Source organism: Ipomoea nil, unplaced genomic scaffold, assembly GCF_001879475.1.
Source record: "Ipomoea nil cultivar Tokyo-kokei standard unplaced genomic scaffold, Asagao_1.1 scaffold0572, whole genome shotgun sequence".
NCBI classification, from domain to species: Eukaryota; Viridiplantae; Streptophyta; class Magnoliopsida; order Solanales; family Convolvulaceae; genus Ipomoea; species Ipomoea nil.
Genome location: NW_017617000.1, coordinates 1 through 63,288, shown reverse-complemented (window position 1 = coordinate 63,288; position 63,288 = coordinate 1). Strand labels below are relative to the sequence as shown.

Here is a 63,288-nt window from a genome sequence, read left to right as displayed (position 1 = left end):
TATGCAGATCACTTCATCGTATTCATTAATGGAGGTGTAACGACGTCGAAGGGTTGGGGCTAATATAGCTCGACCTTCAAGAAGACTGGAATCTGAATTCCCAGACATGAACATAGGGAACGTACTTGCAACTATGTTGTAATTGGGTCTCCATTAGATGGTAATAACAGTTCGTTTGGTATCTCTACCTCTGCATGACCATCATTTTGACCACCCATAGTTCCATCACCTATACTCGCAATCCAATCTGCAAAGTCCTCTAGTTTTTTCATGTCAATCCCCGGCATGCTTCGATTTAATCGAAGGTTTTTTGTCAATCTCAAAACCTTACAATTGTTCCATAGATACGATGAGTTGATTGTTGCAGAAATAATATCCTGTCTAGATCCTTTTGGTACAACTGGTAATATTTGCCGGAAATCGCCACCAAACACCACCGTCTTTCCACCAAATGTTTGGTCAGCACTGTTGGGATTTTGAAATTGAAGCAAATCTCTCATTGTCCTATCCAACGCTTCAAAGCAGTGTTTGTGCATCATAGGAGCTTCGTCCATATAATCAATTTACTCCGGACGATCAATTCGGCTAGATGGCTACCTTGTTTAATATTACATGTGGAGTCTTCGTTTATTGCAATAGGGATGGAAAACCTTGAATGAGCGGTTCGACCACCAGGAAGTAACAACGACGCAATACCACTGGATGCCACATTGATAACAATATCACCGCTAGCTCGCAATGTTGATGACAACGCCTTCCATAGATAAGTTTTCCCAGTACCACCGTAACCATAAACGAAGAATAGTCCACCACTGCCATTAGACAAATTTTGGATGATTGTGTTGTAGATCTCTTTCTGCTCATCAGTCAATCTTGATGCCAATTCTTCGCTCTCTGCTTGGAGTGCTTCGCGATCATAGTTCAACTCCTCAAATAACAAAATGTTATCAACCAATCTTGAATCATCCATGTTAGGTGTTTGGCATCGGAGGAAAGTTTTTAAGAGACTTATTGTGTATTATCAACAATTTTTCTAGCTCAATTAAACCGAAGTTTTTTTTTTTCTCACACTTTAGTATCAAATCTGTAAAGTAAAAAAAAAAAGTAATAGTATTGTTAGTTATTAGTTATTAGTTATTATATTATATATATATATATATATATATATATTATATATATATATATATATATATATATATATGTAATAATATATATTATGTAATTAAATATATGTTTTATGCACGATTCTAAAACCTGGTTATTTAGTTGTTTTCTATGCATGAATTCAGCATCTTCGACTAAATGATGCCACACCTCATCCCATACATGTTCAGGTCTGGATAATGAGTTTGAAAGCAATAGTATAACAAACAACTTTCTCATCGCATGTCCAGATGACCAATAACTTGCTTCCTCAATTGCATCAATATACTCTTTGTCGTCATCTAATAATCCACGTGCGTAACATGCATCCCTGAATGTCATGTATTCTACCCCATTAAATGTCATAATGTCTTTAAAACTGGTTGCGTCCACGAACAATATTCAAAAGACATCTAAGATAGTATATTTCACCACTACCAGGAGGTACGAAGAAGGATGCGACCAATTGAAAACCCCTTCTTTCTTGGATGCCACTCTCGAATATCTCTCTTCCAAACAAATTTATTGGGCCATTTCAATGTATGTTAATGAGCGTGCATCTTCATATTTCTTATTGGCTTCGAACCATCCTTTGAACATACTTTGTCCCACTGTTTCACGACCTAAAACATTATCAATATTTCATCATCAGCGAATACAATGGACTGACAATCTGGAAGGTGGAAGCTTAATCTTTCAACAGCCGGTGTCCGATATTGCGGACCTCAAAACTGAATAGTCGCCAGGCTGCCTCGCCATGCTGAAACGTACCTACAATCATAGTACATATTAATCTCATCCACCACCTCCTCACCGTTTTCATCGATGGTACTATTGTAGAATTCTGCTGTGACACGGTCATTACCCTTGTTGACATACTTGAAGAGGTACTTGATTGATCTCGACTGGTTGCACCATTCTACGTTGATATGAGCCTTGTACCTCAAAAGCAAATATCTATTATGCGGGACAACATATCGGCTGTCTAGTTCTATACCATTCTTCTTGACTGTTCTACCATTTGTCCCGACGCATATAAACTGGATACCCATCCTGGTCAAACTTAGACTCTGCTACAAATTGTTTGGGGAAGTGCTTTGAACACTTTCCATTAACCATGCACGGAGAATTCCTTCTGGCGATTCCACATGGTCCATGAACCATGAATCCTCGACTGCATTGTAGTATTTCATTTGCATTGTCTTGTCTTGGTACCTCAGCCTTTATGATTGAATCCATGTACGTCGGACTCGTCATGTCAACTTTGTTCTTGAGGAATATTAGAATATGTGCATGCGGTAGTCCACGTTTTTGGAATTCAATGGTGTAAATAACTACATTTACATAATAATCTTCCATTAGTTTAACATGATATACGTAGACAAAAGTAAAATAAAAAAAAAAAACATAGCGTTTAATGGAATTCAATATATACCTGATTTCACAGGACCAAAAAGCTCACCATTCTTTACTTCCTTTATTAGACAATCCAATTTCATCTTGAATATACGGCATAAAAATATCCGGACGATCTTCTGCATTGAGATTTCGCTTGGTAATGTACCGCTGTATTCGGGCCATTTTGGATTACACGTGAACGTTATGAATAGGTTGGGGTAACCAATGTGTCTACAAATGGCCATTGCATCCTGGTAATTCTGGATCATGTACCTTGCTCCGCCCGTAAAACTTGATGGTAAAAGTATTCGCTTTCCTTGGGTGCTAGCTTGTACTTCACCTCGCGTCAATGCATCTGTCAGTCCTTTCAAAGCTTCCGCACCTCAGCGATTTTTGGTGTGTCCTTATGTATATAAGCCTGGCAGATTCAACCATTGTGTATGCATCCACTATAAATTGTTGAAATAACCTCCGAGCATACAATATGGTAGAAATCTCTTCTAACCTTTCATGTAATCGATAAGCAAAATACTCCCGTTGAGATATACGTTGCCTTGCATTGTTGTTGTTAGAACCATTGGTTGCAAACTGTATATCCTCTCTATATCCATCTTCCCCATAAGGAAATAGAATAGGATATTGCAATGGTAGGTATGATGGATTTAATTCAGTAATTCGCTTAAGCACCCCCGGAATTGCTCTCAACCAAAATATCTCTGTGGCCTATGGATGGATCTAAATCACCAACAATAAGTGCAGCAACCTCTGACGTCGTTGGTAGGTTATAAGTTCTTGCATCTTTAGTTCTCTTACCAATTAATCTCATTTTTATCTCTACACGTGGATTTCTCTCAATTTCTGCCTTGGCCATACGGAATGATTTAACCAACACATTATTCCCGTCTAAAACCTCCTTAATGTCCTCCACCACCTCAACATGCAAATCTTGTGTAGCTATGTTCTCCCTTTATAGAGGAATAAAGAAAATATTTATTTAAAGTAATTGTTAAATGAATTGATGAAATTAACAAATTGTGGCATCATGTACTATACCTGACAGAAGCAATACGATTCTTAATTTCATTATCAGTATCATGAATATACAATTGTGCAAACTTCGGATAGGTCCCATTTGGTGGAATCAGGCTACCAATACGATGGAAGTTCTGACCATGGATTCTGAAAATTGGAGGGGATGACCCATTGTTTATTGTCCTGTCTATCTTAGCACCCATTGATGTAAAACAGAACATATTATTATACGATCTTATATTTTGAAGAAAATATTTCTGCTTTTCACTCAATGTAAAAAAAAAGATCATATAACTTCTTTGGAGGTAGTGTGTTTCTAGGCAGTTTGATTTTCCCGTTCACACAACATCCTGAGTATTTAACTGTGTTTTTGTTTTTGACTTGTAGAGTCTTTCCTCGTACCAAAAAAAACCACCACAATGCTCACATATGTCGTCCGGGTCACCAAGGTCTACAGATTCAACTGAAATTGTAGTATAGAATATTAAGAATTTGTGAGATAATATTTACTTTATACAATCAAATTCTTATAAACTAACCATCTTGTATGTTTGATGTGTTTGTTTGATGACCAAGCACTTCATCCATTTCTACACTTAGGTTGGGATAGTTGTTTTGAGTCGGGAGAGCTGAATCACAATTTGACTCCAAATGCATTTGCACATCATTTATTGTACCATTCCCACATCCTAATAGAATTAACATCTTATTAGATGTTATAATAATAATAAGTAAATTTGAACAGAATATATACTTTCATTGTTTTTTTTTTATATATATCAAATTTTGATTTTGAATATTCGTACGTGTAGATGATCCATTGTCTGACGCATGATGTATGTCGTGGATTGATGAACTAATTAATGTGCGTTCTACAAATGATGACATTAAAAAAATTAATAATTCACATTACAAAAAATAACATACAAAAAAAAAAAAAAAAAAAAAAGACTTTAAGTCTAACCGTGAGAAACTATACGCAACGGGGTAGAGAGTGATGCTTGAAATACACCGTAGATATGATTTCGTGTTGTAATATCACATAGACCTCCACTGGTTGAAGCTTTACTTATCTTAGAACTTGACACAATTTCATTCTCTGAGAAAATAAACAATAAATAAATAAATAAATATATATATATATATATATATATATATATATATATATATATATATATATATATAACAATATATTTAATGTTATCTACAGATAAGTGCAAAGGAAATTGACTACAAATGGAAATTATAATTTTTATTTTATACCGTAATAATAATTAAATAATTAAATACTATAAAATATAAAAGAAAATAACATTCTATAAATATTGTTATGTTCTAATAATAATACTAACTTACTAACTATAACTAAATAGAAAAATAAATGTATAAAAAAGATTGGTTCGAATGTTTTTTAAATAAAGTATTACTGTGATTTATTTAATGTAATTTATTGACCCAAAGACCAAAAAATATTACCCCCAGAAATATAAATAGATGAACAAAAGAAATATTATTAAAATTCTATCCATTCGTTTTGTAATATTATAATTGACTAATATTATTTATACAATGTAAAAAATGGTAATTATAGTTTTTATAAAGTAAATAATACATTAAATAAAAAAAATGTTAACAATAATCCCCACGCCAATAATAATAATAATAATAATAATAATAATAATATAATAATAATAATAATAATAATAATAATAATAATAATAATAATAATAATACGGAGTAATAAAGAAAATGATAGTCAATAGATATGTCTCTCGGGAAGCTTCTCATTTCACCATTTCTGTCTCTCTCTACACTTTTCAAAACGAAGAAGATGCTTCTACTTCTCCTACTTGGATATGTTTTTTTGGAAAGCTCAAGGTTGTGGATCTATGTATTTTTTCACATCTCAAGTTCATAGATCCTAAAATATTCTGAGATTTCACTATGAAGTATGAATCCACTGGTTCGGTTAGAGGGGAGGTCCAGGGTGAGACTGAGATCACTGGATGACGAAACATCCACGGGTTCGGGTTGTTCAATGCGGAAATAGTCAGATCAGCATGAAAAGTATGGGAAATGGTCAGATCGCAACTGAGGCGGGTAACAGAGAGAGAGAGAGAGGATTGGGATGATTTGATGAGATAGGGATGAATGTACTCCGCATAGCTTTCGTACTTCTATTACACCACTTATAATGCTTTAAGAAGAGATGAATGTTAGACTGACCTCTGTGGTTCTCAGCAGTCCTTCGCTTGGATCCTATACAAACAGAACCTGTAAGTTTCTTCATTTCTCACTAAATAGCTTTAAAGTAGTGATAGCTTAGATTTATAGCAGCTGTTCAGTTAGTGGAATACTAATAGTTGGATTCTAAATACCAATTTGATTATTAATTGTGTTGCCTATTCATATTTTGCAGTGTTAAATGTCGAAAATAAAATTAGTATTTTTTGACCGTGAAAATAATATATTTTAGTAAAAATTCTAAAATATTATTTTATGACCAATGTTTTGCAAGTCTAATCTCGCGTGCAAAGGTTTTAGAACATTTGTTTAGTTTTTTCTGCTGCCCGAGAACAGTTTGTGGCTTATTAGTCCTTATTAACGGTTGCATTTGATGCAGTCCACAGCCGAGATTATATGGCAGGGGAGGGAGCCTTGGAAGGAAAATGAGACTGGCCTCACATTCGATTGCAGGTAAACTTCCTAAACCATGGCATACCTAACCCATCATCTCTATTTGCTCTCTTTAATTTTTTCAATGTTCCAGTTTTCCTTCTGAAAAGGAAAACAAAGATAAAAATGGAGAAGGGTGGAAGAGTATATGGGTACTCCAGTTTTTGTGCATACATAGTGAGTTGATGTCAACCATTACCGTGAATGTTATGAATTTAGAAAGTGAATGTTGAATTTTATTATTACCGTTTAATATTGCTGCTCAGCATTTTGCTTCCCCTTAGGCCCTTATATTTAATAACTCTCTTAATAAAGTGCTAAATGAAGAAGCTTTTAGTATTTCACTTAAGATGATCTCAATGTCGTTTTGAGGTTACTGTCTTTAGGACAATCATGTTGGCAGCTATCTCCCATACTATGAAAATAAACCCCACATCTGTGTGTAACTTGGGCCTAAATTTGTGGGTATTGGTGAGTGTAAACTTCCATTGTATTTATGGCTTTATGCCCATGTCCAGATGGTTCCAGCGTTCTTGTCCATTATTGAGTGATGTGATGCTCAATTGACAACCTGCTTATCTGTGCTGAGCATGTATGGGGAGTTAGAGTCGGGAAGGAGGGTAGGGGCTTTGAGGGGTGAGGTTTTGTGTTTCGGTGTTTCCTAAAATTACAGAGTAAAGCTCATTTTTCTGAGATGGTTTTGCTTAATCCTCTATATTTGTGTACTTCTGTTGATAACCTGAGCATAACATCTGTTCATCTTAGTGATATTAAAGGAAAAATATTTATTATTTCAGTTCTGAGACGAAATCTTCGTCTGTTTGTCTTTTGGTGTCTTGTTCAGAAAGCACGGTGTAGTGCACTCATCATCTAAGAACAGCCAGTTCACCTAGAGTTCCGAATGGCTTTAACGACTTTGAGGTTAAGGTGTTTGACGGATGTGCAAACCCATACCTCGGTCTGGCTTCCATCATTGATGCTGGGATTGACGGTCTATGCAAACACTTAACTCTCCCCCAACCATTAAGTAAGTTTGCACAATTCTCTTACAATGTCAGCTCTGTTAAAACTACTCCATTCAGACAACATAGTAGTTTGCTGCTTGTCTTAGTTTGTCATAGAATTCTTAATATTAGTTTTGAGATATTTTGATAATTTATCCCGCTAATTTTTGTATGGATGACGTCTACCCTCTCGAGAAACTGTGCCAAGCCGATATACCTAAAGGAGTACACAATGCGGCATGAGGATCCCGCTAATTTCTGCGTGGCTGGTGTTTACCCTCTCGAGAAACTACGGCAAAGGGCATGCGAGGCTTGGAAGGAAATACCACTCTCCTGTAAGCTCACTATACACTATACATACACTCTATGCTCAATTGCTCATTAACATATATGTCAATTAGAAATTCCCATTTCTCGGCCTCTTACTCACATTGTTGCACATTATTTTTTTTCACAGCATTAGTTAACTTTATATTGTTGTCTTTTATTACTAAGTTTTAGACTGTAAATTTTTTTTACAAAAGCTAATTGTAATGTTCTGAGTACATCATTTGAGGATATTGTTGCACTAATTTGAGATTTTCAATCATGAGAATTATCAAAAGTACTTATTTTCAATAATAATCTATACATCTATACATTCAAAAGTACTTATTTTCAATACTTTACAATATTGTATAACTCAAAACTATAATAATCTACACATTTATACATCCGAAGAAAAAAAAATAATGGACTCTCTATAAACATCTATTATAGATCTATAAATATTTCTGCTTCTCACTCGATGTAAAAACAATGGACTATTATAGATCCACAGGAATTTCTTCACCATGGACTCTAATCACCAAATCATCACATCAGCTAATCACCACATCTGCTATATATGTTTAGGAATACTTGAACTCACTGCAAAAAAATATTCAACAATCCAAACAATTTGATTACAATGCAACCACCTACTTGGAAGAGGAGGTGATTGAAAAACTTGATAATCAAACCTAATATTCACAAATTCACAATTCACAAATATTTTAAAACAATAAATTTTTCAAACCACGGTAAATAAGCAAAACGATCCTTGAGTCAGGCACAATTTATTAAAAGATCCATGTACCATTTTTTGTCCTTGAGCCACCAAAGACCCTAGTAGCAGATGTAACCAAAATTAAAAAAGAAAAGAAATGCCAAAAGGCATCATACTGTCTTTGTAACCCAATAACCAAAAAAAAAAAAAGATAAAATGCCAACAGGCATCCTGGTCCACATGCATCAGAAACCTCAGCAAAGCAATTTATATTCAATCACTTTCCTCCTTAATCCCTTTGTTCTTTGATGTCTGGGTTGATGAAGACTCGTCTAGAAGGCGCCTCTTTACAACTGAACTATCACCCACATCATCTTGATTGCAAGCAACACCAACCCCAAGAAGATTTTCCCCTTCATCAACCTCAACAAATTCCTAATTAAAAAAAAAATCAAACTTATTATTTGCACATAATAATCGTTACAATAAAATAACATAAAGTGTACCTCCTCAAAATCATCATCCTCCACCATTTGGTCAACTTTGGAGCTCAAATACTTGTCAGGAATGCGCAGAAGCTCTGGTGCATGCACTTGAATCAATCTTTGGTCAGTGTTTATCCTCATGACAGAAAATACGTTGTCGAGATTCTCAAATTGTTCTTTCCTAACGACCACCCTAAATAGCATGCACTGTTTAACCAAGGATTGTAATTCTGATGGGATCAGTTGAGTTGCCTAACAATAAAAAATAAATCTCCCGTTAAGAATCAACAACACAACAACACGTACTGTAAAATACATTTATATATATTCCCAGAACTAAAATGTTATAAAAATATACATTTGAATGCCTTGACTTCAACTCTGCAACAGAAATTCCCAATAGCTGATTGCACTCTCTGTCCCAAAGGAGAAAAGGTGCATTTCCTTCTAAATCTGCAACTCTGATCTTCAACCTGTATCTCAAATTACCTTCTCGACAGCTCTTTTCACACTTTGTACAGTAATATAGCCCACCTGTTGACTCAAGCTTCTTGTTACAGCTAGAAGCTCTACATGAACTGTAATACCAATTGACAGAATCCTCTATAGCAACTATCCTAGCTGCAACCCAGTAGTCCCCATACTATAGCATAAAAAGTTGTAAAATGCATATAAGTACTGCATGGATAGTTGCTATAATCTCACACCATTTGTGGCTCTACTGTATTAGGTTTTTATATATTTTAAAACCTAATACAGTAGATTTTTATTATTATACAACACAAACCAATTACCTCTCTGGTTTGGTAAATTTCACTGATAGTTTTCATATCTTGAGCATTACATTGGGTCTGCTCCATCATTGGAAAGGATTCAATGCTCCTCATGGGTGTTTGCACACCACGAAGAATTAAACTAAAAATAGTAAAGTCATAAGAAACAATTTTTTTTAAAAAAAATAGTACAATACTTAAAAATAAATTACTTTTACCTCTCCCTAAACTCCAAAAACTCTTTAGATTGCTGGTTAATAAGGACTTGTGTCACATCATATGAGCTGCAAAGCCTCACCTCGCCATCTAGACATTTAACAAATGTTACACATATTTTACACAGAATAGTGTATATATAAGTATATATGTACTTACTCGTGGCATCTCTCCTAATTCGACAGAACTGCAAGATCACCACCATTGGTTCATGACTACTTGCATTAAAAAATGGCTCAATCTTACCAACATGATCATCCCATAGAGTACACCTAATCTGATTTCCACTGTAAAAGTTGAGGGAAATTAGATTTCTCAAACTTTTAATACCAAAAAATAAATAAGTACCCAACTTTATATATAGATATAGATTTAATAATTGATAAGTAAAATTGGGGAGCTTATATGCTGGGATCCACAGACTGGGAACCCTTTGGGCAATCCTCTTACTGTAAGTCTCCATTTGAGTGCCTTTGTTTAACTGTTGAGATCACTGGTTCCGTTACTCTTTCACCATTGCACATCCTACTTCTTTTCAAGTTGATATAATATTATTATGAAATGATTTTTAGTGGTGATAAACCTATAATAAATTGATGCCTTAATTTTCCACCAGGCATGGTGATTGATCCAACCAATCATGACCAGACTAAGATTTGGTCTCCCTTTTCCCTTAACATTATCTCATTAACAACTTGACTTTCTTAATTTAAATATATATTAAATAATTACCTTAAATCCTCAATGATAAAGGCTATAAGCCAAGTTGTTCTCCAGGAAATCATTTTTTCCTGAGTTGATATATAATACAGATTTAAATATATATATATTAAATAATTACCTTAAATCCTCAATGATAAAGTCTATAAGCCGAGTTGTTCTCCCAGAAATCATTTTTTCTTGAGGTGAGTATATTTCAGCCACTTTTCCAATTACATCTGTAATGAAATTTAAAACAAAATTTAACACACTGGAAAATAAAAATAATTTTTTTTTAAAAAAAAAAGGTAATTTCAACATAATATACGTACCAACCAACAGCTTATCATTAACACCTTCAACTTTTAGAGCCTCAAATGGTGTGAGACGGAACATCTGACTTGGAAACTCAATTCTTTTGAATTGCTTAGCTATAGTCTGGTAATTGAACTTGATCATGTACTTGTGAGGGGTTGTCCTGTACGTGTAGAAGTTGTTGATGACCAAGAAATTCTTAACAGCCCAAACTGAACCTTCCTTAAAATTGTTAATGAATTTTGGAACCAATTGTTTTGGGATGTGGGCATGTACCAATGTTCCCTGCATATATATATATATATATATATATATATATATATATATATATATATATATATATATATATAAATATATAAATATTGAAATTTAAATAAATATATAAATATTGAAATTAAACAGTGTTATATTCAATATGAGATTGCATTGATTTCCTTGCATCTGTTATCACCTCAGAATCATGAAACACAATTTCCTTGCATCTGATTGCATTGCTTCCTGTCCTCTCCGATACATTGTATGCACGAATAACGCGAACCTTCATTGCACTCGTAACATTGAAGGGTGAGATATCACTTCCAAGAACATACATTGGATACATACTGTATGAGAGATGAGAGATATTACTTGTTGTTCAGCAACGTGTGGTTGAATGCATAGGCCTGTAATTCACTATTTATAGAATTGTTAAGGAATCAAATTGTTCCATATTTACGTTAGTAATCCCAAAAGTTGTATCCTTATTTTTATGTATGTATGTATTTGATTTGATTTGATGAATTCTGAACAGACGTGGAGTCTGAACAGACATAGGCATTGAAGAATTTTTTTTGAAAAAGGCATTGAAGAATTTAATTTTGTATCAACAATGTATTTAATTCTTTAATGTATTTGTTTAATTCTTCATTGAACAGACTTGAATTGATTTGAATTCTGAACTGACTTGGATTCTAAATAGACGCGGCATTGCATTTGTTAATCCAATATATTCAATTTTATTATTATTATTATTTTATAACAGACTTGGATTCTGAATAGACACGACATTGCATTTGTTAATTCAATATATTCAATTCAATATATATTATTTTATTTATTTTTTATTTTTTTATTACTTTTGGCGGGAACTATAGTTTCTGCTATATTATAATAGAAGATTATTAAAAACTAAAATATTCACAGGCAATTAATAGTGTCTTAAACCCTTGTGCAAGAACTCTTAACAACCATAGAGATAGAGGTCTTCGATGCTTCATGACAAGTACAACTGCAAATTTAGGAATTTCATTATGGATTTTAGAGCTGGAATGTATACATGCATATGCGCGAACGGGATGAAATAACATCTTATCCCTCATTTTGAAGGACAACTAACGGTAGAACCTAACAAGGTAACGTTTAAGTAGTTAGGGGAATAAATCGAACAAAAAATTAAATAGATGACCATTTTAAGTAAATCACAATAGTCAGAGATCTCGTTGGAATTAATTCTGTGATAAGTGATAAGTTTGAAAGAATGTATAAATGAGAAGCAAAGAGGCAAACAATATTACAGTAGAATTGTAGAAGTATTGAAGTACTCATAGAATGAGAGGAATTAACATGAATACTACACAAAAATATGATCACTATTAACATTTCACTGTGCAATTTTACCTTTTGTACAATAGAATTCTGAACGATAGACACAGTTGGCCAATGGCCGACGATCATATTTAAATTTTTTTCCAAAATTTCCGGCAAAAAGCCGGAACTCCGAAAGGCCGGGGATAATTCTGAATTGAAATTTAAATAGTGTTACGTGGACCATAATAAAAAGTACATTTTTAATATACTAAATGTACATTATACAATATAATGTACACACAGTCAGGGACGGAGCCAGAAATTCGATTGAGAAGGGGCGAAGTAGGACCGATTCAGAAATTTTTTCCAGTAAAAGCGAAACATTAAAACAAAAGATATAATTTAAAAAATAAATAAATAAATTACCTAAGAATTTTTTTTTTTTTTATAACCATTACTTAAGAAATATAATTGTAATTTAATAAAATAATTCCCTTTGTACATCTATTCTATACTATATATAATAACAAAATTCTGGAATTTTAACTTCCCGCCCAATTCCTAAAAAATCTCTGATAGGGTATACCCCGACTGGCCTGGGCCCTACCCCGACCGGCCTGGGCCCTACCCGACCGACCCATCTTGTCTCTTTCCTCCACTTTTTGCAGGTCACGGGGCGGGAATCTCAGGAAGAACCCGATCGGTTCCCGACCGGGTGTTACCCGATCGGAGTGTTAAATTCCCGACCGACCACCCTTGGACAGAAGCTGAGGAGAGACACGCGTCAGCACTTGGCGGGGACAGCAAGACTCCCGAGGGGACGACACGTGTCCAAGCCACGCGTCGGGCTGGCCGGAAAGCCCGGATCGTGTCCCCTGCGTCGCGTCTATAAATACCCGCCATTGCGACGGTGAGAGGATCTTTTGGACGATCGATAAGCTGTTATCAGAGAATCCCGACCGCATTCAATCGGCACTCGAGCAGCTATCTAGATTGTACTTAGGTCTTTTCACCCGATTTATAAAGTTTACCCGCTTTACTCGGTCGGACTTGTGTTCATTACTGCTTACGTGGCAATTTACACTATCATTTTGGCACCGTCCGTGGGGACCCGTACGAACAAGCTACCGTTTGGCGAGCACTCGTTCTCTTTTCTACCGCACCATGTATCCGTGGGCACAAGACGTCGTTCGTGACGACCCGGTGGATGAGGCCAGCTCATCCGATCACCCGTCGTCCCACCAACAAGGTCACGCCGCTGACCTCAACCTCAATCTCTCTCCACCACACCCGTCAACCTCATACCCGGCCGCCCAGCAGCCGGTCAACTACATTCAGCCGGGGTATTATGTTCCCGAACAGCCCGGTCAGCCCGACCAGTAGTTCCAACACCCGCAGTTCCAGCAGTATCCCCAGTACCCCGGGCACTATCCATACCCGGTCCTTCCTCAACCATACGGGTACTGGCCCGGCCAGCCGATGTACTACACGCCGCCGGTCAGCTATCCACCATACACGCCTGCGTTCACGGCTCCAACCGCCGCCCCTCCTGTCTATCCGACCGCCCATGTAGAGCCGCAGCCTCAGCCCTCTTCCCGGGCTAGACGCTCGGCTCGTTCGCGGTTGGGGTCGGAGGGTGCAGTCGCGATGGAGGCACCACGGCAGGCCCAGCAAGAGCAGTCGGATTATCGGACCCAAGCGGAGGAACCCGAGCGGACAGTAGTGTTCGACCGCCTCCGACCGGCCATGCGACACCGCCTGGGACCTCAAGGCACGAGCCAGCGCTCGGGAGGTGAGCAGGCGATGGAGATCAGCCAGGAGGCTTCGTCCGGGCACAGTGGTTCCAGGTCTCATCGTCGGAGGCGCGCCCGCGAAGGCGCTCAGGCTCAAATGACCGAGCTCGACGAGACTCGGGGGCAACTCCGCAACCTCCAGGAGGAATTCGCTCGGTTTAGAGATGAGCACGCCGCCAGGCCCCGAGTCGAGCAGTCGACCCTGGTGAGAGCGCCCTTCACGGCGGACGTGATGGCACAGCCTTACCCGCTCGACCTCCAGAACCAGGGGAATCAAAGTTATGACGGCCGCACGGACCCTGAGGTCCATGTTAACGACTACTTCCACAACATGTCGATGATGGGCGTGTCAGATGCCGTCATGTGCAGGGCCTTCTACTCCACTCTATCCGGTCGGGCGGCCGAGTGGTTCCGATCGCTGTAGCCGGGCTCGATCTCCGATTTCAACGCCCTGGCGATCAAATTTGTGAGGAAATTCATCACCTCGAAGGCGGTGAAGAAGTCCTACATATACTTGGAAAAGGCCAAGCAGCTCGAGGGGGAAAGCTTGGTCGACTTCCTCGTCAAGTGGAAGGCCGCAGCCGGGGAGGTCGAGCAGATGGATGACGCCACCGCCACACACATATGCTCCACATATCTCTGCGGTCGGGTTATCTTTACCAGGACTTCATCCTCCACCCCCCGAACACGTACGAAGAGGCCCTCCGAAGGGTCACGGATTACGCCAATGCTGGCGAGGCGAACGCGGTCAAGCGTTCGCAGAAGGTCGGGAGTTCATTCCTTAAGCCGACCGGCCGGGCGGAGATCCGATCGGGTGAGGACCATCCCCGATCCCGCACCAGGCCTGGTCCGTTCACGGCCTTGAACCGATCCGCTGCTGAGGCCATGCAGTATGCCCAATCCTGCAACCTCATCAAGCTCCCCCACCCCGGTCGGGACGGGCCGGACAGGAATAAGCACTGTGCCTACCACCGGTGCGTCGGCCACGACACCGAAGAGTGTGTCCAGCTACGCCAGCTGCTCAGCTCGGGAAAGCTGGACAAGTGCGTGGGTAAGAGAGAAGAAGGCAGCAAAGAGACCGATCGAAGATATCGTCGACGATCCCACCGTCGTTCCAATCGGTCTGAACGAGACGATCGGTCGGGTCAGGGCCGTCAGGACGACCGACGGGACCCAGATCCACCGACTAGCAGCCGACCGACAGGCAAGTCGACCATCCACGTGATCTTCGGTGGATTGGATGATGCCTCCCGATCAAGGGAGAACTGCCCGGTCGCCATCGTTGATTCCCGAGACACCGGGAAGAGGCAAAAGATGGAGCCCATAACCTTCACCATCGACGACCAGCCCAGCAGCGGCGACCACGGTATGGAGGCTCTCGTGGTCACGATCGATGTGAACGGGACTGATGTCCAAAGGGTTATGGTGGATACTGGGAGCAGTGTCAACGTCCTTTATTTGGACGTATTTGAGAAGCTGCAACTCGACAAGCGCGAACTGATTCCGGTCGGCGTACCCTTGTCGGGATTTACCGGGGCCCTTATTCACCCCGAATGAAAAATCATGCTCCCAGTCGAGATCGGCACCCCGCCCAAGTCGATCAAGACCAAGATGGAATTCGTTGTGGTGAACCTACGTTGCGTCCACAACATCATCTTGGGCCGACCCGCCATCATGAAGATCAGTGGGATAATTTCGATGCCTCACCTATGCATGAAATTCCCCACTCCCAATGGGGTCGGTGTTGTCCGGGGCGATGTCCAATCCGCCCGGAGCTGTTACACCCGGGCCGTAAATAGGCGGGACACGGGAACCTCTTCCCGGGTGAACACAATCGTTAAAGAGGCCTCCGCCGACCGGAAGGAACAGCCAGAACCTTCCGAGGAAATAGAGGAAGTTCCCCTGTCCGAGGACCGACCGGACAGGACGATCAAGATTGGCCGGGCCCTCACCCCCGAGCTCCGAGCGGAAATCTTGGCCACCCTTCGGGAGTTTGCCGATGTTTTCGCGTGGGGGCCCGAAGACATGCCCGGGATCGACCGGACGGTCATTTGCCACAAGCTGGTAGTCGATCCCACCGCCAAGCCGGTCGTGCAAAAAACCCGACACCTCGCTTCCGACCGCCACGAGTTCGTCAAGGAAGAAGTCAAGAAGATGGCGGCGATCGAGCACATCCGACCGGTGATCTATCCCGAGTGGGTGGCAAATGTTGTTCTCGTTCCGAAGCCCCCAGCCTGGAGGATGTGCATAGACTTCACTGACCTCAATAAGGCCTGCCCGCTCGACCCATACCCGCTCCCGAGCATTCATCAAATGGTCGACGAGACGGCCGGGGCCGAGTTGATGAGCTTCATGGATGCTTTCAAAGGGTATCATCAGATCATGATGCACCATGAAGACAAAGTAAGACAGCGTTCGTTACCCCGGACGGACTGTACTGCTACCGAGTGATGTCGTTCGGCCTACGCAACGCAGGAGCGACCTACCAAAGGATGATCAACATGCTCTTCGCTGATCTCTTGGGCCGAACGATGGAAGCTTACGTTGACGACATGCTGGTCAAGAGTCGGGACCGATCCGACCACACTCGGGACCTCCGGGAATGCTTTCAGATCATGAGGAGGTACCAGCTGAGATTGAACCCGAACAAGTGCACGTTCGCGGTTCAAACGGGGAAATTTCTCGGCTACATGATGACGAAGAGCGGGATCGAGCCCAACCCGGCCAAGGTACAGGCAATTCTGGACATGCAACCACCTTCCACCATTCGGGAAGTCCAGCAATTGACCGGTCGGTTGGCAGCCCTCAGTCGGTTCCTCTCTAAACTAGCCGAGCGTGCTCTACCGTTCTTCAAGGTATTGCGCAAGGTAAGCGGGTTCGTCTGGGATGACGAATGCCGAGCGGCCTTCGATGAGCTAAAAGAGTACCTCATGTCTCCGATTGTGCTCTTGAAGCCCGAGCTCGGGGAGGCCCTAGACGTGTACCTCGCCGTATCCGATCGAGCAGTAAGCGCAGTACTGTGCCGAACTGATCAGGAAGGGGTCCAGCGACCGGTATACTATGTAAGCCACGCGCTACATGGTCCCGAGCTCCGATACTCCCGGCTAGAGAAGGTCGTCTACGCCCTCTATATCGCCGCGAAGAAGCTGGCTCCCTATTTCCAGGGTCGAGCCATCCGCGTGCTGACCGATCAGCCGATCGGTCCAGTCCTCCGCACCGCCTCATCATCCGGCCGCCTAATCAAGTAGGCGTTGATGCTGACCCAGTACGCGATCGAGTACCGACCGAGACCAGCCATCAAAGGGCAGGCCCTCAGATTTCTTGGTCGAGTGCACCGCCCGGGATACCCGACCCCCCGAGGTCGAGGATCCCGAGGCCGAGTGGTGGTCCCTGGCCACGGACAGGTCCAGCGGCCAGAAAGGGGCCGGAGGAGGAGTCGTTGTCACGAGCCCGGAAGGGTTCAAGGTGTACTTCGCACTTATATACTAGTTCCACCCCACCAACAACGAGGCCGAGTATGAAGCTTTCGTCAATGGCTTACAGTGCGCTCGAGACCTGGGGGCTGAGTACATCCGGGCTCAAACGGACTCTGCGCTCGTTGTCGGGCAGGTCACCGGCGACTACGAGGTTAACGGCGAACGATTACAATCGTACCGGGACCTTGCAATGGAAAAGCTTGCCACGTTCCGGGGGTATACCGTCCGGCACATACCCCGACTGGATAATGCCGATGCGGACATTCTGTCCAAATTGGCCCAGAACACCCCGGAACACATGTCAAAGATTGCTCGGATCATGGTGATCCCAAGACCTAACATTCACAGGCTGCCGGTCGTCCCTATCCAACCGGCAGAAGACACCTGGATCACCGACCTGATAGTCTTCCTCGAGCATGGTCGTCTCCCGACCGACCCCCAACGCGCTCGGAAGGCCAAGCTTAGGGCTCCAAGGTTCCAAGTTGTGGACGGTCGTCTCTACAGATGCTCGTATGGGGGCCCCCTCATGCGATGCCTGACCGCGTTCGAAGCTGACCTTGTCATGAAGGAGCTGCATACGGGCATCTGCTCGTCCCACCAAGGCGGCCGATCGCTTGCTCGCCGCATCATGCTGATCGGGTACTATTGGCCGTCCATCCAGCTCGACTATGAAAAACTCGCCCGGGGATGCGAGACGTGCCAACTGTTCGCCCGGATGCCCGGACGACCGGCTACCTTTTATCAACCGGTCACGACCGCCATTCCTTTTGCAAGGTGGGGCGTAGACATCCTGGGACCATTCCCCCAACTTGCCGGCCGGCGCTAGTTCGTCATTGTCGCCATTGACTACTTCTCGAAGTGGATCGAGGCCGAGCCGCTTGCCACGATCACATCCCAACAGTGTGCTCGGTTTTTATGGCGCAACGTGATTTCCCGCTTCGGCGTGCCTGTGTATCTCATCAGCGACAACGGCCGCCAATTCGTGAACCAATACTTTCAGAACTTTTTGGCCACGATCTGGACCACACACATCCGGTCGTCAGTAGCTTACCCCCAGGGAAACGGGCAGGTCGAAAACGCCAACCGGACAATAATGGAAGGTTTGAAGAAAAAATTACACTCGGCTGGTCGTAGTTGGGCCGATGAGTTGCCCTACGTCCTATGGACTTATCGGACGACCCTGAGAGAGGCGACCTTGGAGACCCCGTTCGCCCTGGTTTATGGGGCTGAAGCCCGACTCCCGATCGAGGTGTGGATCCCGACCGATCGAGAACGAACCTTCAGTGCAGAAGAAAACGAACACTCGATGGTCGTGGACCTCGATGGGGTCGAGGAGAAGAGAGAGCTAGCTGCTCGGCGCATGGCCGAGTACCAGAAGATAGTCAAAAGCTCAAAGGATGTTCGGGTCAACCCTCGGTATTTCCAGGTTGGAGACTACGTCTTACGCCGGAGGGAGGCCAGTCAACCTTTGGAAGGTGGGAAGTTAGCTCAAAACTGGGAAGGACCGTATGTCGTCAGTGCTGTAGTGCGACTGGGAACTTACCGGCTCGAGACGATGATCGGTCGGGCTATCGAGGGGACTTGGAATTCCGAGCACCTCGTTATGTTTAGGCATTAGCCTATTTTTTGTAATTTTTAACCGAATGGGGGCTCGACCTACAGGGAGGCACCCTTGTAATTATTTTGATTGTAAATATTTTCAACCGCCTGCGAGCGGGAAATATTAATGTATGAACGATCGGTGATTGCCTAACCGTTTGCACACGACGGCCCGGTCGGTTTTCCTTTCTCACATCGTCTGTCTTGCTCGCCTTTCACCCGATCGAGACTCGGCAACAAAATTGAAGACGGGCGCATCGCCCCACACACCTCTCCCTCGGTTCCGACCGATAGCGGTGTAACATGGCTCTAATAGCCAGCTACTAAACCGGTTCTAATAGCCGTCGAACTCCTCTCCCTCGGTCCTCACTGATAGGGGTGTGCAATCGGGCTCTAATAGCCTAATCTCTGTGGCTCTAATAGCCAACTGACAATCGACCGGGCGAATGCCTCGACTGGTCGGACAGCCGATCGGGGAAATCAAAGCTACAGCTGAACCCCCCGGTCCGGCCAAGCTTCTCTTCGCTGACGCACCCGCTCGTGCCCCTAGCGCACAACGGTGTGGGGGCTAAGGTGAAGGAAGTGCTAAGGTCCCGCACTCGGGAACACCCCAGACGGCTGGCCCTAAACGAAGTGTTTAGGCCGGCGATCGGGAACACCCCGATCGAGACGGCCAAACTAAAGCTGAAGATAAGTTCCAAGGCCTAAGGGTCGGGAACTACGGTCTAGGACGATGATCGGGAACACCCTGATCAGAACGGCCATACTAGAAGCTGAAAATAAGTTCCAAGGCCTAAGGGTCGGGAACTACGGTCTAGGACGATGATCGGGAACACCCCGATCATAACGGCCAGACTAGAAGTCGAAGATAAGTCCCAAGGCCTGAGGGTCGGGAACCGCGGTCTACGCCATTGATCGGGAATGCCCCGATCGAGACGGCCAAACCAAGCCTGGTAAAATTCCAAGGCCTACGAGTCGGAAATTGAGGTCTGGGCCCAAAACCGGGAACATCCCGTCCTAAGCGGCCTACCAAAAATTGAAGGCGAGGCCAACCGGCCAACGGGTCGGGCTATCCTTGACCGGCCGTTGGGCCATACGGTCTAACTACTCTATCGATCGGGGCCAAAGGTCATGAGGCCGGGTCCTAATCTACCAATCAAGCATACACGAGCAAAAGCATTATTAAACCGAGTGGCACAAGTTGCAGAATAAAAATTTCATTTATGAAAGGAGTTGCCCGGTACAAATTCGGGACCGGGCTCCCGACCAAAGTGCCTTACAAAAAAGGCTAGTCTACTTCTCCTTCGGGGGTGGGGGCTCCTTGCCGCTCGGAGTGGCAGTGGCGCTCGGAGTGGCCGTGGCCGACCCGCTCGGTTCGCCTACCTTCTTCTTCGGCACGAACAGACCAGGACCGGGGTCGGAGACGTTCTGAGGGAGTAAAGTCTGGACCAGCTGGAAGTCGTCTTCTTCGAGTCCCTGCTCGAGCCTCGTTCGAGTTTTCTCGAACATCTTCCTCTGGCCAGCCTTATAGGTCCACTGACAAAACGCCACCATCAGCTCCTCCCCGATCGGCGTTCCTCTGACGGCCGTAAGGAACTCCGTGCCCGACTCCTTGCTCTGGAAGACGAACCGGGCCAGCTCATCCGGGCTCTCCACCCGAGCCTTCAGCACGAGGACCTCATTTCTAAGCTCAGACGCTTCCCCGATCGCCTTTCGCGTGACCGTCGCGTTGATCTCCAGGTCCTCCTGGCTTTTCTTCAGGTCCTTCTGGACCTTCTCCAGCTCGGCCTGGATCTCTTGGACCTCCCGGAGTCGGCGAGCGGCAACCTTCTTGTGGTGGTCGGCCTCGTCAGCCAGCATGGCCCGACCCTGAAGGAGCTGGGCCAACCGGGAAACCTGCAAGAAAGAAGTGTTAGTCCGACTGATAGCACTTGACTTAAAACAGCAGACGAAGAAAGAAGCTTACCTCGGCCAGGTCGTGGCCGATCCTCTCGGCCACCTGGGTCGGGGACAATTTGCTCAGGTCCTCCTTGGCCGGTCCAGCGTTCCCGATCCGCGCCAGGATAGTCGAGCTGCCCGAGCTAGTCCTGGTCGTAGGGCTCGGGCTACCCTGCTCTCGGCGGCGCTTGAGGCCGCCACTCTCCGCCACGCCCTGCTCGGGCGTTTTTTCCTTTCCCCGGGCGACCTCTACCCGGGTTACCAGGACGTCCGCCGCGTCCACCACGTAGCCCTCGGCCGTGGTGACGGTCGACGTTCCGATCGGACGGGCGACCAGGACGTCCTTCTGCCCGGTCGGCTTGGCTTTGAGCCCAGGCAACTTGGTCTTGGGCTTCTTCTTGCCAAGTGAGACCTTGGCGGGCGGGGCCTGGGGGGCGTCATCGTCTCCGAACTCCATTTCTGCAAACAACAAAGAAACAAAGTTAGTAAGGTCGAGAAAGAGGGGTCAATCGGGGTGTTACGGTCGGGAGAAGTGGGTCAGTGTTAGACCTTTCTTCTTTCGCTTGGTCACCTTCGCGACCGTCACGCCCATTGGAACGGGCAGATATTTCTCCTTGAGCTCGTACACCGGGGGCGGGAGCTTGGCCGCCTCGAGAACCTCGGCCGTTCTGAAGATGGTGTATTCATGGAGCTCGCTTGAGATCCGAGCGACTTCCTCCACGAGCTTCGGAGTCTCGACCGGGGTGACTTGCTTGCGAAAGTGGGTGCTCCAAACCCTCTCGACCGGGAGGATCCACGGGTCGTATTTGAGTGAGAAGATCCAGTTCTTCCACTTCTTGTTATTCCCGGGCAATCCCTCGATCGCACACATATCTGCCCGAGACTGCAACATCAGGAAGCCTCCTCCGTAGATGGCCAGGAGAGTCTTGACCTGGTAGATGAAGTTGAACAACTCCATCGTGTAGGCCGCCTTGTGCCGAGCGCATATCTGCGGGAAGCAGGCCAGGATTCTGTGCGCGTTCGGGCAAATCTGGGCCGGGACGACTTGGTAGTACCCCAGGAAGGCCGTCAAAAGAGGCGTGAAGGGGATGGCGATCGGGGCCATCAGGGAGTCGTAATGCATCCCGAGCCATTTGCCCCGATGCCGGTCGATGACGTTCCCGAGCCCCCTGCTCGTGTCGAACTTTACTCGACCGTTGAGCATCTCCGCGATCCGCTTTGCTTCACCTGTAGTGAGCTCGCTCATCTGCTGCTCGGCCGACTCGCTATTCAAAAACTCGAAGTCGTCCCTCCTCGGTCCGGTCAGGTCAGCCGCCTCTTCCTCGGCCGGCTCTGGTGCGTCTTCTGGGACGTCGACCCGAGGGACATCGTCCGGGTGATCCCCCAATCACCCGACCGGGCGTTCCGTTAAGGCTGCCAGTTGGGGATCTCTGCCCGCTCGTGGAGGTCTCTCCACTGTCTCGACTCGAGCTTCCCGACCGGCTCGAACCGGACCCCGATGTGCTGGACGAGCTCACTACCTCTCGCTGCTCGTGGGCTCGCTCGGGAACTGCCGCCGGTCGTTGAGTATCCTCGGGCGAGTACGTCATGATATCGACCTCCTCCTCGCTGAGGTGCTCGACCTCCTCGTCGTAATCTGCGACCGAGACATTCTGACTGTCGGAGTCTGACATGTCAATCTACCTAAAGGCCGGTCGGGGTTAGTGTTAGACGGGATGTTAGGGGTCAGTTAGTTATAACCTACCGACCCTATGAACTTAAAAGCATCAAACGAAAAGGCTAAGGCCTAGGAAGCTTACCGATTGAAGATACTTTGTTGAAGAGGCTTGAAAAGCTTTGCTCGACTGCTTTGCACGATCAATCTGCTCGGGGATCTCTGAGGGTACCGATCGCTTCAGAAGATTGGTGAAAGTTCAAATGAAGGCCCCAAGGGCCTATTTATAGGAGAGCTTTAGGCGGGAAACGGGCCAGCTTACGCGACACGCCTAGCGCTGACTCCGAGGCGGCCGCTCCAGTCGTCGACACGTGGCGGGGGAAAGAATGACAGCTGTCCGGTCGGGTTAGACGGCCGACGGTTGGGCTTCTTCATCCCGTCCTGTTTTATCCCGGACGGTCAAAAAGGCCCGGGCTGGGGGGCTCTTGATAGGGTATACCCCGACTGCCCTGGGCCCTACCCGACCGACCCATCTTGTCTCTTTCCTCCACTTTTTGCAGGTCACAGGGCGGGAATCTCAGGAAGAACCCGATCGGTTCCTGACCGGGTGTTACCCGATCAGAGTGTTAAATTCCCGACCGACCACCCTTGGACAGAAGCTGAGGAGAGACACGCGTCAGCACTTGGCGGGGACAGCAAGACGTCCGAGGGGACGACACGTGTCCAAGCCACGCGTCGGGCTGGCCAGAAAGCCCGGATCGTGTCCCCTGCGTCGCGTCTATAAATACCCGCCATTGCGACGGTGAGAGGATCTTTTGGACGATCGATAAGCTGTTATCAGAGAATCCCGACCGCATTCAGTCGGCACCCGAGCAGCTATCTAGATTGTACTTAGGTCTTTTCACCCGATCTATAAAGTTTACCTGCTTTACTCGGTCGGACTTGTGTTCATTACTGCTTACGTGGCAATTTACACTATCAATCTCTCTTCCCAATAAAATATATTGATTTCTACTTTCCCATTCATACAATAATTCTGGGTAAAAATTCTATTCTAAAATTTTAAAATAGTGTAATGCAATTCCCTTTGTACATCTATACTATCTATACTATATATAATAACAAAATCCTGGAATTTTAACTTCCCGCCCAATTCCTAAAAAATCTCTCTTCCCAATAAAATATATTGATTTCTACTTTCCCATTCGTACAATAATTCTGGGCTAAAGTTGTGATTTGTCAAAAGTTCGGCAAGGCATAATTTTTGACTCGGTTGTCCGTTTTGAACAAATGTTTTTTTGAAATCGCGTATTTTTTCGAGATCTATCCACCGCAAACTGCCGTAGGCTGTTTGACCCACCAATTTCTTTAAAAAAAATGGTTTATTAAATAGTTTCAAAGTAAAAACTATGAGAACCTTATGTTTTATTAATGAATTTTTAAATTTTTTAATTAAAAAATTGTCCCGTGCATTATTTGATAATCTCTCTTTATAATTGGTCAAATTATTTAATTATGGTAAATTATGGAATAATTAATGATGGTAATAGAAATCCTAGAAGAATATTAGAATTGAAGAATATTTAATTATTGTTATATTATTCTTGTGACTCACGGAATACAATACAAGAATATTTAATTATGGTTATATTATTATTATGTGACTCACGTCCTTTATATACTAACAAAACTTGAAAAGAAACTAATAACAATAATATTATTATTAATAATAATAATAATATAATAATATAAGTGGTAAAAATAATATTTAAAAGTAATTAAGTGTTAATAATAGTAAGAATATTAACGTAAGAATTATAACATAGAATAAATCGTAATAATTAATAACTATAGTCTAGGATTAAATTTGAAATTGTCAGAAAAGATAAGCGACCTCTGGTGAAATTAACTTTTTATCGATTACCAGGACTATGTGGTCTAATGGTACTCGGGTTGGACTTTCATTTGAAAGATTATGAGTTCAAGCCTCAGTGGAGGCGTTATTGGTTCTTTGTGTTTCAATGGGTTGAGAAAGTATATGAACAGATACTACAATGTAATAGAGCCAGTAACTTCCAAAAAATAATAAAATCTTATTTTCTCAAATTGTAGTATATAGTTATGGAAAAATAATAAAATCTTATTTTCTCAAATTGTAGTATATAGTTATGGAAAATACTCACGTTTATTACGATTTTACTGCCCGGTGAACCAACTGTTAAACAACCAAACAATGCCAACAAATTCTAAACATATGGGGTGATATAATATTGTTTTTGACAACAACTTCTAATCCACAATACTTCAAATATACATTGTTCCAAATTTTGTCTCTGCCCAAACCCTGCTCCCAATTTTTGTTTTCTCCTATTTGTGGGTGACAAGAAAAATCCACAACTACTATTTAAAAATGAATAAACTTTACTTTTATATAATAGCTTGGCGTTGTTGAGCGCTTCATTAGGTTGAGAAAGTATATTTGCACAGATACTACAATGTAATAGAGTCAGTAACATTCAAAAAAAATATAATAGTTTGGCATTAACCTTACCTAGAAGCGGATGTGGTTATCAATTCGGTTTTGATTTTGAATTAGAGTCAATCTTAAAAGAGGTAGTTCAGATTTTGCCATTTTGAATAAGGATTTAGAATTTGGTTAGGATTTAGATAAAATTTATCACATGATATCCGAATAAGTTTACATTCAAATATACCATAATTTAAAATATCAAAATAAAAAACTAACTCAAATTCGTCCACAATTTAGAAGTCATTGCTAAGGCTATAATATTCATAGACCACCACCATACCACTTATTATTATTACTAGTTTTTTTACGCGCTTTGCGCGAATGGGATAATGCCCAATGATTATTTTTAAATAAATATTTCAAAGTATATCAACGCAATATTATATCGGAAATGTTTATGCATATGTAAATAAATATTGAATTTGTTTATTTAAATCGGTAATTCAAAATATATAAATGCAAGATAATATTTATTGAATTTTCTAATCGATATTTGGTAGTGGTAGTTTTCCCCTACATGTTTCATGCATTGTGAGATGTGTGCCGTAGGTTATCATGTGAAAGTATTGAACAAAATATTAATATTTATTATATTTGTATAAAATACTTGGTAAATAAATATATATAATGTATTTTGTATTATAACTTTGATATTTAATTACAAGATAATGTAAAAAGAAGACAATGGACAATGCAGTGAATATAATAAATTAATAAATTTGAAGGTAATGAATCTTTGAATTGTAGAAAATAAAGATAATATAACTAATGAAATTATATCTATTTTTAAATTTTTTATAATGAATAATTTTTTTTAAATAAATGCATTATAGACATCTAATTCTAAATTAATTAAATGCATATGTATTATTTTTTGTTGTAGCTACTACTTTATTTAGTTTAAGAGCAATAAAGTGGGCAAATTATGCTATGGAACCGTGTCCACCTAGCAAGGTGGACATGCATATCGGAGATGTTCATGCATATGTAAATAAATAATGAATTTATTTATTTAAATCGGTAATTCAAAATATATAAATGCAAGATAATATTTATTGAATTTTCTAATCGATATTTGGTAGTGGTAATTTTTCCCTACATGTTTCATGCATTGTGAGATGTGTGTCGTAGGTTATCATGTGAAAGTATTGAACAAAATATTAATATTTTTTTTATATTTGTATAAAATACTTGGTAAATAAATATATATATATAATGTATTTTGTATTATAACTTTGATATTTAATTACAAGATAATGTAAAAAGAAGACAATGGACAATGCAGTAAATATAATAAATTGATAAATTTGAAGGTAATGAATATTTGAATTGTAGAAAATAAAGATAATATAACTAATGAAATTATATCTATTTTTAAATTTTTTTATAATGAATAATTTTTTTTTAAAAATAAAGGCATTATAGACATCTAATTCAAAATTAATTAAATGGATATGTATTTTTTTTTGTTGTAGCTACTACTTTATTTAGTTTAATAAGAGTAATAAAGTGGCGTATATACTTTTCATCAACAATAATGCAATCATTGATTTAAAAAAAAATACATACAGAAAATATTAATGCAAAAGTATAATTGAAATATTAAGTTTTTTTTTCTAATCTAAATAATTAAAAGAATATTAAGTTTTTTTTGATCAAATGATTTTTAAAGTTCTTGATTTACAATCTTTGATGCTTAACTTTGAATGTTATGTATTTAGTCAGACTAAAAAAATACATACAAAAAATATTAATGCAAAAGTATAATTGAAATATTAAATTTTTTTCTGATCTAAATAATCAAAAGAATATTAAGTTTTTTTCTGATCAAATGATTTTTAAAGTTCTTGATTTATAATCTTTGATGCTTAACTTTGAATGTTATGTATTTAGTCAGACTAATTATTTGAACAAAGTTTATGTTAAATTTTATATTATATATATTTTAAATATATTTTAACATATTCGTAGTATATGTTTAACAATTATGCCAACTCTAATTAGGATGTGGTTCAAAACTAAGACTTTTCTTATAGAAATTAATGTGTAAGTTAAAATAATAAATACTTAACGGAATATTCCGTTACTAAAGTTTATACTAACGGAATTTAAGTTATTTAAGGGAAGAAAATAATATAATAGAGGGTAAATAAGGAAAATCAATAAAAAATACTAAAATAAAAAATAATATGAACCATTCATTTTAAGAAACAATAAGACCGACATTTTTTTGTTCCAGTTAAGGGCCTAACATTATTGGCTCTTATTAGAATTGTAGATTATTATTATTATTATTATTATTATTATTATTATTATTATTATAAAACAAATAATATGTTCATGTTCAAGAAAATGAACCAAATAAAAAAATATATAAATTCTTAACTTTCAGCCAAATAAAGTAGAAATTCAAATACCATGTTTGATAAAATAAATAAAATTACAGAGAATTAAAAGAAAAGAGTGAGTAAAGACTAGAATGTTCTTGATAATAATAATAATAATAATAATAATAATAATAATAATAATAATAATAATAATAATAATAATAATAATAATAAACAACTGTGAAATTTCAATTTCGTGGACTCTGATTTTGTAAAATTGCAATTCCAAAAAAGCCTATGAATTACCATACCATAATTGGATAGAATTGCAATTCTGTAAAAAAAAAAATTCTCCAACCAAATAATGAAATTGTAAATTCCATGAAATTTGGTGAGAATGAAATTACAATTTCACCATAAAAAAGTCATGGAAAATAATGTAGACCAAAGAATGAAATTCACCACTCTTTATTAACTAAAATCAAGAAACAAAGCAGCTAAACTAGATTGCACCTTTTGTCTATTCTTGTTGTAGTGTATATATTCTATTATAGTAGTCTGTTGATCATACATATATAATATACAATTGAATTGTATCTCATTCTATTTCATCAAACATCCTTGTACTCTTCAAATCTAAACCATGTTTACAATCTTATCTCATCCCATGGCCTAAACAATACACTATTCCAACACCACAACAAACCTCAATCTCCCCTATTCCTTTCCAAAGAAAAAATCAAGAATAAAAGCACAAAGAAAGTGCTTAACAGAATCTAAAAGCGCATCACTCTAAGACGTCTAGGCAGTCCATGTTTTTAGAGGAAATTCTGTTGCCGGGTGTAGCATGACGTGTTTTTAGTGTCCTGTCTGGAAATGAATCGAGTTGGTCGAGTTCTAAGCGAAAGATATGCTAGTGGTGCAGTTGAAGCCGTGGCAAACAGAAAGCCAGATTATGAGTACCAAAAAGACGATGATTCCCAGTACGACCAACTTTATTTTCATGTTCTAATACCACATCTTGCGACGGATTTCTGTCCCCTGTTTCTTGAATTGTTTGGCCTGGAAATAAGATAATGCAAAGGAGATGTTTACTGAACTCGTTACATGTTTTTGGAGGATATTTTGTCAAAAAATACAGGTAACCCTACCGAATTATGTAGATCTTCTGCCTTGTTGGTAAGTATAGTCAAGTTCTCCCCTCATTCAATAGTCTGGAACATATAAAGACGTCAGGTGGACAAGAAACATTTGCATTGCTCTACGTATTGTAAACGAAAAGGCACTATCCACATTTAAGAAAGGCTATAGAAGTGCAAGTGTATCATTAGAACAATATAATATTTCCAGACGATAATAAAGATTGACTAAACGTCACATCCAATGCACAATGGGGACTTCTTGAACAAAGTTGATTTATGACAGTGTTGAAGTGTAGATCATGTTGGGCATCAGCCGAACTGGTTAATGTCCACCTACTTATCACCAATTGGTTTTAAGAAGGATATGGCAACCAGATAACCAAAGAACTCTGTGGTTACCAAAATTATTGAACAAATTTGATTTATGACAGTGTTGAAGTGTAGATCATGTTGGGCATCAGCCGAACTGGTTAATGTCCACCTACTTGTCACCAATTGGTTTTAAGAAGGATATGGTAACTAGATAACCAAAGAACTCTGTGGTTACCAAAATTAACAATTACAAGTTGAATTATGGTTGGCTCTGTTTGGTATGCTAGAATTGGGAACATAGAAGGGAATTGATATTACTTCATCAAAGTAGTTCGAGCCAAAGAAAATATATCTCGATTCCTTCTTCACTAGGGCTCACCATTCCTTCCATGTACCTAAACAAAACTGGTACAGATGGAATATTGATTCCTTATTCCAATGAAACTAACATACCAACCAAACACGGGAATAAAATTTGAGGTCATAATCATGATTCCATTCCGAACTAATTCTTAGTACCAAATAGAGCCTAAGTTTATTTGCCATACCTTGTCTATATTCTCGAGCATAACACTTTTGACTTCTGAGACCTGAGCCTTGACTTTTAGTAGTTTCTCGATTTCATCTGCATGCTCAATTATATACTTCATGTGCTCCTTCATAACAGGTCTGTAAATTTCTACATATTTATTGTTATTGTTGCTACTCAGAAATAAAAATTTAAATTAAATGAAAAGAAATATAAAGAGTCATAGATAAGAACGGCTCCTAGTATCAAAAGAACATACCCGAATTCTTTATTTAGACTCTTTGCAACAGCTGTATCTGCTTTACCACCGCCATATCTTTTCTTAAAATCTGCTTTTACACGTTCCAAAAATGCAATGGAAATTTGCTTGCCAACCGAGTCTTTGGCAACAACACAATAAGCTGACACGTAAAAACATCATCTCAACAAACTTGCAACGATCTTTGGAATATCATTCAAATAATTCTCAATTGGCGGAAATTTACATACCAATATGACAGCCAATAAAAAGGGTCTCGAACCTAAGACCTCATGTGTAGAGTCTCATACCTAGGCTACAAGCCCTTAACTAAGGCTCCCTTTGGGAGAGCAGATAAAGAATATCCCAGAAATACTTGCCCTGAACCTTCTAAATTGATTTCCCAACAATTTTCACCAAATTCTTTTCTTGAAGAAGTTAGTATAATAAATTTCTCAATCCCTAATCAAGAACTACATTCACAAGCCATTTCCAATTACCCTAGTTTACAACCAAAGCCAAATGTTCAAAACCTTGAGATGTCCCAGCAGCATTTGAATATCTTGCAAGTTTTTGCTATACATAATTCATATTTGAATATACAACAGATTGATAAGCAATAAAATAGCCTGTACATACTTCTCAGTAAACTAACTAAACATATTGGCCATGCTAAATCAATGGAGGAATATCATAAAAGATTTTAAGTTATACAAATGAATCTTTGCCGTGCAACCTCAACTAAGGTTTAATTTAGGGTGTATTCAGTTCATGGGTTAGACACAAGGAATGGTAATGAAAGTCATACATATTATTTGATTGACAACTTTTTAAAACATAGGTATTGGATTTGATTACTCCTATAATTGCAAAACTCATTATCCAATTTAAACCAGATATCATTCCATTAATTCAGTCTTATCCCCCCTCACTTCATCGACTTTCTCACTACATTGCCTACTCACTTCATCATCACTGTTAACATCAATTGCCTTTATTTTTTATTTTTGTATTTTTAAAACCTTTAATCCGATTATAGGGCCCTACATAACCAAACAATCAGGTAATCATTCCAATTTCAACCTACTACCAAACCACCAAAATACTTTCGCCAAAACTCATTCTAATTACAAAGTATTTGATTCCCATTCTGATTCCGAGTCCCACGTTCCAACCAAACACACCTCTAATGTCCACCACCACATCCCAACAACATCAGAAACAGCAGCAACAGAAGTTAAAAATTAAGCTGTTCTACACTTGTACCTATTGGTGCCTATATCAAGTTTAGTAACTATTTTCCATCATAAAGATCAAAACCTCAAAAGCAGACCCTAAAAACCACATAGGATAAAGATTCAATCTTTAGCTAAAAGATGTTAGATCCAACAATCCCCACTTCAAGTTCAACCAGAATTCCCCCACCTCCCCAGAAATCACAGCAAAACGAAAGAGATCAACCGCTCAAAATTAAAAGAACAATAAAAACCCAGACAAACAAGAAGGATTACCATAACCATCCTCGAGAAGGAAGTTAAAAGTGTGGTGATCACAGTTGTAAGTGAACTTGTTGTTCGAAGATGGCAGCTTTTGCAGACACTGAGCCGCAATCGCCGGGAAGTTTCCGGTGAACTCCGTGTACTCCGACAGTACCATAGTTCCCCGAGCCACAAAGCTGTATATGAACGATTCTTGGCCCATCTCTCACACACCCACCACCCAAGCAGAAATGGAAAATCAGAAAATGATCTTAAAATTATGCAATCAAAAAGATGTTTAACTTTGTTGGGAAGTTATTATTACAACGTTCTAGAAATTATAAAATATTAAATGCAACAGAAGGTCCACAAACGGCGCCGTTCTCTTTGGTTAATTTTAAAAAAATGGAGCCAACTTGACATTTTGTAATTTATAATTAAAAATTAATAATATTTTTTGAAATATTATAGATTTAGTTTGACACTTTGAGTCTTTGACGACATAAAGAAAAGAATAGACTTTATACGACTTTATATCATATTGGGGCGGTAGTAAAAATAATAATAATTTTAATATTTCATGAATAAAGATTCTGCAATGCAATTATATCAAATAAAGTAGTAATAAACTAAAACGATATATATCCTAAAGTTTGGCTAGTATCTAAATTTACATATGTATTTTACTCAAATGCCCAAGGACTCTCTTTACGGATTTCTTCTTCTTCCTCAGGTGTGAAGTCATTTTGAATGTTAAAAAATTTGCGAACCTCTTCCACTGTCTTCTTCTCGATCAAATTTGCAACAGCTTGGGTGGTAAGATCAAGCAAGCTCTTAACGTTAAGGAAATTAGCGGCCAATATGAGATCTAATAGTGTTGTATGGTTAACTTTGATGAAATTAGCATCAAAGTCCTTAAGATCGTCCTGGCTAGTCTTTGCGGCTTCGGCATGCGATTTGCAATACTCTATAACCTTAGCCAAGATCTTGCCAGTCACGTTGGCGATGGGAATGGCATTGTCCACACAGCCATCGTCAATCATGTACTTGATCGTCTGCATCTCAAGAGCCACCGCCTCTTCTACCTCGAATATCTCTCTGTCGGAACTCTTCAATATTATCATCTTGATAGAAGACATGATCAATTTCGTTGACTTTGCTAAATCGTGAGGAATTGCAAATTAAAATAATAGAAGATTGGTGCTCTTCAAACATATGAGAAATCCTTTTATAAGTACCATCATTCAACCTCTTTGTTTAGAAATAGGAATCTTAATTCATATAGAATTTGACAACTTCTAATTATGGTTGATTTTTTTCCTATTTTGATTCTAAATAATAATATGAACTCATCTAGAATTGGACAACTTCTAATTATGGTTGATTTTTTTTCCTATTTTGATTCTAAATAATAATATGAACTCATCTAGAATTGGAACTTTTAATTAAGATTATTTTTCCAATTTTTGTTATTAAAAGGAGCCTAAAATCCTTATACATATGAGACTTGACTTGTATAGCGGAGCGAACTGGGTGGACCTGGACCGTTAAACGAACAAAAAAAGACCCGGACTACATTGTGGTTTATACAAAAAAAAAAAAAAGAGATTTGTATGAAATATTAAAGGTCAATTTGAAAATTATTTGGACCATCGATCGACAACTTCCGACTTTTGTAAGTACATTTTTCAAATATAAAATTGAAAAAAATTGTAATTTAGGTTCCTCTATAATATGTCAATTATTAATATCACTTTTGAATTATGAGTTGGGTAAATGTTGCCCTTCAATTTTCCTCCGATACAATAATGTAAAATATATATACCATTTTAAAAATTGAAAGACAACATTTAATCATTTCTACCACTAACAGAGCGTTTGGTTGAAGGGAATTTAAATTCCATTCCCACATAATTCCCACATAATTCCAAAGGCCACTAACTTTCTTAGTTTGGTTGGAAGAAATTACAATTCCACGGAATTGCAATTCACTTGTTTTCATGGAATTAAAATCTCATGCACCCCTTGGGATTTTAATTCCATGAATTTTAGGAAGAAAAAAGATAATGATGAGACAAAATTATCCTCTCTATTTTTAACCTAAAATTGATGCCTAACAACAATAATATAATGAACATTTTGAACTTTATACTACTTATTCACTTTCAATTATCATATATACCAAATATTGAAATTGAAATTCCCAATAATTTTATTGAAGTAAACCAAACACAAAATTTAAATTTTAAATTTTCATTTTATTTCGAGTAATTCATCTCCCATTAAATTACAATTTCTTTCCCATATAATTTCCTCCCTCCAACCAAACCCCTCGTGATTTAAAAGTAACATTAATAATTTACTTAACAAATTATTGGACGCATAAAATTACAATTTTCCCTAATCTTATTTTCTCAAACTGTGGTATATAGTTATATACTCGTATGAATTTTGTGAGCGAATCAAAATAGATATGTGCTGTATCTATATTAAATCTGAATTTTGGTACTGTATTATGAGCCCCTGTTGTTCTTTGCCCACTGTCCATACCCCTTCCGCTGCCCTAGCTTCAGGTAGACCATTATGCCATTTGTCTTTTCTCGTTAACATGTATTCCTAGCTATTTCTTGGGTTTCCATAAATTTCTTTACTTTTCATGTGCAATTGAAATTGAAATTGTGGGTTTTTTTTTTTTTTTTTGCTGTATCGAGATGTTGATGGCGGAAAGAAATCATTGCTCAATAATACGGATTAGAATAATAAAACTGTCCCCTTAAGATGCTGCCAAAATTTTGATTGTTTTGTTTATGAGTAAATAGAATTCGAGATTTCACTGTGGTACCAAACTCTGAATCTTCAGTGTAGGAAGGGAGGGGTGGGGTGTGAGGAATCCCTGCTTCTGTGGCTCTAGGTTGTTTCATAAGCTCAAGTGGAATATGAGTCCCTGCTTCTGCTTAACAACTCTTTTTGGTTGTTAAGGGAACCCACAGAGCTCTGTATCAAAATCATGTAGCTTTAAATTGGATAATTGATTGTTGACATAATCATATGTAGCATAGTAAAAGGTCAAGTTTTGCTGTAATCTAGACATGTATTCAATGAGTTATACTGCCAAATCCATTTTTTTTAGTATGCCACCATCTATTCTAATATCAACTCGAATTGCCTTTCAGTGGATTAGAGAACAATATCAAAGTAACCAGCTTTAGTAGTAGCTGAACCAGGGACCTTCAACCAACCTATCCTTCAGTTCATGGCTCCTTCACGAGAAAGAAGTACTCACTGCCGAATATACAAGCATAAGTTCATAAAGCACTCAGATTTGGCTCAAATCACTGATGCCGTAACCCAAAATTCTTGTCCAATATGTCTTTGTAAAATCAAGCCAAGCCAAGCTGCATTGCTTCCATTGTGCAAGCATGCCTTCTGTGCTGACTGCATCCACAAGTGGAGTGATTACAAGCGTACTTGTCCACTTTGCAAAGCGGGATTTGGCTCTTGGCTTTTCCTATTTGATCTCTCTACTCGAACCCTTGAGAAGGAGAAATTTAAAAGCCCACTGGTTGATAGACCTCGCCCAGTAGGTTTTCCAGCAAGGCGAAGAAGCCATTTGGAAGAACTGAGGTATTGTTCTGACCTAGATTTGTTATTTTTTTTAATTGAGATTTTTCTATTTTGTGAAATCATTTCTGAACTTCGTTTTCCCTTAGTATTATGCTACTATATATGGTCTATATGAATTTAAAGTAGGAGAATGAAATGTTAATCAGGTTAATTAGAAGAAGAAGGGCAGAACTAAGTACCCAATACTCGAGAACGGGGGTAATCCCGAGGAGGAGGTCATTTGGCCAATTGGAAGCTGCAAACGCCGGTGTCATTAGGGAGAGAACACTGCAATGGCGGGCCAGGTTGCTAATTCATATTAATCCTTTTCATCATTATAATCATATTTATTTTCTGCGTATATGACATTGTTCATATGCTTCTTGCAGCATATATGAAAGGAAATTGCAGGCTGTTCCTTTCTCATCCAAAAATCGTCTTATAGAGGTATAACATTTTGGTATGCATCAGAACATTCTTGCAATTATCAGATTAACTACTACTGTCTTGTTTTAGTTAGGGGTTTTGCGTTACATTCTTTAAGTCTTGGGGACTAATATTTTCAATAATTAACTTCCAGCAAATGGAACACAACAATAGTGCCAAAGCTATGGTAATGCAAAGAATAGAACCTTGGATAAAAAGGGAGTTGGAGGCTATTCTTGATGACCCCAATCCATCCGTTATTGTCCATGTTGTCACCTCACTTTTTGTCTCGGGAAATGAAAGAAGGGACCAAGCTAGTTCTAACTTTCTTGCTCCTCTGCGGCCTTTCTTGCATGAAAAAACAGAAATGTTTTGGCATGAGCTTAGGTAAACACCATAGTATTTAAATGAATTCCATGCTTGCTTCATTGTTACTGGCAATAATGTTTGAATGGTTGATTCGATGTGTTTGCAGATGTTTTGCCGAGAGCCCTCTTGCCCTCGAGACATATGATACTGTGGCGGAATATAGATTATTGAACCGAACTTAGATGGAATAATAATAGTCTAATGGTGTAATAGCCAAAAGAATGCACTGATTTCTCGGTCTTTCCTCAGATCCCACAACATGAATATGCAAGGGGTTAGCTTGGAACAAAAATGTTTTTCTGTCTGCCTGATTCGTCTGCTACTTCGTGCGTTTATGAAAATTTCTCTGAGATACAGGGATCCTCATTTCTGTGCAAGAAAAGCATTTTATGCGGGCCAACTTCAATGCAAATAATGATGTAGTCTTATATGGAAGATTGGACGGATTTTGATTAACTATGCATGCAAGTGAAGTGCTACTTTTAGTAAAATCATGACAGATGAATTCTCGTGTCTCAAAACAAGTTGGGAGGGTGATAACTTAAGGAAGACGCGCCTCACCTCCTAGACTGCGAGGGATTGTTCAGAAGCATCAACAGTATACACCCCGAGTGAGGGTAAGTAATGTGAATTGTGATGATTATTTTGCAAATCTTGGTGAAGAGGTCATAAAAGAACTTCATTCTTGTTCTTACATGAACCCTTGGAGAGAGTCAAAAGTGCTTATTGAAATTATAGAAATGGCAAAACATTTATAAGAACACAACTCCAGCTTAGTTTTCTGATGTATCAAAACATTACTATGTTTGACATAAGTGCGGCTTTCACAGCTTGTGAACTCCAGATTTGTTTTTTAGACGAATTAATTTCACTTTCGGTCCCACGACTTTAGATGATCTATCACTTTTGGTGCACAACTTTAAAAGTTTTCAATTTTGGTGCCTAACTTTGTTATTTTTATCAATTTTGGTCCTTTCAACCAAATTGACGATGAAATGTTGCTGGATTTTATATTTTTAGGGGTAAAATCATCATCCCAAGGAAACATCTTCAATATCTAAACAAAATCACTCTAAAATCATATCTATAGGTGTTTGATCGATGAGAATAATTGGGAAGACGGACAGAAACTAGACACAAATCTATGAGATTTATAGCATCGACGATTGACAAACTCTTATATTTCTCTTAATATGATTTTTCTTTTGTTTAGATATTGAAGATCTTTCCTTAGGATGACAATTTTGCCCCTAAAATGTAAAATTTGGCAATATTTCGTAGCCAATTTGGTCGAAACGACCAAAACTGATAAAAATAGCAAAGTTAGACACCAAAATTAAAAAAATTTAAAGTTGTGTACCAAAAATGATAGAACCTCTAAAGTTGTGGGACCAAAAGTGAAATTAGTTCTTTTTTAGACTCCAGGTTTTCTTTGTTCACTTGTAGAATCATATTACACCAGAGTTTTAGAGGTGTAGTAGTAGTGTTTGTTTTGTTTTGTTTATCATTTTAATCAGTTGTTATATCGTGGATCGCGGTGCATAATCGATTATGCACCACGCATCAAAACGGCGCCGTTTCTTTAAGTAAATAAACGACGCGCTGTTAACGGAGTGACACTACAGTGTATCTAAATTGACACTGCTTCACGTATTATTTTTATATTATCAAATGAAACTGCAGTTATATCAAATGGTATTGTAGTTGTGGTGAAATGAAACTGCAGTATATATAAAATGAAACTGAATAACATTTCACATATTTGAGTGTATGTTGTACAATGAAGCTGTAATTATATCGAAATGATTATCTAGTTGTGTTTTAATGAAACTATAGTGTATATAAAATAAAATTAAATGATCATCTAGGCGCGCCTCCTAGGCTGCAAGGGATTGTTCAGAAGCAAAATAGCATACACCCCGAGTAATACGATCCCACATCGGCTCCACAAGAGATTGTGGAGTCGTACTTAAGTTGGGGTCAAACCTCCACTCATGAGCTAGCTTCTGTGATGGAGTCAGGGTCTTGGTTTGAGTACCGTATCATTTGGTGCTTTCGTTGAGAGTATCAACCTGGAAATAATGGCTTGAGGCAAAAACAGAGACTTGGATGTGGGTCGTCTGGTAATGGGATTTGCAGTCATGGAGATATCCCATGGAGCACAATGGCTTGAGGCAAAAACGGAGACTTGGATGTGGGTCGTCAGATATCCCGTGGAGCTCATCCTCTTTGCAATTGACTCAAGAACGCCCCACTATGGTATGATTCAGCAGATGCAGGAAGTGGAATGAAATGGTTATTATTATTAGGGAAAATGGTCAAATAGGCCCTCGAACTTTAACTTAAAAGTCAATTAGGCCCCTAAACTTTTTAAAGGTGCAATTACACCCATCAACAATTCATTTAAGTGCAATGAAGCCCCAAAACAAAACAAGAACAAATTAATGACCTGCTATCACAGGTCATTAGGGTTCAGGCCACCCTTCGACGAATTTTTCGGCAAAAAAAAAAAAAAAAAAGTGACCGACGAAATTTTCGACAAAAGAAGTGACCGGCGAAATTTTTGGCAAATCTAGGTCGGTTGCTAGTCACCTTTTTTTTGTTGGAAAATTCGCCAGAAGGTGGCCTGAACCCTAATGACCTGTGATAGCAGGTCATTAACTTATTTTTGGGCTTCATTGCACCTAAATGAATTGTTGATGGGTGTAATTGAACCTTTAAAAAGTTTAGGGGCTTAATTGACTTTTAAGCTAAAGTTCGAGGGGCTATTTGACCCTTTTCCCTTATTATTATTATTATTATTATTATTATTATTATTATTATTATTATTATATGGGATAAGTGGATAACCACTAATATACCCGGTACTTGATAATATTCAAAGGGAATCGAGAAGAGTCCGGAGTGAAAGTTATCCAGAGTGAAGCCGTCCACTCATCTGGTGCCGGCCTAGCGGAGTGGGCGACCTAGAAAAGGACTACCTGGTGCTTGATAAGGTCCGGAGTGAAGCCATCCAAAGGGGAAAAGGGCTACCTGGTGCCGAGAAGAATCCAGAGTGTGAGCCATCTAGAGTAAGCCGTCGTGGACGTCGGCTTCTCAAGGGGTGGGCAATGATAGGACGCCACATCGGCTCCACAAGAGATTGTGGAGTGGTACTTAAGTTGGGGCCAAACCCCTCCACTCATGCGCTAGCTTTTGTGGTGGAGTTAGGGTCTTGGCTTGAGTACCGTATCACCGAGTGAGGGTAAGTAATGTGAATTGTGATGATTATTTTGCAAATCTTGGTCAAGAGGTCATAAAAGAACTTCATTCTTGTTCTTACATGAACTCCAGATTTGGTTTTAGACTCCAGGTTTTCTTTGTTCACTTGTAGAATCATATTACACCAGAGTTTTAGAGGTGTAGTAGTAGTGTTTGTTTTGTTTTGTTCATCATTTTAATCTTCTCCATTTTCCTAACACTGCTTTCTATACAATTGAGCTAAGTTTGTGCGGACTAATCTCGCAAACATTTTAATCTTGTTTGGGTGTTGAATGGATAAAGTACATGTGAGGTTATTATATTATATGCTTTTGTGTATTTTAATTTTTTTGCAATTGTACATCAATTATAACAAGTATTGGAATCCTTGGCCCAAAAAGGCTTTTTTGAATTTGTACATTAAAATACTTGTTTTGTTCAATTACTTACATTATCAAACTCATCTTAGAGGTTATGTTAGACTTCTAAGGAAAACATTGTTATGAAAATGTGTTATGCCAACTCAAATTTTATTTTATTAATATTTAATAATAATAATTAATCTAATCACTAACATATTAATATTATATTACAAAATAAAAGATAATGGTCATTTTGGTAAAATAGTTAGTCTATTAGTCAATTTTGACTTATTTGATCACTACTACTAGTTGTTTGATTTGGTTAAACAATTAATATGAGTGTTTTGATTAATTAGTTTTTTGTAACAACTTATCTTTTCAAAAAGCTACTCAAAATAGTTTTTTCGATTAACTTTTTGAGAAAGCCATTTTGTATATAATTAGTTAACAGCTAACAACTAATTTACCAAATATTTTTTTATAATCAACTAATTTTATCAATTAGTTAAGTCCACAAACCAAATTAGCTAACAATTATAGGCTAACAACCATTTACCAAACACCACCAATATATTGTTAACCCACGCTACCTTACCAAGTAATCAATTTTGTTATCAGTGTATCATTCTGCATATATCTATCTAACATGTTAATATTATATTTATCCGTTCAACTTAGAATAAACATAAATTTATAAAAAACAAAATGATAGCAAAATTATTATAAAATTATAATGATAGAAAAATTAATAATAATGATTAAACTTTAAATTTTCAATTCATTCTTATATGTAATTTTTTAACAATTAATATTTAAAAATGTTTATTTTTATTTTTTAAAAGTTGTCAATAAATTAAGTATAAAATAAATTGAATTCAATATGAAGATAACACAACAACGCAGTGCAATTATATCAAACGAAATAAATTTATTTATTTATTTATTTTTTGAATGCTACTGACTCTATTACAGAAATAAATTTATTTATTATTATGTTATTGACAAATTTATTATTATGATATTGATCCTAAAATCCTATTAGCTTCTAAAAAATATATATGAATTTTATTCAAATGCCCAAGGATACTCTTTACGTATTTCTTCTTCTTCCTTAGGTGTGAAGTCGTTTTGAATGTTGAAAATTTTGCGGATCTCCTCCACTGTCTTCTTCTCAATTAGATTTGCAGCAGCTGTACAGGTAAGATCAAGCAAGCTATTAATGTTGAGGTAATTAGCAGCCAATATGAGATCCAATAGTGTTGTATGGTCAACTTTGATGAAATTAGCATCAAAGTCTTTAAGATCATCCTGGCTAGTCTTTGCGGTTTCAGCGTGTGATTTGCAATACTCTATAACCTTAGCCAAGATCTTGCCAGTCACGTTGGCGATGGGAATGGTAGTGTCCACGCATTCATCGTCAATCATGTACTTGATCATTTGCATCTCAAGAGCCACCGCCTCTTCCACCTCGAATATCTCCCCGTCGGAACTCTTCAATATGATCATCTTAGTAGAAGACATCATCAATTTCGTATACTCTATTGAAGATTAAGAACTGTAAATTAAAACAATCGAAAAGTGGTGCTCTTCAAACATATAAGAATCCCTTTTTATAAGTATCCTGGTCAACCTCTTTGTTTAGAGTTAGGAATCTTAATTTATCTAGGATTAGGTCTTAACTTATCTAGGATTGGACAACTTCCGTTTCCAATTAGGTATGACATTTTCAATTTTAATTCTTTGAAGAATCATTTTATACGTTCAATTATTAAATTTTAACTATTTGTGGTCCTCTAAATTAAATTTTAAATTTATTTTTTTTTTAAATCTAATTTTAACTTCTATACTCGAAGTACCATATGTCATTAACTCTTTCTAAAATCCTTCTTTTGTGAAGTCCTAAATCCTAGACGCAAGCAGCACACAGAGCCGCCGAGGAGCGCCGGCCGCCGGCTAGCCTTTTTCCGAAACGTAAGCCGGTCTGAAGCTCACAACTCACAAGCAATTAACAAACCTTATTCTGAAGATCTGAAATCTCAAATTGAATACTCCGTCACCGCCTTGCCATCCATCGCCGACCGCCAGCCTCCAACCTCGCCAGCCTCCGACCTCCGTAAGCACACTTCCAATTTTGAAATCTCATTGTCTCAGATTTTGGTATATAGTTAGTTATATACTCCGTACGAATTTTGTGACCAAATCAAAATGAGATATGTGCTGTGTCTATACTAAATCTGAATTTTGGTAGTGTATTATGAGCCCCTGTTGTTCCCTGTCGACTGTCCGTTCTCCATAGCCCATCTTGCATGACATAGATAATGCTAGCTGTTTACTGATATTGCTTTTGTTTGTTTTAAAATCATACTGTACTAGCCTAGGGCTGTTGGAATGGGTAGCTAGCTCTCTTTTGAACGTGCAGAACAGAAATATGCAATTTCTGACCATTGAACTTTTAATTTGTATGTGGTTTCTCAACAAATAATAATGCCAATCAAATGTTCTCACATCATTACATGGACTGAATGTAATTGTTTATCTGAACTTCGTATTAAGTTTCTTTAGAACTATCTAGACTAATCATTGCATTTTTTGTTTGGTATTTTATTACATTATTTTGTTTTTTGTAACTTTAGGCAGGTTGGGTTGAAGATTTCCTGGCCTGCCATAACAAATGGCAGGTTACGGACTAATGCGCCCTGCCAGCCTGTTCTGACTGCCTAGTCTTGCTCATACATAAGTTTTTTATTTTATCCCTCCATTGGTGGAAATGACTGTTCAGTGTCTCAATTTCTGGATGTGATTTCATATTTTGTTATTTGATAGGTCAAGTTTATAATTAGTTCCATTTGAAATTGTTTATGAAGATTTGGAATCCAAGTTTTCTACTGAGTTACTGAATAAGCAGAAAACATTCTCGAGTTTTTGAGTTTATTTTCATATTGCAAGTATTTTTAGGTCCATTTGAGTATTTCCTGGTAATTGGTGTGTGCATTTCAAATTCTAGCTATGCGCACTCCAGAAGTTAGGCATTAAGTTTATGAATAACTCCTAGAATGCATGATGTATACTCCTGGTTTGATACACTTTACCTAAATCATGTGCTTCTGCTTCCATTCTGGTGGTAAATTTTTCCTTATTTGGACATTTGCTTTAGTGATGGAGCGTGGATATTTCATTATACTTTGTTTAAATTACTTTGATACTTTAGAAAATCATGGTGTTATGTTCATACTTAATACACTAATGCATTTAGTTATTTTAACTTGAGAACCGGATATGAGAGTATTTGTTTAGATAATGGGAAGTTCTATTTAGAACAGAGTGGCATTCCTATTTCCCATAGGATTGCTGAGCTAAATGTTCTTTATCATGTTTCAGTTGACTTAGGTGGTTATAACTAATTGGGTCTACAATATAGGTCTCAGTATTGAATGGAATAATATGTTGTTGGGTTGCTTTATGGCTGATATTAAGCTTCTTGAAGGCTATTATTACCTTGTAAACAATCTCTTTACTCCACAAAGTAGATGAATGCTATTTTATTCTTGTGCATTCTTTTAATACACATACATGATACATACCATTTAGCTTGACAGCAAATATTAGGGGTTGTGGTGACAGAAATTCGTTAAAAATATTTTTAAAAAAAATTATTTTTATTTTTTGAAAGCTGTCAATGAATTACATAAAGTATAAAATAGATTGAATTCAATACGAAAACAACACAACAATGCAGTGCAATTATATCAGACGAAATAAATTTATTTATTATTATGATATTGATCCTAAAGTCCTGCTAGCATCTAAAAAATATATATGAATTTTATTCAAATGCCCAAGCATTCTCTTTACGGATTTCTTCTTCTTCCTTAGGTGTGAAGTCATTTTGAATGTTGAAAATTTTGCGGACCTCCTCCACTGTCTTCTTCTCGATCAGATTTGCAGCAGCTTGACAGGTAAGATCAAGCAAGCTATTAATGTTAAGGAAATTAGCGGCCATTATGAGATCCAATAGTGTATTATGGTCAACTTTGATGAAATTAGCATCAAAGTCCTTAAGATCATCCTGGCTAGTCTTTGCGGCTTCGGCATGTGATTTGCAATACTCTATAACCTTAGCTAAGATCTTGCCAGTCACGTTGGTGATGGGAATTGTAGTGTCCACACATTCATCGTCAATCATGTACTTGATCATTTGCATCTCAAGAGCCACCGCCTCTTCCACCTCGAATATCTCCCCGTCGGAACTCCTCAATATGATCATCTTGTTAGAAGACATCGTCAATTTCGTCTGCTCTGCTGAATTATGAAAACTGCGAATTAAAACAATAGAAGATTGGTGCTCTTCAAACACATGAGAATCCCTTTTATAAGTACCCCGTTCAACCTCTCTGTTTAGAATTAGGAATCTTAACTCATCTAGGATTGGACAACTTTCAATTAGGGATGATTTTTTCAATTTCGATTTTAAGTAAGAATCCTAACTCATCTAGGATTAGACAACTTCCAATTAGGTACAACTTTTCCAATTTTGATTCTTGAAGGATCCTAGAGTCCTTATAAATATGAAACTTGTATGGAATATTATATAATTTTCTCAATTATTCTGAAGATCTGAAATTTCAAATTAAATACTCCCTCTCTGCATTGCCATGCCATCCACCACCATTTGGATCGCCGACCGACAGCCTCCGACCTCCGTAAGCACAATTCAAAATATAAAATCTTATTTTCTCAAATTCTGGTATGTAGTTATATACTCTGTATAAATTTTGTGAGCGAATCAAAATGAGATATGTGCTGTATCTATATATCTATATTAAATCTGAGTTTTGGTAGTGTATTATGAGCCCCTGTTGTTCTTTGTCGACTGTCCATTCTCCATAGTCCATACCCCTTCTTGCCGCTGCCCTAGCTTCAGGTAGACCATTATGCGATTTGCCAACTAAATTTGTGTTTTCTCGTTCACAAGTATTACTAGGTATTTGACTATTTGTTGAGTAAATAGAAGTATATAACTCTACTAATTGCTAATATAACAATCTATTCAAAATTCTTGTTTATTGATGCTCTAAATGCAGTTAAGCACCTCCCTACTGAGTGAAAAAGATTGGAGACAGAAATTCGTTAAAAAAAATTATATGTATGAAAAAGATTGGAGTAGTTGATTCTAGTGGCAACTGGCAAGTTAAATTCCTATTTTGCTTTCTAAGAGGGGACATGGTTTATGCGGTTCAATGTGCAGATTGTCTGCTATCACGTATAAATCCTTCCTAATCCATGCCTTTATTTCATCTCATAATGTAGGTAGGGAGTCTGTTCTTTTGCATCTCTTCTTTGGAGCATCCAGCCATATTGAATTAGATATATTCTAAACAGTATTAATTGTTAGTTTGGCAGCCAAAATGGTTTTGCCAGTTTGAGAACATAGAGTAAGGAATTGATTACTCTTCTTAATGCCATATGGAATAGATAACTCTACCATTGCTATCTCATATTTAGAATAGTATCTTTGACGTGGAGGCATGCAATATATTATTACTTCCACGGGTATATGAGCCATTGTGAACTTTAGCATTTATATGGAGTGATACCAAATGCATTTTACTGGTTTATTGAAGTATATTTTCAAGTTAGATAAATTGAATTCTTGAATTCTTTACTTCTTTGAAACTAGTACTCCATATTTGTACATAGTAACTGTTGCTCATTTTATACCTTATAGTAGTTAGTACTAATGAAATACTATCTTTTTGCTGACAGTTGGCCCCAGTATCGAATTTGCTTATTTCCTGGTATAGCCAAGCAACTTAGAATTGAACTTGACCCATTAGTAGCAGGACCTGTTATAAATTATGGCTACTCAGCAAAAAGGAGAAGATGATCAACAAGCAATACATGTAGAGATGCAAGGGACAGGCTCATCTAGTAGTAGCTGGGTGGGAAGGATCCAAGAACAGTATAGCAAGATCAAAGAGAATGCAGAAACTTACCCTTATGTGTGGGGTTCGTATATCGTTGTGTATGGAGGGTTTGGTCTCTGGTTTGCCTACAGATGGAGGAAGCTCCGCAGAACTGAAGATAGAGTCCGAGGTCTTCAAGAGCAGCTGCGCAAGCTTGTTGAATCTCAAGAGCCTGGAAGCTCATCTGGTGGTGCCACTAGCAGGACACGGCCGCCACATGATAAACCCACTGATTAGATGGTTTATCAGTTTCTATACCCTTTCAAATTGCATTATTTTTGTCTTTCCCTGACTTTTTTTTTCTGAAGTAGATTCTCCAAATTGAAAGTAGAGAATTTGAATCACAACTTAATCTTGAAAATGTCAGTTCAGCTGTTAAGCTGCATTTCTTGCAGGTTTTGTAAGCCTAATGTCACAGCACATAAACAGAGTTGGCAGAAGGAAGCTTGAATATCTTTCTGTTATAGGCTTCTTATTCCTTGTTTTGTATTTAAACTGCATTATACTTGCAACTTATTTAAAGAAATGTACTATTTTTGGTGATGTGCAGATGAATTGTTTTGTTTCGTATATTCTATTTCATAAATTGCAGTCTCATCAGTGCTTGCTTCTTCTTCAATTTGTTTTGCAACATGCACAAGCAACTCACTCGGCTTCTTCAATCTTGATGGGGATATGGGCTGCGGGCTGTCTGTTGGGCTCAGTTTGGTCAAGTGGCCTTATGATGAGCAAGATGGATTTAGGAATCAGGCGGGTTTGCCCAATGGAGTAGAGAGGCGAGGGCTGGTAGGGGTGGGTGGAGGGGGTGCGGCCCGGCTCGTTGGGTCATCTCCACAGCATGACCATGGACGCCCACAGTCGGGTGGCGAGGGGCTGGTGTTGGGGTCCATTGGTCTCCGCTTGCTATGGCGTGGTTGGTGTGGGTGGAGCATGCCCCGTTGTGGCTCTGGCGCCCCTTCGGCGAAGTTGGCACATGTTACGTATACTTGGAGGTTGGCACAAGTTGGGCGTGGCATACACGTGGTTGGTGGAGAGGAGGCACGTTTGGAACTGTATATGTGGATGGCGTTGTGGGGTCGAGGTGCTTCATAAGAAGGGGTGTTCTGCCTTCTGAGGGACAACCTAGTCTAACCATTACAACACTTCTAGCTCAGTGGCTTGTGGTCCTAGCTTACAACCCATACATCAGGGTTCGATCCTAGGAGCAGTGTTATTATTTCTAGTTCATTATTTGGGCTATAGCTTGTATTATTTACTATACCTCTTTGGGTCAGTATCTTGGGCTTTGTACATACTTGGGTCTAGCACCCCGAACAATAATACTACTATTTTTCTACTCTAGTTATGTACTTTCATACCCGATTTATGGTGGACCTAGTCCCGAAAAGACCATCAAATATGGTAGCTTAATGTTTGTTGAAAAAATTAGCTAAAAATGACAATTTAAAGTGGTCATTTTGAAGTATAATTTTGAATGTGATCCACTTTCGGCTTAGGTCGAATCAAAATGAATTAAGAATTTTCTTTTTCTAAGTGAGAGGTTAAGTTTGATATATTATACTCCATATTAAAAAGGGATGTTAATTTGTACTAATATAAATACAATTTAACTTTTAAAGGCAATGGTGATAGTGTGAATGCATGTCATATATATACGCCCGCTTCTAAATCATGTATTGATCATTTTCTTAAAATCTATGACATTGTACTACTGAAAATCTTGATTTATTGGATTAAAGACGACCATATCTACTATCGAATTGAGGCTTCCCTCGATCATTGCCACCACAAAATTCCTTCATGCAAGTCATCTCTCTGCCCAAATAAGTCTTACATTAAGACTAGAACTATCACAAGTTTGTGTCTAATTCTAACTCAAGATATTCAATGACTTATCTTAGTTTAGCTTTCTTCGAGAGAGAGTCAAAGGATAGATCTATTCAACCTGGAAGGTGTGGTTGAGTGGAAGAGACTCATTTATCGTTAACCAAAGGTTAATGGTTCGATCCTTAGCTTAGGTGCCTACAACTCAGCGAAGGAATTAGTCACTGTGTCCGACGGTGAAAACCCTCGGTTCACCCCCAAAAAAAGAAGGATATATATATTCACATTAATCTTGACTCACTCCCTCTTCCTTGAATTCCAAACTATATGTGAGGTCAACTTGTCAACACCTTTGAACTCACTGATAGAATCGCGTTCAGGTACGAACTGCCGCCCACCGTCCAAGAGAGAACTGAGAACCATCCCGCGCGCGTCACGTGTTCAGATCTAGGTGCACCTATAGTTATAAGTAGGTGTACCTAGGTGCATGAATGTTTGCGGGTGGTTTTTACGGGTACTAACTACTCGCTGAACTCCTCCGCAAGAACAAAAGCGATGTCAAACAGAACGAACTCAGATCAATAAATGTTAACAATGCAAAATTACATGTACTTGTAGGTGAAAGTAGGTGCAAGTGATTTTACCTGCACTTTTTACTTGCAAAGGTGCACCAACTACTTGCACATATAACACATTTACATGCACCAAAGGACATGTGGCGCGCACGGGATGGTTCTCAGTTCTCTCATGGGCGGCCGTTCGCATGAGAGTGTATATAGGCCACATTTATGTCTTCAACCTCTTCGTAGTTGACTTTTAATGGCATCCTTGTCAGGGCCGGTCCTATCATTTTATAGGCCCGGGGCAAAAAAAAAAAAAGACCCTTAATATAGGAAATTAAAAGATCACTAGATATATCAGGGTCCACCTTGCAAGGTGGACCCGAGTCCAAAATAGTGAAAATAAATCATTTACATATTGAATGTTCATAATTTACATACTTAATGTTTAAAATTACCTACTAAATGTTCACAATTTACATTTTACAAAATTGTGAACATTCAGAATGTAAATTGTGTATTTTGGACCCGAGTCTACAGAATAATTTGCCTTAAAAGATTGTATGGATTAATTGAAAATAATTAAATGATTATTTTAAAAGTTTGTAAACATATAATTTTTTTATTATAAAAAAAAACATGTTTTTTTTTAGGTATACCCAGGGTTTCCATCGTCAGACACAGTGACTAATCCCCTCGCTGAATTGTATGCACCTCTTTTGAGTGGGACAACTGGCCTAGAGATTTAAGACTACTCCATTCCCAAAGCCAAGTATCGAACCCTTAACCTTTAGTTAAGGATGAATGAGTCTCTTCCACTCAACGACACCCTCCAGGTTATTATAAAAAAACATGTTAGAATAGCTTTGGAGTAGTGTCCATTCAAACTTTGGGCCCCTGAAATGTAATTATAAATTAATTCAATGTTCACTAATATATATCTATTAACTAAAATAAGTATATCAAATGGTTGTAATTGTTAAGTAGATTTAAAATTAATAAATAATTTTGAAGGCATGGATTCAAATCTTTACATATGCAGACATATTTTTTTAACTTCATCAAAAGATAAAAAAACAAGTTAGGGCCCAATGTTGGGCCCAGGGCGAGTGCCCACCTCGCCCGCCCTTAGGCCGGCCCTGATCCTTGTTGTAGCACCTATGCCATAAGCTTCTTGTTATAGTTGAGTCTTATAGAAACTTTTGCTCCTTATGAGTAGCTCTAACTAGTACCAATGCCTATACTAAAATATGCGGACTATTTATACTATTCTACCAAAAATTAAGCCAACATTATCTATACAAACATACATGTACAACATCTACAACAATGCTACTGAACAACAATCTACAAAAAATACAAATTGTATTATTTTTGAAGTTAAAATATCGAATTAAATATTTTTTAGTTCAATGCGCCAATGGCATAATCTCACATAATTTTTTTTTTTTTGAAAACCTTCTCACATAATTAATGAGACTATTTTGCGCTTATTCCTTAAATTAAATATGTTATTAGATAGACAAAAGCTTGTGTGAGACTGTCTCATGAATTATTGTTCATGAGACGGGTCGGGTCAAGATGAAAATGTAATACTTATATCAGAAAATGTAATACTAATCATGAATAAAGTGTTTATTACGACTTATAAAGGAAAATGTAATTAATACTGTACTATTAAAGAAAAATGTAAAACTTTTGCATTGTATTACATTCTTCTTCAAAAATAAATGACTTCATCTTGTTAGATTAGGCCTAGTGAAATTTAATGTAACAAATAAATTGTTTGAGAGCAAAAAGTCAGCCCTAAAAATGTGGACTATATTTATTGTCTTATTCATTACAAATACTTCTTACAAAGGACAATAAAACCTCCCATTGTTATTTAAAATGACACTTTTTCCCCATGTGTTGTTTACTAATAGCACATTTTTTCATTGTGTTGTTTATGTAACCACTTTATCCCCCTCAATTATTTTTGAAGTGGCTATTTTCCCCCCTCTCCGTTAAATAAGTGTTAGGGATGTTAAATATGAGGGTAAAAATGACATTTCACTTATTATTATTATTATTATTATTATTATTATTATTATTATTATTATTATTATTATTATTATTATTATTATTATTATTATTATTATTATTATTATTATTATTATTATTATTATTATGAATTTGGTTTGCAATATAATTGTGCATTTTAGGCGTGGGGGGAGTACTGCAGTATATTAGGGCGTTGGGTGGGGTCGTCCAATAATAATAATAATAATAATAATAATAATAATAGTAATAATAGTAATAATAGTAATAATAGTAATAGTAGTAATAGTAGTAATAGTAGTAATCTAACTCTATAATAAAGCAAGAAGTTTTGCCAATCATTGTTTCCCGCCCAATGAAAACGACGCAGTTTTGGTATAGTTATGCATCTCGAATTACTTCCGTTTTTACTCTGCGCGTGTAATGGGAATCGCTATTGGGAATATACCTAGCCGTTGTTATTATTACACAGTCCTTGGTTCCCAAGGAGTTCAATTAATGTAGAACTCTTTGGTATTGTAACCAAGATCACTCCTATTAATATCTACAAATAATAATGAACTGCTACGGCATACAAGAAACAATTATATGCATTACATACATACAGAGATACCTAGATTACATAGAATATGAAGAGTTGCAATATTCAAATTTACATTAATTGAGATGTGGTATTTCCCAAACATATAATGCCGGTATCTCCTTTTTTTTGAATCTTCAGTATGTATAAATACCGGTCTTCTGCATGGTCGGACACTTCCGAAAGTAATCACACTTTACAGGCCTTTCTAAAGCAATATTTGGTGTTTCAACATGCCTTCCATGTTCATTGCTGTCAGGAACATCAAGCCGGAACACCAGCAAAGGGCAATACGAGTGAGAGCAGTTCGTGTGTTTGAAGTTCCTGAGAAAAGGGGAGAGGGGCAGGTTAGTAAGAGCATGGAAGTTGTGTTCCATGATGAAGAGGTAATTTTATCTATTTTCACATATTATTTTGTCTATGAACTGCTGCCATTTTATCTAATAATCTTAGTGTGTTTTACTATCTATAATCTTCTCATATAGTACTCTTTCAATTAAGCTACTATCATGCCATGTTATCTGCTCATCCTAAACTGTTTTGCTGTCTAAAATTTGTTTACTATTGTATTCGCAGGGAGACTATATTCATGCGAGTATCATCAAGAAAGACATTGTAAAGTATAGAGATACAATCAAGGAAGGGAAAGTTTATGAAATAAAGAACTTCATGGCCTCTACAAACTACTACGTGTACAAGATTACAGAGCATGGTTTCCTGCTCAAATTTAACTACAGAACACAAGTCAAGGAAATACATTCTAAGGGGTTTCCTTGCAAAATGTTTAGATTAAAGAGTTTTGAGGCTTTGAAAGATCCTGATGATGTGAATGACAAGGAGCTGATTGGTACTAAAATTAACTTTCCTATCTGCTAATATGTTCTTTATTCTACTTTTAGTAGTTATTGATTATACTTTGTTCATTTTGCAGATGTTATTGGAAGGGTAGTTGAGATTTACAATCCTGTGGACAAGATTGTAGGGGGAAAGGCCACCAAACTAATAGACTTCCAACTTCAAGACAATGCGTAAGTTTTTTAAAATAAATTTGATTACATTAGAATATAATGCATTTTTTTTTTTAATTTTGTGTTTTTTCTGTTTCTAAACCAGTGATAACACCATCATGTGTACACTGTGGAATGAGCATGTTAGTTCCCTGATGCCTTTTTACAATAGTGATTCTGTTGAACCACTGATTGTTGTCATTCAATGCTGTAGGGCCAAAGTTGTGGGTGGTGAGTTTTTATATTGTTTTCTCTTCTAATCTATAGATTCAAATACTAAATATTCTATACTGTATATATATCCTAATATATATCTAAAAATACATGCATCTATTTTTTTCATTTATTTTAGGTGAAGTGAGAATAACCAGTTCCTATGATGCTACGAAGCTGTGGTTTAATGAGGATTGGGAAGAGTTTAAAGAGTTTAAGTCAAAGTAAGTTCCATCTTTTATATTTCTCCTATTTTTTTTGGTTTCTACTAATTTTTTTGCTATTTTAATTACTGTGTGCTCTACTTTCTACTACTTATTTTAGGCAAATGTTGTCTAAAATGCATATCTAAAAATAAGAAAGATAGTTTAAAGAGTTTATGTGCTCTACTTTTTACTAAAATGCATATCTAAAAATAAGAAAGATAGTTTAAATGTTGTCTACTTTATTGTTGTTTTGTGTTTTAGACACATCTAACTAAGTTTCTAATCTTTTTGAAGCATGAAAGCTCAGGGTACTCCAATGAGGAGTCTCAGTACTGGCACACTGCATTCCAACTCTACAGGACTAAGTGATTTTAATAATGCTTCTGTTATTGTCACTAACTGCCATGACATTAAGAAGGTGAAACAGGTAATCCACACACTAAACTACCAATTCCTTTTGTAGTTTGATGTAACTGAAATTATTAAGTGCTATATATACTTATCAATTTTTTTGAATACTATAGGATGGGGACTACTATGTTGCTGCTGAGATTCTTGGGTTGGATTTTGAGGATGGTTGGTATTACTTATCATGCCTGAAACTTGGATGTAATAAGAAGCTTAAAGAACAGGAAGGGACACTTTTTTGTACTAAGTGTAAGAAGAGTTGTATGATGGGTACAGTTAGGTACAAAGTAGTTGTTATTGCTCTTGACAAGTCTGGAGATGCTCCCATGTTGCTTTGGGATAGGGAAGTTACAGAGCTTGTGGGTATTCCTGCCTCTATTTTGTATGCAAAATACAAGGAGGTAAATTCTTATTACCTAATGTCTACATTTTTTTTCTTAAACTGTTTACATTATCTGTTTTTAATTTGGTTATTTATCAACTATCTAAACAGCTTGATGTTGAAGTGCCACCTGAATTAGATGCTATAGTTGGTATGAAGATGCTTTTTAAGATCAACTTCAAACTGGCCCAAAAGATGGGTCCCAATTACCCATTCAATGTTGTTAGGGTTGTAAGGGATGAGCACTTGCTTAAGACCTATGCTGACAGATTTGTGGAGCATGAAGAGCAAGACTTAATGTCAAGGATGATTGAGGAGGAAATTAACACTGATGCAGTTTCTGGAGTAAGAATTTGAAACCCTAAATTATAGGTTTTTTTTTTTGGTTACTAATAGGTTTTTCTGCTGTTCTTAATTATAGGAAGATTCTATTGGAGTTGAAGTCAATAGTCCTGCCACTGTCCAGCCCTCGCAAAAGGAAGGAGAAGACAATGCAGAAAATGCTGGTGCCATTAAAAGGTCACTTTTGGATGAGTTTTCATCGTCCAAAAGTAGGAAATTGAATGACTCAGAAATAAAAAAGGAAAAGTTGTAATTCAGATTGATGGTTGAAAGTGGCTGTTGTTAGCCGGGCACTATCCAGACAATTTTTTTTTTTTTTTTTGTAATACTATGGTGTGACAATTTCTTTTTTTTCAGTTCTATATATGGATGGTTTTGAACTTTGATCTAATGCTTTTAGTAATTACCTATCTGTTTAGTACAATAAATGGTTGTGTATACTGCTATTATATCCTGTTTTGCAGTTTTCCTAATTTTCCTTTCAGGTTATTAGGAGTAAGGATGAAAGGTGTTAAAGTTTAGCAAAGATGCAAGGTGGCCAAGGTTTAAAAGGCAAACAGAATGGAAATAGTTTGGCAAGCAATTTAGAGTTTGAAGTTGTGTTTTTATATGTTCATATTTTCAATTCTAAGACTCTATATCTAAATATATTGTGCCTGTTTTGCAGCAAAGATGCCAGGTGCTAAGGTTTCAGAAGGCAAACAGGATGGAAATTCTTTGGCAAGTAATTTAGAGTTTTAAATTGTGTTTTTTATATGTTCCTATTTCCAATTCTAAGACTTTATATCTAAATATATTGTGCCTGTTTTGCAGTTTTCCTAATTTTCCTAACAGGTTATTCAGAGTAAGGATGAAAGGTGTCAAAGTTTAGCAAAGATGCTAGGTGGCCAAGGTTTAAGAAGGCAAACAAGATGGAAATAGTTTGCCAAGCAATTTAGACTTTGAAGTTTAGGGTTTAGGGTATATTTTCCTATTTCCAATTCTAAGACTTTATATCTAAATATATTGTGCCTATAAAATAGAGTTTGTTTCAATTACCTATTTGCACAATCTTCTTTAACTCTGTTTGAAATTCTAATATGAAGATATGTAAATATACTGTGCTAAAAAAAAAGGTGTTAATTCCAATTACCTATTTGCACAATCTTCCTTTACTCTGTTTGCATCTCTCGAAATCAATTGATGTTCAAGCTGGAATCCATCAATGTTTTCTAGCACATTTAAAAAGAAATTAGATAACAGCAACTAAAAGAAGAGTTTTTTTATTCATTTACATTACTGTTTTAACAAAAAAAACCAACAATCCTTTAAACTGAAAAATGTTTTGATCCTAAACATATCTGACTTTTATAGCAATATAGAATAAAATAATTTAACAAATACCAGAGGTCAAATAGCATACAAATAAAAATAGATTAACATTGTCGATACTCGAGGACCATTTGGAGAACAAAGACAGTTTTCAAGGTTTGTATTATTAATAAAATAAAGTTGTTTCTTCCAATAAAAACAAATTAAAGAATCTTATGATACATACAAGAACATTATACCAGTCTTAAGCAAAGAGTAAAAGAAGCGAATTTAAATTACTGTGTTCACTAATAAATGAGAATCTGCTTAACAAAAAAAAAGTTTATCATACACAAAGGTCACTTATATGCTTATATAGAATAAAATAATGCACCAAAGTCAAGATATCAAAGACACTACAATTAAAAATATATGAAGTTGTTCGATAGTCGAGGACCATTTATTGAACAAGGACATCTTACTGAATGTGTGTAATATTAAAAAACCAAAGTTGTTGCTTGCAATAAAACACAGTTAAAGTATATTATGATATATACAAAATAGTTATACCAGTTTTGACCAAAGAGCAAAAAAAAAAAAGTTATTAACATTACTGTGCTAACATTACAGAATTGTATACTTATATAGAAAAAAACAATGCAGCAAAGTAAAAACCAGTAATGGAAAAGTATTGCGTTACAAATTAAAGTGAACAGACTTACAAACTATGCAAGTATATGCATACAAACTAATCTAACTACAGTCAAGTAAAGAGGAAGTCTTAACCTATTTGCTTATATCACCATATTGCTTTTAGTGGTCTTTGATTGATTGGTTTTTTTCTGACGGATGCTCTTCAATTTCTTCAAAGCTTGAATTATTTAATTCTAAAAAGAATAACAAAAAAAAAAAATTTGTTAGAATCTGTGTTCAGAATATTTACAAAGTAAAGTGAACAAAGTTACAAACTATGCAAGTATATGCATACAAACTAATCTAAAGACAGACAAATAAAAATAAAGTCTTAACCTATTTGCTTATATGACCATAATGCTTTTAGTGGTCTTTGATTGCTTGGTTCTTTTCAGCTTGCTGCATTTCAATGTGTCACAAGCTTGGACTATTCCATTCTAAAAAAAATACCCCAAAAATTTAAAATTGTTAGAATGTGTTCATAATATTTCATAAGTAGAATCAAATAATTAATGTATGTGTTCAATGTTCTTACAACAGACTTACAAACTGTGAAACTATAACAGTGCAAAGTCATCTAAACTAAGCCAAATCAAGATAGAGTCTTAACTTATTTTCTGATCAGGCCATAGTGATTCTTTTCTGCTGGCTGCTCTTCAGTAGCTCTAAAAAGAAAAAAATAAACAAGGTTAGTATTTCTGTCCAGAATAAATAATAACATCAACACATACATTGAATAAATTGGCAGCCACATTTTGAAAGAAATTAGATAACAGCATTGCAATTCCAGAGTTGTAAATTAATTAACATTGTTCGGTTAACTAAAAAACTGAAACTATATTTTAATTGCCATAACATAGAAGTGAATACACTGCCATACATTGCCAAGGCAAGGGAATTATTGTCCTGTTAAGTATTAGTTAATCATTCTTAGGAAAAGAAACACATTGCCTAAACATTAAATAGAATTGATGGGCAGCTATCATTACTATTAAGAGAAAACTCTTCATCAGTTCCAATCCTATTTTCAAAATCAAGGCAAAAGTAAAATAAACTACAATGAACCCATCTAAACAAGGATGCCCCATCTAACTACCAACACAACCTGCCAGTTTCATACCCCAGTAAAATAGACAAATCACATCTACATTTTCAAGTAAAAACAATAGACAGAGCAATGAGGAAAATCACTAAATCAACAATTATAGGCATCAAAAGGAAACCAAGTGATGAAAATAAAGGTAAGTTCGAAACTTATCTTTTTAATACTTCAAATTAAGCTTCATTATAGCATCCTCTTCCTGTGCGATTCTGTTTATGCTCTCTGTCTCCTCAAAAAATTCCAGTATGTTCATGAAAAACAACATGATAAAGTCGAAAAAAGGTTAGGGTTTGTGTGAATAATAATATAGCTATACCATTTTGAAAATGATTGTTAAACAGTTAAGAGTAATTTCTATTTGGTGTTTTTAGAGCAATTTCTAAAAAGAATACGGTTTAGAACACTAATGGCTATGAATCATACAAATCTGAAATCAATAAATTGGACTATGAATTATCGATATGCATGCGTAGATCCAGAAATGTAGATCAATTTTAGAACAAAGAACAATGAAAAGTACGAAACCCTAAACAAATTTTGTGTAGATTTAAAGCATACTAACCTTAGAATTGGAGAATTAGCTTCACTGAAACGCGATTGCCACCATTTACCGTTGTTGAACACTACGATCTTTCACAGAAAGGAAAGATCGGGATTGTGTATTGAAAATCGGATCGATGCTAAGCGAGACCGGACTACAATTTCTCCGGAAATAATGTTCAATAAGAACAGTTGAATCGGAGATTACGACTTAGGACTGATCTAGATTTAGGCTTGACAGAGAAATATAGGAAGATCGTTTGGAATTGCTGAAGAACAGAGCGGTTCAGACATGAGAGAAGGAGAGGTCAAGCGAAGGAGAAGGCTTATCAGCCTCCTTCCTCTTCTCTCAATATTCCGACCGGAAAAAACAATAATAATTAATATATATATATATATATATATATATATATATATATATATATATATATTATGTGCGGCAAATTATATATATACAGAAAATATATATATTTAAATAGTTTATACATATAAACTAATAAATAAATATATAGATATGTATATAGTTATTTATTTATATATTTAATTTTGAATTGTTATGTGTAATTAATTAGATATATAATCTTAACAATTCTAATGGTATTTATTGTGGACAATGTTATACTTAAGAGTTTGTCAAATAAAATTAGTGTTACTATATAGCCATTACAATTTCAGGTTATATATATATATATATATATATATATATATATATATATATATATATATATATATATATATATATATATCACAATTAGATTATCCGTTAGGTGTGTTTAGTGGCACAATCACTAATTTGTAAATAATTGTTAGGTAAATCTTGAACAATTCGAAATTAATTATGTACTGTTAGTTGTGTTATGTGTAATTCATTTTTAGGATTTTTAATTATTTGGATTATTATTTATTTTAATGTTCTATTCTAATTCGCAGAAAATCAATTGGGCAACTCATCATCAAGGAATAATTCTGCTCAAGGAAAACAACAGCCTTCGGCAAGAAATCCTTCCCGCATTCCTCTAGGAGGATGTTTGTCGCAAAACATCACACCCTTGAGTAACATGACTAACGGTAAATCAACTAAGTTCAATTGATATAGCATCATTGTGAATTTAAAAAACCTTTTTATTGGTCTACTTATTATGTAAACCTTATTTAAAACAATTACAATTTACACTTATAGGCTAGCGTAATGAATAGCATTAGGTGTGATTAAATTTTAAAATGTCAATTGTTGTACTTACTGTTGTTTTTATCGTCTTTTAATTGATTCTTTTTTCCTCACAGCAAATAATTTTTGCAAATCATCATTAATGACTAATGCTGGTCAAGGGAAAGAGCAACATACGCCAAATAATCGAACCCAAAATCCGTTGGGATGTGGTTTGTCCCCAGATATCACACCATTCAGTAACATCAGTAATGGTAAATCCCAATATATGAATTGATATACATTAATTGTTAATTTAAATGTCCTTATACTGTTAATTGTTCGAAGCTGTTTGTCAAATTAAATGTTATAATTGTAATGTAATTTATGTTTAATATCAATTTCTAATTAATTGATTAGGTGTAATTAATTGATTACATTGTACTTAATGATATATACTTTTAGATTTGAATTGTATTTAAGTTAGAATGTGGACCGTCGTCTACATAATTCTATTCGATTACGTATTAAAGTTGTGCAATTGTAAAATTATTTATGTTATGTGTACTTAATTGTTTCGAGTTATAATTATTGGAATTAGTTCTTAATTTAATGGTATATTTTCAATCACAGCAAATCATTTCGGTTGCTCATCTTTTACGAATAATGCTGCTCAAGATCAAGACCAACGGACGACAGCTACTCCTTACACTAATCCCCAGCGAGGATGTTTGTCTGAAAATATCACACCATTGAGTAACATCACTACCGGTAAATGCCCTAAGCTGAATTGCTATAGACTCTTTGTGAATTTAATTATAATGTAACTCATGGTACATATAAGTATGTGTGGAATTGTAACTTCACTAATTTTTGCATGATATATGATTTATTTGATAATATCAATTTCTAATTTTTTGTTCAAATAGTTATATTTCTTTTGTTATGTGTAATTTAATTATAATGTAACTCATAGTACATATAAGTATGTGTGGAATTGTAATTTCACTAATTTTTTGCTGATATATGATTTATTTGATAATATCAATTTTTTTGCTGAAATACACTTTTTCACTTTTATTCCTATTTATGGTGCACACATTATTGTGGACCATGGTCTATCATGTGATTTTTCCAATAAAATATAATAATACTTATACAGTTAAATTACTATTTCATATTCTAGGGTAGCATAAGTTATAATGTTAAGTGTATTTAATTTATAATATTAAGAATTCTATCCTTTTTATGTTAGTACGTGCTACCAACTTATTTTTTTATAGTCCCATAAAATATAGTGGTCTCAATTAATTGTCACTTTAAATATTGTTATTCTTTAAATTTGTCTAATATTATGTATGTGTACAGTACGGCAGTGCAATACACAAATAGGTCCAAGCAATTGCCAGAAATTTTTTATTGTAGATAAACAAAATCCGGGTTCGACGATAACACAAGATGAATTGGCAATTCGTAAACCATTAGATAAATATGCAATTGTCGAAGACCATGTAACAACCAGAGACTTGCTACCTGCCTTTGAAGATGAAAGTAACAATACAATGAGCGATGTCCCAAATCAGAACATAGATGGTAAAAAAATAGTCCCCTGTGGTGTTTCAAACAAATATAAGTAAAGTACATATGGTCACTCTTTCAATATTAAAAATAATTTTTAAATGTTTTTTAATTTCAGATGCAAATATATCGGGTAACGCTGTTAGGCAGACCTCGGAAATTGGGACATCCTCTGGTCCACAACATGGTATGTATGTTTGTTTTATACGTGCCTGAAATATAAATCAGTATTTAAATTTGTATATATTTGGTTTCAGGTCAATACTGCGATTTTGGTGATGCAACGAATCAGTGCGTCCATTGTGGGGCTCTGTTTTGGTTTGAAGAAAGGAAGAAGAATTTGTCAACAAAAGCATCGCCACTGTTTATGTTGTGTTGCAACAATGGGAAGATCAAATTGCCGGATAATAAGTTGCCACCAAAAGGTATATTTGATCTCTTTTTCGGCAATGACGAAATATCAAAAGAGTTTTTACACAACATTAGGACCTACAACAACATGTTCTGCTTCACATCCATGGGTGGAAAAATTGACAAGAACGTGAACAAGGGGGGAGCACCTCCAATTTTTCGATTAAGTGGTCAAAACTACCACCTAATGGGCACTTTACTTCCAGAACAAGGCAAAGAACCTCATTTTGCCCAGTTATACATATACGACACGACAAATGAAAGGAACAACCGTATAAATGCTGTGAGGTAAAGAAGTTTCCGTAATTACACATTAAATACTATTTTTTATCTAAATAAATATCAATTCCAAGTATATGTTGTTGTAGGGGTAGTGGTGACCAAGATGACATTCATGTAGAAATAGTGAATGTCATTCAGAAAGACCTGGATGAAAATAATGTCTTGGTTAAGTCTTTTCGCATGGCTATGTCTGAGTTGGATATTATCCATGCGCCGAAGTAAAAATAAAGTTGTTGGGAAAACGAACTAGAGATGCGAGGACATATAATCTGCCTCAAGTTTCTGAAGTAGTAGCTTTAATTGTTGGAGATCTGGATACAAGTATTGGAGAGCGTGATATTATTGTTCAATCGAAGGGTGGCCACCTACAGAGGATTACTGAATTAAATCCTTCATACTTACCACTGCAATACCCTATTTTGTTTCCATATGGCGAAGATGGTTATCGGGAGGACATTGCATTCGCCGACGTAGTAGGCTGGCGCTCTTCTGGTGGTAGACAGAGGATTAGCCCCAGGGAGTTTTTTTGCTACCGCATACAATCTAGACAGTCAGCTCCGAGTACCATATTATTTGCCAAACGGTTGTTCCAACAGTTCGTTGTAGATGGCTACACCAATGGTTGAGTCTGGAAGACTAATTTATATAAGGACACACCAAAAAAGCCTAAGGTGTGAGAGTTATAGTGGATTGACTGATGCTTTGACGAGGGGTGAAATAAGTCCTGCAGCCCAAGGTCGTAGAATAATACTACCTTCGAGTTTTACGGGTGGTGCTAGATACATGATACAAAACTACCAAGATGCAATGGCAATATGTAGATGGATTGGATACCCAGATTTATTTATAACTTTTACATGCAATCCGAAGTGGCCTGAGGTGCAACGCTTTTTAAAAGATCAAAGGTTGAAGCCAGAAGACCGGCCGGACATAATTTGCCGCTTATTCAAGATTAAGTTGGATGCTTTGATAGCTGACTGTCGAAAGAATCAACTATTTGGCCCTGTGGCTGGAGGTAATATTTTGTTTTTTTTTTATTTTAAATCAATTTATCTAAATAAATTTTAGGTAATTGCTTAACATTATTATGTTTATTTGTATGTTGTTACAGTCATATATACAATTGAGTTTCAAAAGCGAGGTCTTCCGCATGCTCATATATTACTTTTTATGGAGAAAAGTAAAGAAGTTAGGCAAGTTCTCACTCTAGACAACATAATTTCCGCAGAGATTCCGGATGAAAAGAAAGATGCTGAGTATTACCAAGCGATAGAGGAATTTATGATGCATGGTCCATGTGGAAAAGCGAGGACAAATTCTCCATGCATGGTAAATGCGCGATGCTCTAAACATTTTCCTAAGAGATTTGTTGATAGTTCTACGTTTGATGACGATGGTTACCCGGTATATAGAAGGAGAGACCAATGGCAGTGTAGTTACAAAGAACGGTATCGCCTTGGACAACAGGTATGTGGTACCGCACAATAGATATTTATTACTCAAGTACAAGGCTCATATAAATGTCGAGTGGTGCAACCAATCAAGGTCAATCAAGTACCTGTTCAAGTATGTTAACAAGGGTCATGATCGAGTAACAGCCGAATTTTACAAAACAGGCAATGATGACGAGAATGGCAAAGCAGTAGATGAGATAAATATGTACTATGACTGTAGGTACATATCCCCGTGTGAAGCGGTCTGGCGTCTGTTTGGTTTTGATATACAACTTCGTGCGCCTTCGGTAGAGAGGTTAAGCTTTCACCTACCTAATCAACAGAGTGTGATATTTGCAGATGATGATGCGGTTGAGAACATTGTGAATAGACCTACGATAGCACAGAGCATGTTTTTAGAATGGTTTTGAAGCTAATAAAACATACCCCGGTGCCAGAAGAGCTTACTTATGTTGAGATGCCAACAAGATTCGTTTGGAAGAAAGACCTTAGAAAATGGCAAGCCACGAAAGAAAGGGTTCTCCATAGGACGTATATTCTATGTCCCACCAGCTACTGGTGAAATCTTCTATTTGAGGTGTTTTGCTCAACAAAGTCCGCGGCCCTAAAAGTTACGAAGATATTAGGACTGTAAATGGAGTACAATATGACTCATTCCGAGATGCGTGTTATGCAAGAGGTTTAGTTGATGATGACAACGAATATGTTGATGCAATAGATGAAGCCAGTTATTGGGCGTCAGCGGAACAATTTGAGGAGATTGTTTGTGACATTACTACATGAGCAGTTGCATGGGGAAACCGGAAATAGTTTGGCACGCCGTTTGGCAACATCTATCAGACGATGCCAATTCAATATCCGTACACAACTGCAGAACAGAGGTAATCGTACATTTTTAAAAGAATATTAAGTCAAATTTAACGTATTTGAGCTATAACAACAAATGTTTATATATATGTATGCAAAGTTTGTGGTTGACCGATTCGCAGAAAATGAACTTTGCTTTAGTTCAGATTGAAAAGCTATTATCTAATCATGGTAAGAGTTTGAAGGACTATCCTGAGATGCCAACGACCCAATTTGGTGCGTTAAACATTATTGCAAATAGGTTGATTCAAGAAGAATTATCATACGATCGTGGAGAACAAGAGAAAGAGAATCAAGAATTGGTAAGGCAGTTAACAGACGAACAAAGGGCAATATACAATGAAGTGTTAACTGACGTCGATTGCCAGCAAGGTGGGTTATTCTTCGTATCTGGTTATGGAGGGACAGGTAAGACTTTCTTGTGGCGAGCACTTTCTTCCGCATTAAGGTCTAAGAGTCAAATAGTTTTAAATGTTGCTTCTAGCGGCATAGCTTCGCTGTTATTACCTGGTGGTCGTACGGCGCATTCCAGATTTGCTATACCGATATCTGTTAATGAAGATTCCACGTGCAACATAAGGAACGGCAGTGAACTGGCGGAACTTCTTGTGCAAACAAAGCTGATAATATGGGACGAAGCCCCAATGATGCATAAATTCTGCTTTGAAGCTTTGGATCGAACTATGCGGATGGCGGAATGTTGATGCGCTTAGAAATCCAAGGAGTTGCTGATATACAATCGTGACAAACACAGTTGTTTTGGGTGGCGATTTCAGGCAAATTTACCACTCATTCCCCAAGGGTACTAGACGATATAGTTCGTCTGCGAGCATATCTCATCCTTATCTATGGCGGAGAGAGCGCCTGTAAAGTCTGAACAGGCTGATCTAAGAACTCACTGCTTAGAAAAGTGTTCAATCAGCAATCGCGCGAGTGCAAGGGATCGGAGGCGATAGTGTGCAGTAAAATGGATACTAATATAGGTGGACGGAATAGATTGGGTGTCACTGAGGATGGGAGGAGCCAATAAGATTACTATACCCAGGGAA

At 37.6% G+C, this 63,288-nt stretch overlaps 6 protein-coding genes and 3 long non-coding RNA genes across 11 annotated transcripts; 2 read left to right on the top strand and 7 right to left on the bottom strand.

Moving 5' to 3' along the window:
• Positions 1-9,377: 9,377 nt before the first annotated feature.
• Positions 9,378-11,369, bottom strand: LOC109174218. Its single transcript, XM_019323469.1, has 6 exons — positions 11,220-11,369; positions 10,786-10,990; positions 10,596-10,692; positions 9,914-10,041; positions 9,757-9,844; positions 9,378-9,408 (listed from the first exon to the last, which is right to left on the bottom strand). The coding sequence occupies exons 1-6, from the start codon at positions 11,367-11,369 to the stop codon at positions 9,378-9,380; spliced, it is 699 nt and encodes a 232-aa protein (XP_019179014.1).
• A 16,732-nt stretch (positions 11,370-28,101) lies between these two features.
• LOC109174220 (vesicle-associated membrane protein 724) lies at positions 28,102-31,632 on the bottom strand. Of its 3 annotated transcripts, XR_002053032.1 has the most exons (5): positions 31,384-31,632; positions 29,894-30,035; positions 29,654-29,774; positions 28,803-28,865; positions 28,102-28,713 (listed from the first exon to the last, which is right to left on the bottom strand). XR_002053032.1 is itself a non-coding variant. In XM_019323472.1 (4 exons), exons 1-4 carry the CDS (start codon positions 31,571-31,573, stop codon positions 28,854-28,856), a joined length of 465 nt encoding a protein of 154 aa, XP_019179017.1. In that variant the 5' UTR covers positions 31,574-31,632; the 3' UTR covers positions 28,102-28,853. The 3 variants fall into 3 exon arrangements, 2 of the variants coding, with proteins under 2 accessions (XP_019179017.1, XP_019179016.1); XM_019323472.1 differs by having other exon boundaries at positions 28,102-28,865; XM_019323471.1 differs by lacking the exons at positions 28,102-28,713; positions 28,803-28,865 and adding an exon at positions 29,466-29,510.
• A 401-nt stretch (positions 31,633-32,033) lies between these two features.
• Positions 32,034-32,489, bottom strand: LOC109174224 (SKP1-like protein 1A). The gene has a single exon (XM_019323475.1). It carries the CDS (start codon positions 32,487-32,489, stop codon positions 32,034-32,036), a length of 456 nt encoding a protein of 151 aa, XP_019179020.1.
• Positions 32,490-33,819: 1,330 nt separating this feature from the next.
• LOC109174219 (E3 ubiquitin-protein ligase Topors-like) lies at positions 33,820-36,589 on the top strand. Its single transcript, XM_019323470.1, has 6 exons — positions 33,820-33,923; positions 34,524-34,974; positions 35,121-35,258; positions 35,343-35,400; positions 35,534-35,766; positions 35,855-36,589. The coding sequence occupies exons 2-6, from the start codon at positions 34,604-34,606 to the stop codon at positions 35,928-35,930; spliced, it is 876 nt and encodes a 291-aa protein (XP_019179015.1). The 5' UTR covers positions 33,820-33,923; positions 34,524-34,603; the 3' UTR covers positions 35,931-36,589.
• LOC109174225 lies at positions 36,435-39,145 on the bottom strand. Its single transcript, XR_002053033.1, has 2 exons — positions 39,077-39,145; positions 36,435-36,586 (listed from the first exon to the last, which is right to left on the bottom strand). It is a non-coding gene; the product is annotated as an uncharacterized LOC109174225 (long non-coding RNA).
• Positions 39,146-40,415: 1,270 nt separating this feature from the next.
• Positions 40,416-40,889, bottom strand: LOC109174221 (SKP1-like protein 1A). Its single transcript, XM_019323473.1, has one exon. The coding sequence runs from the start codon at positions 40,872-40,874 to the stop codon at positions 40,416-40,418; it is 459 nt and encodes a 152-aa protein (XP_019179018.1). The 5' UTR covers positions 40,875-40,889.
• A 2,257-nt stretch (positions 40,890-43,146) lies between these two features.
• On the bottom strand, positions 43,147-44,019 carry LOC109174223 (SKP1-like protein 1A). The gene has a single exon (XM_019323474.1). The coding sequence runs from the start codon at positions 43,627-43,629 to the stop codon at positions 43,174-43,176; it is 456 nt and encodes a 151-aa protein (XP_019179019.1). The 5' UTR covers positions 43,630-44,019; the 3' UTR covers positions 43,147-43,173.
• A 6,020-nt stretch (positions 44,020-50,039) lies between these two features.
• LOC109174227 lies at positions 50,040-57,083 on the top strand. The gene is made up of 3 exons (XR_002053035.1): positions 50,040-50,112; positions 50,459-50,461; positions 57,073-57,083. It is a non-coding gene; the product is annotated as an uncharacterized LOC109174227 (long non-coding RNA).
• LOC109174226 lies at positions 50,478-55,041 on the bottom strand. Its single transcript, XR_002053034.1, has 3 exons — positions 54,952-55,041; positions 54,008-54,086; positions 50,478-50,641 (listed from the first exon to the last, which is right to left on the bottom strand). It is a non-coding gene; the product is annotated as an uncharacterized LOC109174226 (long non-coding RNA).
• Positions 57,084-63,288: the final 6,205 nt, after the last annotated feature.

What these genes read in the sequence shown, in the direction of transcription:
- LOC109174219 (XM_019323470.1), top strand. Translation starts at nt 34,604, where the DNA reads ATGGCTCCTTCACGAGAAAGAAGTACTCACTGCCGAATATACAAGCAT. An exon ending in AGCCATTTGGAAGAACTGAG is followed by an intron (nt 34,975 to 35,120) that starts GTATTGTTCTGA and finishes AATGTTAATCAG; the next exon opens with GTTAATTAGAAGAAGAAGGG. An exon ending in CCAAAAATCGTCTTATAGAG is followed by an intron (nt 35,401 to 35,533) that starts GTATAACATTTT and finishes ATTAACTTCCAG; the next exon opens with CAAATGGAACACAACAATAG.
- LOC109174224 (XM_019323475.1), bottom strand. Translation starts at nt 32,489, where the DNA reads ATGTCTTCTATCAAGATGATAATATTGAAGAGTTCCGACAGAGAGATA.
- LOC109174220 (XM_019323471.1), bottom strand. Translation starts at nt 31,573, where the DNA reads ATGGGCCAAGAATCGTTCATATACAGCTTTGTGGCTCGGGGAACTATG. An exon ending in CCTTCTCGAGGATGGTTATG is followed by an intron (nt 30,036 to 31,383) that starts GTAATCCTTCTT and finishes TTTACGTGTCAG; the next exon opens with CTTATTGTGTTGTTGCCAAA. An exon ending in AGTCTAAATAAAGAATTCGG is followed by an intron (nt 29,775 to 29,893) that starts GTATGTTCTTTT and finishes AGAAATTTACAG; the next exon opens with ACCTGTTATGAAGGAGCACA.
- LOC109174223 (XM_019323474.1), bottom strand. Translation starts at nt 43,629, where the DNA reads ATGTCTTCTAACAAGATGATCATATTGAGGAGTTCCGACGGGGAGATA.
- LOC109174218 (XM_019323469.1), bottom strand. Translation starts at nt 11,369, where the DNA reads ATGTATCCAATGTATGTTCTTGGAAGTGATATCTCACCCTTCAATGTT. An exon ending in TTTATCATTGAGGATTTAAG is followed by an intron (nt 10,042 to 10,595) that starts GTAATTATTTAA and finishes CAACTTTTACAG; the next exon opens with TGGAAATCAGATTAGGTGTA. An exon ending in TTTTTGGAGTTTAGGGAGAG is followed by an intron (nt 9,409 to 9,756) that starts GTAAAAGTAATT and finishes TTTATGCTATAG; the next exon opens with TATGGGGACTACTGGGTTGC.
- LOC109174221 (XM_019323473.1), bottom strand. Translation starts at nt 40,874, where the DNA reads ATGATGTCTTCTACTAAGATGATCATATTGAAGAGTTCCGACGGGGAG.